This window comes from Eulemur rufifrons, chromosome 3, assembly GCF_041146395.1.
Source record: "Eulemur rufifrons isolate Redbay chromosome 3, OSU_ERuf_1, whole genome shotgun sequence".
NCBI classification, from domain to species: Eukaryota; Metazoa; Chordata; class Mammalia; order Primates; family Lemuridae; genus Eulemur; species Eulemur rufifrons.
In genome coordinates, this window is record NC_090985.1 from 95,937,674 (window position 1) to 95,999,802 (window position 62,129).

The following is a 62,129-nucleotide window of genomic DNA, read 5'->3' on the forward strand; positions in this document are numbered from 1 at the left end:
ACAGCCGCTGAAGTAGTTACAGTGCTTTCCCGACGCGTGGGTGCCAGAACTAACAAGGGCTTCCCCGTCCTGTAGACCCATAATGGACACAGAGAGAGGAGAGTCCTTTGTCTGTGCCGGGTGGGGAGAGCAGGGTAGGAGGAGCTCTCCCAGGCGCCTTTCCTTCCTCTGAGAGCAAGAGATTTGGAAAGTGATTCCACTAGCTCACTTTGGAAACGTTTCCTGACTCAGGTCCAGCGGGAAGCTAAATTAGAACATAGTCATCCCTGGTTTGGGCTTATTAAAGGAGCCACGGGCTGATATAATCAAAAATACACACTAAAATGTAAGTTCAGTATCACTTATTGAAGCTCTTTTTTTTTTTAATAATAATTACGAATATTTGGAAACAATATAAATGGCCAAAATAAAAAAATAATTCATTTTGACTATGACATTATGTATCATATGGCTGTTAGAAATCATGTGTTTGAAGGATATCAAATCCCATGAGGAAAATATCACAATGTTAGATGAACAAAAGCAAAATACAAACTTTATTATTCCAAATTTTAAAAATACTTTTTGTGTTTCTGCATATATATGTGAACATATACATTATGTATAAATAACTAGTGATATTTTCTGTATATTCTTCTCAACATTAAACATATAACATATTTAATATAAACATTATATAGTATATTTGTATATATTATATATAAAGGCATAATAGATATTTGTAAATACATATGTAATACATATATTTTATATTGAAAGACTATACATAAAATGCTGCTACAGTTATTTTTGAGTAACTGGTTTACAGGGGAGTTTTATATTATCCTTTACCTTTTGTAATGTTTCCTAATTCTCTATAATAAGCATGTTATAATTTCATAGTAGGAAAACATTTAAGAAGCCTCAGATTAATTTGCTCACCAAAACCACACTGTTCCTAGACGTGAGTATGTCGTGACTCTCCAGCATGGCTTCCCAGCTTCCTACCGCCGGGCCTGCTCCGCTTTACTGGCCGCGGAGGCCTGGCGGCTCTTGCCCTGGCGGCTCCCAGTGCAGGCGCGTCATCGGACTCCCCACATCCCCGCACGCTCGCCTGCGTCCCCAGTAGCGGGCAGGGCAGAGACAGAGTCGTATGACAAGAATGAGGCTGAACTGTTCTGGACGTCAGGGAAAACTGTGCTTCCGCTTGCGTAAGGAACCGAAGCCCTTTTTGGCTCCAGGACATAAGGCATAGGTGGAAAGGGCCTATGGAGGAAGACCAGTGACAGAGCCAGGAGTTCCCTTCAACAATTAAAATAGGTAAGATGCTGGAGCCTTCCACATGACTCTTTCTTCATCTAAAGAGGAAAATGATGTTCCAGAAGTTTTTATTAATAAGCAACTTAGATAGTCAAAATATCTTTAAATCGTGCACCCGGCCTGCCATGTTTAAATTTTGTTGCATGGACATTTCACCCATCAGAGGAGGGCAGGCGTCTACACAAGACCTATTCTGCCCAGTCTTCACCCTGGAGTTCCCTTCACCACGCTTAGCTCATTCCTGAGGCTGACTCAAAGGAAAAACGCTTAGGCTGTGGGAACTGCTGCTTCTAGAAGAGTTTAAAGCTTTGCCCATGAGCATCTGTATGAGAATCACCTGTGGCTTTTTTACAAAGTTAGGTTTCTGGGCTCTGTGTTGGGGCTACCGAATCAGCAGTCCTGGGTCTCAGCCCTGCAGTCTGCACTGCACCGCTTCCTAGGTGATCTGCACGCACGCACGCTGGGTGTTCCGAAACTGCTTTCCACCTTAGGTATTGTCAAACTTTGCATTTGGAGGAATTCTTCCTCAATTCTTTCCTTTTCTTTCACCTGTTCTCTCTTATAGACAGCAAGTTGTTTTTTCACTTTAGGACCCTTGTTTCTTAGTGTAGTTTAAGCCTCCGAGGATATATATTTCACTGGATCCGGACAGTTTTTCTCTCACTGTCAATAAAAGTAGAGTTTTCAAAAGAATCTACGTGAACTGGAAACATGAAAATGAAACCCGGCATCACGTCACCGAGTCACCCTGGGGACTTGAAAGGCAGCTGCTCTGGGAGCAGAGGCCCTGATGAGGGAGAGAGACTAAACACCACAGCCCAGAGGAGATGGGCACAGGGACATCCACAGGCCAGACTCGGCAAGCGCAGTGGTGCTCACACTCGCCAGGGCCTCACATGGCTTTGAGGGCGAACCACAGCCCCAGCCTGGAAGAGTGGAAGGAGAGAGGCCAACAGGCCCAAGACTGAGTGAAGATGACGGGGCGTCGCAGGCACCTGCAACCCAAGGGCTGGCAGCCCAGCTCTCCGTGTGGCCCTAACTTACAGCGTCAGTCTGGCAGGGAATTTGGGCAGCTTCGAACCAAGGAAAGTCATGGAGAAGCCTTGGTCATCACCACTCCCACTGGCTTCTTCTGGAATTCTGATTCTCTTGCTTTAATGGCTCATAATTTCACATCCTTGAAAGAATTCCAGAACACCTCTGTCCACTTAATTTACTAAATCCCTAGAACTGGATTCCTAGAAATTAGATATCTAGAAATAATGGGACTTTACTAGGGCATCTCATAAAAGAATCATGACGAACAGTCCTGCACGGGTGGGTAACAAAGCATAGAATTGCAGTATGTGGAATGTTTAAAGTTCCCTTCTAGTTCGTGCTTATTTTGTTCATTTTGTATTCACTCACGAAGTGTTTATTTGGCACCTCCAGCATACATGAGGATATGTAGTAGATGAAGACAAACATGCTTTCTGTTCTCAAGGAGCGAGGTTCAGAGCTGGAGACAGGAAGGAGTCAAGCCATCCTATGAGCTGACATAACATCACAGGGCTGACATGAGCTGGGAGGACAGGTTCAAATCTGGGGGAGTCCAGAATAGGGACCTGCTCAGACCAGGAAGGCCAGGGGAGGCTTCATGAGGAGGTCACCCTGGAACTGGAGGCAGGAGGGCAAGTAGGGGGTGACCAGACAAAGCGGCAGAAAGAAGTTCGTGTGGCTGGGGGGGGCCTGGCGAGGTGAGGTGGGAGGAAGGTCTGGAGAGGCGGGGAGGCCAGACTGGCACAGGCATGGAGGCCTAAGGACGGGGAAGGGGCTTGTCATCATTCCAAAGGCCCCAAGAAGACACTGAAGACGGCCATTGGAAAAGACAGACCTGTAGTGTGAGAATAGACATGAAGAAAGGGGTTGGCGAGGCAGTAAAATCAGACAGCTCAGTTAGGACTTGGAACACGCAGAGCTTCAGCAAGAGAGAGTGACTGCTGTGACCAGGGTGGGCGTGGGTGGTAGGTGGTAAGTGGATGGCTTTGAAAGATCCGCTCTCAACTCCACACTGCAGAAAGGAGGACAGATGTCTAGAGAGGTCAGCTGGCCTCCCCAAAGTCCCACATCTAGATGGGGTGTGTGGGGGCTGGAGCCCAGTCCCCCAACCCTAGCACAGGAGGCGATGAGCAGTAAAGCAAGCGTGTGTCTCTCACACGGTGCATTTACATTAATACACTGGACTTTCACAATGATATGACCCAGCTCATAATCAAAATTAGACGCAGGCCGGGCGCGGTGGCTCACGCCTGTAATCCTAGCACTCTGGGAGGCCGAGGTGGGCGGATCGTTTGAGGTCAGGAGTTCGAGACCAGCCTGAGCAAGAGCGAGACCCCATCTCTACTAAAAATAGAAAGAAATTATATGGACAGCTAAAATATATATAGAAAAAATTAGCCGGGCATGGTGGTGCATGCCTGTAGTCCCAACTACTCGGGAGGCTGAGACAGGAGGATCCCTTGAGCTCAGGAGTCTGAGGTTGCTGTGAGCTAGGCTGACGCCACGGCACTCACTCTAGCCTGGGCAACAGAGTGAGACTCTGTCTCAAAAAAAAAAAAAAAAAAAAAAAAAAATTAGACGCAAATGGAACACAAGGAAATGTGAGCAACGGTGTTCAAGTAGCCTCTGCCAATAGCGCCCCAACAGACAGACACCCTCTCCAAAGCTCCTCTGGTCTTTTGTCTTCATAACAACACATTTGTCACATTTATATATAATACTTTGTGCTTTTAAAAACGATTTAATATGTGTGATTTCATATGATTCACATGACCTCCCTGTGAGGGCGTCGGTGCGTTCCTACAGGTGTCCCTACAGGTGCTCCTACAGGTGTCCCTACAGGTGTCCCTACAGGTGTCCCTACAGGTGCTCCTACAGGTGTCCTTACAGGTGTCCCTACAGGTGTCCCTACAGGTGCTCCTACAATGTCCCTACAGGTGTCCCTACAGATGTCCCTACAGGTGCCCCTACAGGTGTCCCTACAGGTGCTCCTACAGGTGTCCCTACAGGTGCTCCTACAGGTGTCCCTACAGGTGTCCCTACAGGTGCTCCTACAGGTGTCCCTACAGGTGCTCCTACAGGTGCCCCTACAGGTGCCCCTACAGGTGTCCCTACAGGTGCCCCTACAGGTGCTCCTACAGGTGTCCCTACACCCCTGGTAATGAGAAAGGTAAAACTCAGAAGACTGAGCTGTCCATGGTCGCAAAGACAATCAGTAAGAGAACCCAGATTTCTGCTTCTGGTTTCCATATTTTTCTACTAACATCTGCCATTTCTGAAGTTTACCCTTGGTGCTTCCCCATAACCATAATTCCACTCTTCCAAAATGATACCAAAAGTGTCAACAGCGTACCAGAGAGTTCCACAGATGATGAGGGGGAGGACGGCAGCTACGCCTCAGCAAGACGCTTAGTGCTCACAAATAATGTCTGGTTTGATTTTTCAGTAACCCTGTGAAAGAGGTGGTACAATTATGCCAGTTTTACAGTCAAAGAAATCAAGGCTCAGAGAAGTCAACTAACTCAAGACCAGCCAGTTTAGAAGTGGCCGAGATTCTAACCCACATCTGACTCCAAAGCCTGACTCCAACCACCAACCCATATTTCCCCACGTCTCAGGAGCCTGAGGCTCTCAGCCACCTCTTATTTGGTCTAAACCACGGTCACACGTGACACAGCCTGGTGGGTCTCAGCAGTTTTCGATAAATCCTTTGTGATCTCTTTACTGTTTACCTGGTCACACACTAACAGTTTAGCCTGAGTCCATATTTACACAAACTCTTTGTAAGGTATACGTCATATAAATAGACCGTGAACATTCACCTCCAAAAGAAACAAGTCATTAAGATTTTTCTTTCCAAACTGCATCTTCCATCACAGTAAGAGGAAGTGTCTGGCCTGGACAAGTCTATGTGATGTTGCATAGGATGGGATACGAGGAAGACCAGTTTGGGGGTTCAGGGGAGTGTTTGGTATACTGAGGCGGGATGCCTGTGATGTCATGCGGGTTTAAGTTTTGCACTGATGGCTTCACAGATGAGGCTGGGTACTTCATCAGGGCTGCTGCCAGGGCCCACTGATAACAAAGCACCCAACCCCAGGTTCCCGACTGGCTCCAGCTCAGACACGAACTGCATTTGGGAAGGACGGCGGATGGCCAAAACTAGGTCAGGAGGAAAAATAAATACGGCCATAAATTAAGCAATCTCGTATCAGCAATGTCAGTGTAATAATAAAGTCACTAAAAGCAATAAGTAGGTGACAAACCTTATCACCTAACTAGGGCAGTTTTGATAGTGGAAAAGGGCCCTGTTAACAACCAAGTCAGGACAACACACACTGAGCTGTCCCAACAAATAATTTGTGAGGTACAACATGGAGAAAGACACATCGAAGTAAGCATGTCTAACTGAGAGAAAGTTATGAAAGAGTAAAGGATCACGTGACAGGAAAGTTAAGAGACGAGATGAGTTGCCGGAAGGACAGACACGTGGCCACAGATGTCCACAGGGAAAAGATGGACCGAGCTGCCTATAGGCAGAGGCTGATACCGTGCGTACGTTATGCCGAAGCTTTGGGACCCCTTCCGAGAGCTCAGCAATATGTTCACACGGTCGCATATTTCATAAAATAAGGAAAAGTAAGAGATTTTTGTCCTCTTTTACTTAAAGAAGTTCCACCAAGCTGTGTGAATACCAAGCCCTACCACCGTTGGACGCATTCTTACCTGCAAAGCTGGTTCATCCATGTGGCTGCCACTGGGCTCCCAGGCTTTAGTGCTGGGCTTAGGCCATGTGGAAACAAAAGGTTTTCTAAAATGCCAACACTAATTCTCTGAATTCTTACATCTTCCTCAGGCCACAGTCATCAGAAGCAGACCGGGCAGTCAGTATTCGAGAGCCCACCAACCGGGTTGCACGGAACTAGCCATTAAAATGCTACTGACTGAGTGGTCCAAGGAAACAGCTATACCCTGACCTTCACAGACAAGGCTGCAGGAGCTCGAGGTAAGTACGTGGAAGGGCCCACTGCCCAGCTGCGTTTGTGGATGAAGCTGGATGCTGTCTGTCAGTTTCGAAAGCTCTCGCCTAACTAATTGTGTTGGAACAGGTGTTCCCCAGTGCGTAAGTGTCAACTCATGGGCTTCCTCCTGTTGGTGCACAGCAAACGCACACTTTTGTCCCTGTCCCCTTTAGCCACAAAGAGGCTATGGGAAGGGAGGAGCAGGGGCAGAGGACCAAGAGTCAGAGCTTTCTAGAACAGGCCTCAGGATATCCCGGAATCAAACACCAGCCTGTGTTGAAGCGCATAAAAAAGATCCACGATCCACTTTCTTAAACTGAAGCAGTGGAGGGGAGAGGGGAGATGACAATTTCTTCCTCAGAACAATGAACCTCTGAGAGCTGAGTGGGAGGAATCAGTGACAATAACATGATGCCTGTCAACTTTTGAAAATTGGAATCAGGAAATCCAAAAGTCAAGTTGAAAGAAGACAAATTAGGTACATCAAGATTTGACACATCACTGAATACCTGCTAATGAAAAAAACGATTTCCTCTTAACTTTCTTATTGTCTTTATGCATAATACTTAAAAAATCACAAAACATTTTCATAACAGCATGAAGAGTTTTTTTAAAAGCCTTGCTTCTAATATCGAAGAGGGTGTAACAGGCACATGAAGCTCATCCTCGGAAAGAGGCAGCAGCTCATTCTCGAGTCTAACGTATTTGTTTTAACTTCCTAAAGCTTCACTCTCAATAATCCAGGTGCAAGCAGAGAGGGAAGCCTCAAAACATGAGGACTGCGAGAGCCGAGAGCCGTGGCCGTTTTGCAAGTTGGAAGAGACGATCGCAGTGAGGCCAGAGACACGGCAGGGAAGCAAAGTGCAGATGATTTTCCGATCTGAGTATCTTCCTCAAGGGACTGAAATGCAGTTTGTCCCGGTAATAGACTGAGTCCTTTTCCGTGGTCTGTAGACGTGACAAAGCCACACAGCCACATGGCTTCTTAGACGTGACTGAACATTTAGTAATACTAATGCCAAGCATCACTTACAGATCACCAGAGATTATTCAGGAGCAGCCACCCCAGAAGGTCTCGCTCCAAGATATGCACCGCTTAGTGCATGTTCACAGCCGCACCTGGGCCACACAGAGGCAGCCCAGAGTCCAGCAGGCCTGGTCTCAATCCCCTGTGCCCCTTACGAGCTGTATAACTTTGAGCAAGTTACATAACACCTCCAGACCTCAGTTCAGTGCGTTGTGTGGAACCAATGAGGTAAAACACTTAGCACACAACCTAGCACCTTATAAGCCTAAATAATGTTCAGAAAACCAGGAAAATGGCTTTCTGGCTGAGGTGGAAAGTGTAAGAAGAAGGCCATCTATCCAAGTTACTATGCTGGGAAAGGAAGTAACTCAGGTCAAACATCCCTGTAAACATACAGATTCTTGATAATTTAAGGGAGCAATGATTTCAGAAGCTTCTAAATAAATGAAGCATTCCAGTGTTGGCAACTGAATGACACGTTTCACACGAACCCTGGGTATCCCAGGCCTGCATTTCTCCATGTCTGATTCCCTTTGTGTCTCTCATGCCCAACACTGAGAACTCTGTCTACTCTTTCTCTCATTCTCATTGTCTTTCTCTCTAGGAAAGAAGAGAAACAGTGAGAGAAAAAGGAAAGGGTCACCCAACAATCAACTTTATTCTTTGTGAATAGCTTTTTAAAATGCAGTGGAGCTGCTATGGAACGTGGTGTTGATGATTTGGGCCAACATAATAAGACAAGAGAAAGCGATTAGTGGCCTAAGAATTAAAAAGCAGTATTTGTGTGTGATAGAATTAGGTATCTGTAATATCCCACTTAAAAATAAGTCAGTGAAGAACCAGTACTAACCATGAGATAATTCAGTATAGTAGTTTAAATTGATATTTAAAAAGCTCTCACATATAAAACAAAAACCAATTTAAAATATAATGGAAAAGAAGGTTCTATTTACATTTAGAAAAGAAAACATTGGGCATAACCTTAACATGATTAAGAAATATATAAAACCTATATAAGGAAAATCATAAAACACTCCTAAAAACTACAGAGCTTACCAAAAAAATGGAAAGACTTGCAGTATATCTTGGCAGAAAAACTCAATGCTGTAAAGATGTCAATCCTCCCTCAGTTGCTTTATACGTTTAATGCTTTCTCAGTAGAACATCAACAGCCTTTTTTTCTGGAGCTAGATAAGGTGGTAATAAAGTTCATTTGAAAGAACAAATATGCAAGAATAATTACAAAACCCTGGGAAAGATCACCGTGTGTTGAGTGGGTGGGAAGCTTTTTCTATCATATGTGAAATGGCATCATAAATGACTGTAATTGTATAAATGATAAAGTCTATATAATTAAAAATAGAATGATATTGGTTCATGAATACGCAGGCAGACTGATGAGCTGAAATAGAAACTCCAGAAACAGGCATAGCTGTATGTGAAAATTTCGTGCATGAGAAAAACATAATCTCAAATCAGTGGGAAAAGGATGGATCCCTTAAGTGGTGCTGGAATAACTGAATAGTGATATATGACAAAATAGCATCTATTTCTTACAATAGACACCCAGAAAATTCAAAATGGTTTAGAGATTTAAATGTAAAAAATAAAACCACACAAGTATGAGAAGAAAACAGAGATGAATTTCTTTATTAACAGAAAATGCACGCACATTCTTAAGCATGATTCAAAATACAGAAGCAACGTGGGGAAGTAGTGATAAACTTAGCCCCATGAAATTAAAGCATTTTTACAGTGGCAAAATACAAGACAAATGACTAGAGAAGTATATTTGCCACTCATATCACAAATACAAGGAGCTGTACATGAAGAGCTTCTAAAAGTACAGAAGAAAAAGACCAATAACCTGGTAGAAAAATGAGCAAGAAGTAACAATAAAAAATTATTTTAAAAAGAATGCAAATGATCTTTAAACATAAAACAATATGCTCAACCTTGCTCATTAAAAAACGTAAATTAAAATTCACTCTTCCAGCAGATTGGCAAAACATCAAAATATTTGACAGTTATACCCACCACCACCTTTCCCTTCCAATATTCTACCAGCAGCTGTAACATGTACAAGGAGAAATAAACAGATACAAAAATCTATGGAAATCTTTTCCAGTTCTGTACATGCCAGATGGAGCTGTCTGCTCTCACCTGGCCAGAATGACAGGAAGAATGTAAAACCCAAGGTAATCCAAAATTTTGACTTAGTAGATAGAATGTCGTACTATGTCCAAGACTAAGTCTTTTTTAAAAAATTTCAGTTTAAGAAGTAATAAAGTCAACCAAGATGAATTTTGCCTTTCACTTAGCAAACCAATATTGATCGCCTAGCATGCACCAGACATCACCTCCTTTCCCCGTCCAAACCTACACCTTTGCAGAAGCATTAATATTTAATACTATCGGCATGCCCTGGATACGCAAAGAGGAGAGGCAGATGGAGAGAGCTGTGCACAGAAGGGAGAGGAGGACAGGTGCAGGATGCACAAAAGGAAACTGGCCTGTCATAGGGCTGAATACATGTCTTTGTCTTACTCAGTGGCGGCTCAGTATATATTCTGTATATATATGGTTTGAAGGCTACAAAAATCCCTTATCAAAATGCTTTAGTGGTTGTTCCTTTCCTTTTCCTCACAACTGAGATTACTACTGTAACTTTCTGGTTTGTTCTGTTCCTACACCTGGGATTTCCAGTCTCCTTATGATGATGTTTAGCTCTGCTGAGAATCACTGTGCTCAGAACCCTAGCAAGGCAACCCTGCTCCCCCCAAAATGACCCTCTGTTTGGAGTGAAAGCAATTTTGACATTAGACCTCACCTACATTCCAGTGGCACATAAAATCCCACATCAAGCAACACATGTCATTTTGCCGTTATATCTTTCATCATTAAAGTTGCTAAGGACATTGGGGAGGTTTTGTTGCTACCGTCTTTTAGGAGGTTGAATGCCAGCATAGGAACCCCTCCCCTCTGTTACCCAGGGTGAGACTTTGTGAAGTAAGTACTCTGAAATGGGACAAAGATTAAAAAAAAAAAAAAAAAAGGAAATGTTTTGTACATAAGCACCCTACCTCAACTGGACAAATCTGGAATGTGGGGGAAGTTTTCTGAGATACGCACTTCTATAATTCAATCTGGTACACTTTAATCGGAAATTGCCAGGGTAATTGGCTCTTTTGGACATTTAAAAGCAAAACAGCCAGGTCTGTTAATGGAAGATCAGGTGTTGGGCCTTTCAAAATATTATTCACAGTCATTAAAACGGTTCCAGGAAAAGCACTCCAGAACAATGTGGTGCCCATTAGGCAGCGCCGCGAGATGAAGCTGACAGGCGTGGCGTCACAGACGCCTGGCACCGGGATGGGAAGCGCCCAGGGCCTCCACAGGCTGTGCCAGAACGCCTGTCCCGGGCCCAGTCCTGTGGCCAACAAAAAGAAAGAAGTAGGGCTTTTATGTGACCTGAAGGAGAACTTGAAAATAAAATGCCCTAAAATATGGAATCCCCTGATGGGTCTCAGCTAGATGTGTTTATAACTTTCTAATTTCTCCTTCCAAGTGTGGAGTCTTTGACCGCGTTATCCCCTCGGGGTGTGAGGTGTACTTGAACTCGCCCTAACAACAAAATGAAAGCGCCGGCCGAGCTGGATGGCACCACTCTCAGCAGCCAAGAAGGAGGGCTTGCTTTTCCCCCTGGTCATTATCCAAGTTTGCTTTTGAAAGATCCCTCTCGCCAGGGTTCGCCATCTTGGCCTGTGGGAAGGAATGTTTATTTTCTTCCAAACACCGTCATGTGCCTGAAGCTCACACGGCAGCCAGAAGGAAGTGCGTGCCTGGGAGCTGCAGGCGTGTTGCAGACTTGGACGCAGGATGGCTGTAGCAGAGGAGCAGGGAGAGGGGGCGCCCTCACTTTCCACTGGGGTAGAAACCCAGACAGTCCTGTGGCGAGGTAAGCCCAAACAAACCTTTCTATCAAAACACATTTTATTTTTTTTTAGATGCGTTGTAAGAACTATTCATATTGCATTTTTAAAAATTTTCCTGACTTCCTCACGGGGCTCATTCTCAACCATCAGAAATTCATTTTCAGGGCTTTTGTGCTGCAAGAGGCAAAACTCAGTTACAAGAAAAATACTGTCACACTCAGAGGGAAATGCAGCAAAATAGTTCACAAAGCTATGCAGCACCATCCGCCATATAATTTGTCAATTCCCGGTTGCTGCCACTGATGAAGCACACTTCCTTCCTCCCTAACCACCCAGAACAGGATTCTGTGAGGAACACGCCTCCTTCGTGACCCATAATCAGACTCTTTTTGGAATTCTTTGCAATCACCTTGCCTGTAAGGAGCTAGGTCAGTTTTCATAAAAGTTAAATAAACCTTTTCTTTCAGTTGATTTAACATTTGCTCAAAAATATCTATAATTTTTATTTCCGATTCTTATGTACTGATTCCTCTAGGTTTAATTGTAGAGTACTAAAGTAAAGGGTGCTGTTATGCAAAAGTTGATATAGTACTATTTGGGCTTGAATAGGGAGAGACTGCAAATGTATGCAGTTTACAATTCTATAAAGATGTGCTTGGATGTGGACTTTGCCATTGAAACAGGGATGAGGAAGGCACCAGCCCAGGTGGAAATCCCACCACACCCAGGAATAAAAGAAACAGCCTAAGGTTCCAAATGGCGTTGGGTATATTTCTAGCGTTTTTATCTCCAATCTGATTTTTAAAAGCTGATATGAATGTAGCTTTTATTCATAGTTATAACATTAATTCCTCTGTATAGATGTTTTAGTAAATTTCCTTGTAGAGGTGTTTTGTGATTTAAAAAAAATTAGTTCTTTATCTTTTTATTAAAAGATACACAGGACATTACAAAGGAAAATTGGCACTAACTGCAGACATGTTCATTGGAAGCACAGTCAGACTATTATTTCAAAGGCGAAGATGAAATCCAAGTAAATGTTTTCTAGACTGCTACTTGCCAGGATATGCTACGGCTCCTTAGAAAAACACATGAAACTGAAATCTTACCATCTGTGCTTCTCCAAAAGAGAGAGGGTATATCAAAGTGAATTTTTGTCAGATTTTTTCCTAAACACAGGAAGTAAAATGCTTCTAGTGGCACATAAAATATACTCCTCAACATGTTTATTGATATGCAGCTTAAAATTCTTACTAACAGCTTATAACAGCACTCTTATTCCATTGTGAGGGTTCTTCAAAAACTTCATGAAAAATGTGTATTATGAAAAAACTATGTAGGATTTCAAAACCTTTTGCACCAAAATACACTGATACTAACTTGTTTAACATGTCTGAACAGGATTTAATTTGAGGTACTGAGAAGGATAAGACATCAGTTGGAAAAGATCGACTATCAGAGCAACATGAATTCTGCTAAAATTGAAACAAGAACAAACATCAAATTTATGGTGAAGCTTGGGTGGAAGAATGGTGAAATCATTGATGCTTCCTGAAAACTTTATGGGGACAATGCCCAAAAGAAATCAACAGTTTACAAATGGATAACTCATTGTAAGAGGGAACAGGATGATGTTGAAGATGAAGCTCACAGCAGCAGAGCATCCACATCAATTTATAAGGAAAAAATTGTTCTTGTTCATGCCATAATTGAAGAGGACAGATGATTAACAACAGAAACAAAAGCCAGCATCACAGACATCTCAATTGGTTCAGCTTACACAATTTTGAGTGGAAAATTAAAGTTGACCAAACTTTCCTCTTGATGGGTGCCAAAACTATTGCACCCAGATATGCTGCAGACAAGAGGAGAGCTTTCAGTGGAAATTTTAAACAAGGGGAATGGAGACCCTGAAGCATTTCTTTGAAGAATTGTAACAAGAGGTGAAACATGTCTTTACCAGTACTATCCTGAAGACAAAGCACAATGAAAGCAGTGGCTACCAAGAGGTGGACGTGGACCAGTCAAAACAAAAGCAGACCAGTCAAGAGCAAAGTCATGGCAGCAGTTTTGGGGGGGTGCTCAAGGCATTTTTCTTGTTGACTCTCTAGAGGACCAAAGAACAATAACATGTTTATTGTGAGAGTGTTAGCAGAAAAAGTCTTGAGAATTTTGGTGAAGACCAGAGAGTTCTTTTCCACCACAACGGTGCTCCTGCTCATTTCTCTCATCAAATGAGGGCAATTTTGTGACAGTGTCCATGGAAAATCGTTAGGCATCCATCTTACAACTCTGATTTGGCTCCTTCTGAATTGTTTTTGTTTCCTAATCTTAAAAAATCTCTAAAGGGCACATATTATTCTTCAGTTAATAATATGAAAAAGATTCCATTTTTCCATGAACTTTTTGAAGTCACTCATATATTACAGATATATATTCAACAGACATTTGTTATTGCTAAAGTATTAATTTATTATTTAAAAAATTGGAAATAAAAGCATTTATCTACCTTTCTTATATGCACTGTATTTTACAGTAGACAAATAGTTGAGGAGGTAAAGCTCTTTACATAAGAGTTCCAATTAACAAATGCAGAAAAAAATGATAGAATTAAAAATCATAACTTTACAATTTTTAATGAAATGATTGATCTGCATAGTGATAATTAAAACCCTTCAGCAAAAAGCTCATGGGTGGTTTTACAATGCATGGATCAAACTCAAAATACATAAAACTGGTCAATTTTAACATCACTAGAAGTGGAATAAACAGGATTTAGTGCCATCTGGTGTAACACAAATTAGAAATACACACATCACCTATGACATATTCTTGCCAAAAATTGAACTTGTATCAAATAGAGCCTCTAGATACATTTGCCAGTTAATAGGAAATATGTTGAATATAGAAATATGTTAAACAGCATCTCAAGGGTGCAATCAGCCAAGCCTGCAACATAGGGAGGTCTACAGAAAAATTACTTGATTTCTTTAACCCATAAATAGCAGGAAAAGAGAAAAATAAAGAACTGTTAAATGTTTGAGAAAAAAAAAAATCTTTCCAAGACATGATGCACCCAATGCAAAGCAGGGTCCTTGTCCTTATTCTGATTCTAATTTGAAAAAACCTATTGTCAAAAGTTACTTTCTTGAGAAAATTAAGAAAAACTAAATATAGACTGGGTATTGGGTGATGCTATCAAGAAATTATTGTTGATTTTATTAAGCATGATAGTGGTATTTCAGAATTATTAGAAATACAAATGGAAGTATTTGTAAGAGAAATAATATGGTCTGGGATTAGTTTTAAAATACTTAGCAATTAAAAAAAGAGTATAGATAAAATCAAAAGAAAGGCAAAATATTGGTAATGGTTAGAGCTGGATTTTCTGCATATGAGGGTTCATTTTTATATTCTTTCTACTTTTTCGCAATGATCATGTGGCACCTGTGTAAGAGGGATGTATGATACAATCATTTCAGTTGATAGCACCACACTACTCCAAAATGATTCCAAATCAGAGGCAAGATGCACAGAGGAAAGCATATTGGGCTGGAAGCCTAGACGCTGGGTTCAGTCCCCGCTGTCCCACTAAACATCTGTATGACCTCGAGCAAGTCGTTTTTCTTCTCTACATCTCAATATCCTCATCTGTACAATAGAGGAGTTGAACTAAATATTTTCTTCCAGCAATGCTGGCTTCAGCATGTCCTAAGATGATAGTAGACAATATTGGCATGGCTCTCTGGGGTAGTCTGCCCTGAATCCATGCTCTCATTCTGTTGCAGATGTTCCAGATGTTTAGGAGAGGAGACCCTTCATGAAGCTGCCCCAGATGGTATCTGGCATACTGTACATGCTTATTAACCATTAAACGACAGCAAAACCATTTTAAAATGTTAATTCCAGAAATAGAAAGGTCCATGGTAATGTGATTTGCCTAATGTTTCCCAGATAGTAACAGAACTAGGACTACAAGTTAGCTTGCTTCATTATTTCTTTCAAATGCTCCAGGCTGCATAAAGGAGGGTCTAAGACATTTAATTTCCCAGTACAGGCAGAAACGAGACAGGACTCAATCATAGAGCCAAGAGGGTCCTGAAGGACACCTAAGACAGGAAACAAGGAGTCCTGCCCAAGAAAGTCACTCAAGAAAAAGAAGAGCCGGCAAGCAGCAGGGCTGGGCGTTGTCAGGGTTAGCCTAGGAGGGCCCAGGATCTGAGTGCATCCCAGCTGCTCCTCACTCTTCTGAGCTGACCCTCTGAGCCCCGCTCCTGGAAAGTTGTGGTAGTCTGAGCCCTGAGCTTTGTCCACGTAGTTGCAAAGGTGCTGTAAGCAGCAGGAGTGCTATGGCAACTAAAATGCTAAGAACCTCAGTGGTTTCAGTGACACAAAATATGTAGTGAGCACCAATTACCTATGAGTCTATTCTAAGAATATGGAAAGCATCCTTTCAGCAAACTTGCCACCCAGACATACTTATGACTGAATGCTTGAATACGGGCTGAGTTTTACAGAGAGCACACAGTACTCTACACACAATATATGATCAACATATGGTGAGTGAATAAATGAACAAATGAATGAATGAATGAAAACATAAAATTGAAAATCAACATCTTATTTCTTTTCTCAACCCATGGAGGGCAGGGACAGAATGGTGGGGGTGGAGGAAGAACACCTTACATTTTTCTTTGCCTTGGAGTTGAGAATTGGGTTGTCAAGATGGAGAAAGAGAATTTTGGCTTTTTTCTGATTAATGGTTCAGTGTTCTTCCACACTGCTTTCCAAATGAACACGTAGAGAATGACTCACCTTGTAGGTCATCTTCCTAATACTACACTATGGACCAAAGAATGGACTACTAAGAAATAAATTTGTTTTATTATAAATCTTAGTTAAGAAATTAAAATAGATTTATTTAGCTTCTAACACAGAGTATAGAGAACAATAGCTACAAACAGTTTGGACAAAATATAATTAAAGAAAAGACTCTGGGTGAGCAGCAGGAAGGTTCCTAGCTTTGGGACAAAGTGCAATCAATCCGTCCACCTGCTCACGATGAGAGTCGAAATTGCTTCCTATTCTTTATTTATGACAACGGCATCAATTTCAGTGTCCCGGTTATTTCTGACCTCATTAAAACCCAAATGACTTCAGGGAGACTCTCCTGGAGACTTCCTATCCTGACTGAGGTCTAACGCAACTATTCCACGTGAGGCATTCATTTTCTCAGTCTCTGCAACTTTCAGGAATTAGCTCATTCGTTCCATTGTCCCTCTCTCCCTCCTTTCTGGGTGGTACAGGCCCAGAGGGCAGTGCTGGAGAAACTAAGCTGTCTTCTTACTAAAGAATTTGCTGGGGATGAGCAGAGATCCAAAGGCCCAATAAAGTAATTCCTGTGTTAATCTCCCCATTCTTTATGGGGGGCGGTAAAGGGTAATCCACTAGACAAGCCACTGGAATAGGATTAGAAGGAGAATAAAGCCAAGTGGAAGAACAAAACTAGAAAGCGAAGTCCAAGATATGCTGATGGGTGGATGTCCCAGCTTACAATAAGGAAGGAGATCATGAGAGGCTCTTGTGCATAGAGCCAAGGTGGCCCTGGCTAGCAAGATGGCAGCTGTGGGAGGAGCGGTGGCAGGTGTGTGATCCAGATGGGAAAACATGGAAGGAGGGATATGTAGGAGGAAGGTGGGAGAAGAAGCTGGCTAAGAGCTGGAGACATGAATGAAAGAGTTAATATTAACAAAATGGAGAGGTACTTGTGAACAAGAAGCATGCACCAAAAAAGAGATGGGAGACCTGGGCCTACCTGTGGAAGTTTGCTCAAAACTGACCATCCTCGGTGGGAAGGGCCTCTAGGCTTGCCGTGCAACAGCTACATGACTGCCATGGGTCCCACTAGCTCCTCATGTCTGAGGTGTATTGTACTTCAATTCTCACCCAAAAGTACATTCTGTGAGCTAATTAGGTCTCTGCCTGCAGGCAGGCAGAGAAAAACACAGTTGCAGCATCTTACTGAGTTTTCTTAAATCCAGCAGGTGGCTTGTTCTTGGATCTCTGAATGGTGGTGATATCAGCCTCCAGGGATAGCCAAGCAGAGAACACAGTCTAAAGGACGGGCCGCTTTTGCTTGGTGTCAGCTCAGCTTCCTACAAACAAAATTAAAGCAGCCTTGGGTTAGCAATTGGAAACAAATATCAAAGGGAGGAAGCTTAACTGGAAACACATTTTCCTAACCATCTTCCATGTACATGTGCAGGAAGAAGGCAGCTTTTACTTGTAGCAATGCAAATGTTGGTGATTACAAACATGTGTGTGACAGTTTGCCAGCAATTTGTTGTTGCCCTTGAATGATGAGACTCACACAGAGTCCAGGGCAGAATGTGGAACTCCCATTGGCGTCGGCATGAAATATAGAGACATGCACAGTGGTGACAAGAGGGGACACTGGAGAGTCTGTGAGAATAGCCCTTTGTAGGAAGGCGCACTGGTTTCTGGTTCTGCAGGGCGTGCTTGAACTGGTACACGCGTGTCCTCTCCCACCAAGACTAGGACTGCTTAAAGAATGCAAACATAACTGGCTTTATTTGGGAGAAAAAGTAATTTCTAAGGGCTGGTAAAAGAGAAATCTTTCTGAGGCGAGACACTCCGAGGAAGGGACGAGCCAGGAGAGCCCTCTGATGAGGACTGGCAGGAAGTTTCCTCTTCCCTTTCAGCATCCTGGATGTGTCTCCCAGACAAGCATTAGATCTGATCCCAGAAGGGAAAGGTTTTATTAGTAGATGTTCTGAGTTCCTTTGTAAAGGGAAAAGCCACTTCATCCTGTCTAAGAGTATGTAGGGAAAAATGAAAGCATCGTGCTTGGAGATGTCCCGAAGTTAATATCAGTTAACAGAATGTTTGCCTGTTGGTTTCTGTTTTACCAAACAAATGTAGCTGCCAATTCATCCATCTGTAAAAGTACTCCCTGTGGCTCCCCTCAAGAGAATTACTGAGTGATTTTGTTTGTGGAGTTGTTTCCTTGGGTATTGTTTACTTTCTGTGGCTAAAGTGGGGAACACGTAGGTCCCTTTACTGAACTCTCAGATGCCGTGTGTACTCTGTACTTTGAGGAGGCTGTTTCTTGGTCAGAACCTTTTTTTTTTTTTTTTTTTTTCATTCCAAATTCTTCCGTGTCTTCAGGGTCTATCTCAGGCTCCTAGAGAAACTTGCCCAACCCCTCATCCCTGCATGGCTGTCCCCTTCTCTGGGCACCGACTGGCCAGTGCTGCAGTGCTCGCTACATGCTACTGCACAGTACAGTGTTATCTTCCATCAGGTCGTAAGGCCTTTGCGGACGGAGGCATTTTTCATCCCTCCCACACATCGCTCCAGACTTAAAATGGAACCAGAAATACATGAGGTGCGCAAATAAGAATTATGTTTCTGTTCTCCACAAATCTCCAAATGCATAATGGAGCAAATATGCAGGTTATTTGGATATTTCATGCTATTATTTGATGAGAGAGGAAGAGAAAAAATATGCAATAATGGGGAAAATCCTATTTAGTGATTCTGATAATTCAAGCAAAAAAAAAAAAAAAGATACAACTGGTGAGTAAATCCAAAGTGCACAAACCAATGGGGAGATTTGGAAATTGAAAACTGAAGAACAGAGACTCAGATGGTGAGGGTGTGACTGTCTGGAAGGGGGATTTTTAAGAGAACTTCTTTAGATTTCACAAAAGTTGTAAGCTTCAAGTAGAAAGATCCAGTTCTCACTCTTTTGGAAAACAATTTAGCATTTGATTTAAAACATTTGAAGCTTAAATAAATAAATCCAGAGGCTGAATTCTAAAGGTGCTTTTAGTCAGAAGGCAGACTCTTCAAGAAGACTGGATTACTGTCAATGCGATAGATCACCTGTTGTAAAGAGGCTCTATACTATAAACATAAAATGCTAGATTAAATAAGTATAAAAATATTTCAAGGCTGGGCGCAGTGGCTCATGTCTGTAATCCTAGCACTCTGGGAAGCCGAGGCGGGTGGATCGCTCGAGGTTAGGAGTTCGAGACCAGCCTGAGCAAGAGCGAGACCCCGTCTCTACTAAAAATAGAAAGAAATTAGCTGGCCAACTAAAAATATATATAGAAAAAATTAGCCGGGCATGGTGGTGCATTTCTGTAGTCCCAGCTACTTGGGAGGCTGAGGCAGGAGGATCGCTTGAGCCCAGGAGTTTGAGGTTGCTGTGAGCTAGGCTGATGCTAGCCCAGGCAACAAAGCAAGACTCTGTCTCAAAAAAAAAAAAAAAAAAATTTCAAAATATATAACCAGGCTTAAATCACAGGGAAATCCCCAGTTGTCAGATATCAAGAATGAAAGCAAAATTTGAACAATAAGGGAAACCTAACGCTTCCGGGGCGGTGGGTGTGGCGGTGGGTGTGGCGATGGGTAAGGTCACATGTGGCGATGCTGGCACCCTCACAGGGAGAGGGGATGTTGCTACAAGCCTGCACTAGCAGAAGAAGGAGTTCCAGGCCTTCACAGGCACAGACACATGGACACACAGACACGCACACAAAGTCTGCACACCAGCCTTGGGAAGCAGCGAGCAATGTTAACGTATCAAGGCCTTGAAGCTGAGACAAAGGTGTCTGTACACCTGCACCAAGTACACTTCTGAAATTACATTAAACCCCCAGCCAATAAATGAATATAAACACTGTTCCAGAAACACTAACACTCCCTTATTTAAAAATAAGTTTTTGTTAGGCAAAGATTTCTTAGTAATCAAAAGGCACAAAACGTAACAGAAAAAATTGCTAAATTAGACTTCTTTAAAATAAAAAGCTTATGCTCTTCAAACATACTGCAAAGAAATGAAAAGAGAAGTCACAGACTAGGAGAAAATATTTACAAAACATATGTCTAGTGAAGGACATGTATATAAATTATAAAGAGCTCTTTCAATTCAACATAAGGTGGCACAAAACTCATTTTAAAAAATAGACAAAAGATTTGAGCAGACACTTTAACAACAAACTTTTAAAAATTTAAAACTGACAATACAAAGTGCTAGCAAGGATACATAGCAACTAGAATTCTTGTGCATGATTGGGAAGCATACAGATGGTACAACCACTTTGGAAAACAGTTTCAGTTTCTTACAACATCCATAAGCAGCCCGACACCTAAGATGTTACCGTAACAGCCCAGCAACCCCACTCCCAGGTATTTACCCAAGAGATATAAGAATACCTATAGGTAAATGTTTGTAGCAGCTTTATTCAAAATTGCCAGAAAACCAGAAACAACTAAAATGCCCATTACTAGTGAATGGACAGACTACAATACACCCACATGTGAAACACTACTCAACAACAAAAAGAATGGACTAAGGATACATGCCACAGTCTGGGTGAACCTCAAAAGCTTTATACTAAGTGAAAGAAGCGAAATACAAACAGCTACATTCTCTACGATTTCATTTATATGACATTCTGGAAAAGGTAAAACTATCGGAACAGAAATCAGATAAGTAATTTCCAGGGGCTGGAGTCGGGGAAGAGGATTAAGTACAGAGGCGTGAGGGAACTTATTGGAGTGATAGGAATATTCTACATCTTAAAGCACTTACATGAGTGCATGCAGTTGCCAAAACTCATCAGACAGAGTACCTAAAGAGGACATTTTACTGTATATAGATTATTCCTCTGTGAACTTAAAATTTTTAAAAAGGAATGCATATTGTGTTTTCTGACTTTGTAAACACTCTGTGGAATTAAAAACTTCAACACACATTAAATGAAGGTTCAGAAGTAAAGAACAGAGAGAGTGGCAAAGGGGCAGTATTTAAAGGTTTAATAGCTGAAATTTTTACAAAATTAAAGAAATATATTTCTTCAGATCAAGAAGCACACTAAGTCTTGAGCCGGATAAATAAAACAAACTCAAGAATATCAAGTTAAAGAAAAGTCAAACAGCTTCTAAAGAAAAAAGATTAAAAGTAACAACAATTTTCTCAATGGATACAGGCTCTTCAGGTTTCCTATTTTACTGTCTACTTCCTGTATACCTCTATACTGTGCTAACACAAATCCAACCCCCTTTTCCTCCCTTCCTAATAAAAGAAAATCTCTTTGCTTCAACCTAGGAATTGTTCAAACTTGAAGCATTTCTTTCTGTTTTGATTGATGTTCAACTCTGATGAAAATTCTAATATAATATCTAGAAATATCTCATATCTTATGATTGCCTAAGATATTCTTTGTACTTATAAGTTGTAATTTATAAATATTTTCATATAAAATATTCTTCTATAATTCTACTCAGATAGCTCTGACATGAACATATCACCTTCCTAGATGTTTAAGAATAAATATTCTCTTAATATATATTGCCTTTGGAGTTATCCATGATTTTAGCATGCTATGGGGACAAAGGAGTTTTTTAACTTATTCATGTGCCTCTCCACTGAAAATTTTAAGAGAAATTAATAACCACTTACTGGAGACGACCCAACATTCAAAGAAAACCAAACTCAGTAATTTAGATTAAAGCCTATTCTAAAGATATAATTTTTAAATTATTTTTATTTTCAGATAGTTATAGATTCACATATATTTATAAGAAATAACAAGAGAGATCTCCTATACCCTTTATCCAGTTTCTCCCATTGGTAACATCTGGCAAAACCACAGTACAATATCATAACCAGGATATTGGCGTCGATACAGTCAAGACATAGAACATTTCCATAACCACAGGGAGTTTGTTGTATATTACTTGGGATTTTCTACGTAGATAAGCATGTCACCTGCAAATAGGGATAGTTTCATTTTCATGTTATTGTTTTCTGTTGCCTTACTGCACTTGCTAGAACTTCCAACATGATGCTGAATGAGAGAGGTAAGAGTGCACGCCTTGGCCTTTGCCCCATCCTGGGAAGAAAGCACATGGTCGTTCAAGACTGAGTACAAGGTTCAGCATAGGTTTGCTGCAGATGCTCTTTATCAAGCTGAGGAAGTCGTTCTCTGCTCCCAGTTTTTACCATTAATGGATGTTGTATACTGTCAAATGCTTTTCTGAATCAATTCATATATGACAATGTGATTTTTCTTCTTTAGTCTGTCAATATGATGAATTACATTGATTGATTTTTAAAATTATTTTTTAGAGACAAGGTCTTGCTACTACGTTGCCTAGGCTGGCCTCAAACTCATGGGCTCAAGTATCCTCCTGCCTCAGCCTCCTGAGAAACTGGGACTACTGGCGCTCACCACCACACCCAGTGAGATTGACTGTTCTTTGGATAATTAACCAGCTTTGTCTCTGGAATAAACCCCACTTGGTCATCGTGTATAATGCTTTTTATATATTGTTGACTTCTATCTCCTAATTTTTTTTTTTTTTTTTTTTTTGAGACAGGGTCCTGCTCTGTCACTTGGACTAGAGTGCAGTGGTATTGTCTAAGTTCACTGTAGCCTCAAACTCCTGGGCTCAAATGATCCTCCTGCCTCAGCCTCCCGAGTAGCTGGGACTACAGGCACACACCACCATACTTGGCTAATATATCTTTCTTTTTTTTTTTTTTTTGTAGAGATGGGGTCTTGCTCTTGCTCAGGCTGGTCTTGAACTCTTGGCCTCAAGCAATCCTCCTGCCTTGGCCTCCCAGAGTGCTATTAGCAAATAGTAACATATTTGCTAATATTGAGGATTTTTGCTTTATGTTCATGAATCTGTATGGTCCATAATTTTCTTTTTTGTGTACTATGTCTGGTTTTGGTGTCAAGGTAACACCAGCTTCATAAAGTAAGTTAAAAAATATTCCCTCTTCTTCTATTTCCTGGAAGAGATTGTATAGAGGGGCATTGATTCTTCTTTAAATATTTGGGAGAATTTTCCAGTGAACCCACTGGGACTGGAGCTTTCTTTTGGGGGGGAGTTTTTAAATTATTAATGTAATTTCCTTAATAGTTATAGGGCTATTCAAATTATCTGTTTCATGTTGAATGAGTTCTACTAATTTATATTTTTCAAGGGTCCATTTCATCTAAATTGTCACGTGTGCAGAATTTTTTATAATATTCTCTTATTATTCTTTTGATATTTTAATATCTGTAGCAATATTTCCAACTGTAGGATAGTCTCCAACTGCAGTTGTGGATTTGTCTGATTCTCCATTCAGATCCTTCAGTTTTTGCTTCACAAATTTTGCAACTCTGTTGTTCGGTGTACACACATTCAGTATTGCTATGTCTACTTAGTGTGTTGAAACTTTTTCATTATATAATGTCCCTTTATGTCTCTGATAATTTTCTTTGCTCTAAAGTCTACTTCATTTGATAGTAATAGAGCTGATTTCCTTTAAAAATTTTTGCATGATAGAACCATTTCCTTCCTTTTATTTTCAACCTGATTATATCATTATATTTTAATTGAGTTTCTTATAGACAGCATAGAGATTTGTGATTTTTAATTCATGATTTTTAATTCATTTTGTCAATCTCTGCTCTTTAGTTGGTATATTGAGATTATTTATATTAATATAGTTATTGATACTTTAGGGCTTACATCTGCCATTTTACTTTTGTTTTCTGCTTTTCTCTCTGTTTTTTACTTCTCATTTTTTTCTTTTTTATGCCTTCCTGTGGGCTACTTGAACATATTTTAGAATTATCTATAGTGTTTTGCAGTCTATCTCTTTGTATAACTTTTTTTAGTAGTTGTTTTTGATATTTTATATATGCATATGTGTGTATGTATACATATTTGTGTGCATAAAAAATGTGGTAAAAATTGGTGTTATTAAATGAAGCATAGAAATTTTATCTCCCTTTATGCTCTTTTCTCACCCTCCATTTATATTTCTTAAATATTTTCTCTACATTCACCTAGAACCACATCAGGCAGTGTTATAATTTTTGCTTCAACTGTCAAACATAATTTAGATGATTAGTGGAGAAGGAAAGCCTATTGTATTCATTCATATTTTTGTTTGTATTATTCTTTCTTCCTTCCTGGTGTTCCAAAGTTCCTTCATTTATCATTTCCTTTCTGTTTAAATAATTTCCTTCAGCAATTCTTCAGGGTAGATCTGCTGGCAACAAATTGCCTTTGCTTTCCTTTATCTGAGAATGCCCTAATTGACTTCGTCTCAGAAGGATATATTCACTGGCTATAAAACTCACTGGCTTCACAACTCTATAGAACTCTAGGTTGACCAGTATTTTCTTCAGCCCTTGAAAAATATTGGGCCCTTTCCTTCTGACCTTCATGATTTCTGATGGGAAACCCTCTGTAATTTGTATTGTTTTTTTCTCGTGTAGGTAGGTGTCATTTCTCTCTTGCTACTTTTAAGACTTTTTCTTTGTCTTGCTTGGTTGTTGTTTTTAAGTTTTTTTGATTTCTTTTTTTTTTTATTTCAGGAAATTATGGGGATACAAACATTTTGGTTACATGTTATGACTTTGCCACATCCCAACCATGATTTGAGTCGTGCCCTTCCCCCCATACAATGCTCACTGTGTCCATTAGTTGTGAGTTTACTCATCCCCAATTCCCCTACCCCAAAAGAATATTACTACTGTGTGAGCACCTTAGTGTTGATCAGTCAGTGCCAGTTTGATGGCAAGTACATGTGGAGCCTATTCTTCCATTCTTGTGATACCTCACTTCAGAGGATGGGCTCAAGTTCTATCCAGGAAAATATAAGAGGTGCTAGATCACTGTCGTTTTTTATAATTGAGTAGTATTCCATTGTATACATATACCATATTTTATTAATCAGTTCATGGATTGACGGGCACTTGGGTTGTTTCCACATCCTTGCTGTAGTGAATTGTGCTGCCATAAACATTAGAGTGCAGATGTCTTTTTAATAGAATGTCTTTTGTTCCTTTGGGTAGATGCCTAATAGTGCTATTGCTGGATCAAATGGTAGTTCTACTTGTAGCTCTTTGAGGTATCTCCAAATTCCTTTCCACAGAGGTTGCACTAATTTGCAGTCCAACCAGCAGTATGAGAGTGTTCTTATCTCTCCACATCTTTGCCAGCATTTGTTGCTTTGGGATTTTTTGATAAAGGCCAATCTTACTGGAGTTAGGTGATATCTCATTGTGGTTTTGATTTGCATTTCCCTAATGATTAGAGATGTTGAACATTTTTTATATGTTTGCTGACCATTCTGTCTTCTTTTGAAAAGTTTCTGTTCATGTTCTTTGCCCATTTATTGATAGGGTTGTTTGATTTTTTCTTGTTGATTTTTTGAGTTCTAGATAGATTCTTGTTATCAACCCATTATCAGATGTATAGAGAGCAAATATTTTCTCCCATTCCATAGGTTGCCTATTCACTCTAATGATAGTTTCCTTGGCTGTACAAAAGCTTTTTAATTTGATCAGGCCCCATTTATTTATTTTTGTAGCTGCTGTGATTGCTTTGGGGGTCTTCTTCATAAATTATTTGCCTAGGCCAATGTCTGAAAGAGTCTTTCCAACATTTTCTTCTAGAATTAAGTTTAAGTCTTTTATCCATTGTAAGTTAATTTTTGTGAGAGGTAAGAGGTGGGGATCCAGTTTCAATTTTCTGCATGTGGTTATCCAGTTTTCCCAGCACCATTTATTGAATAGGGATTTCTTTTCCCAGGTGTATATTTTTGTCTGCTTTGTCAAAGATTAGATGACAATATGCAGATTATTTCATATCTGGGTTCTCAGTTCTGTTCCAAAGGTCTATATCTCTGTTCTTATGCCAGTACCATGATGTTTTGGTTACTATAGCCTTGTAGTACAGCTTGAAGTCTGGTAGACTGATACCTCCCAGTTTGTTCTTTTTGCTTAAGATTGCTTTGGCTATTCGAGGTCTTCTCTGGTTCCATACAAAGCATAGAATTATTTTTTTCCAGATCTGTAAAGAATGATGATGGTACTTTCTTTAGGGTTATCTTATTTGGGTTCACTCAGCTTCTTGAATCTAGATTTATGTCTCATGCCAAACATAGGAAATATTCAGCCCCCACCCTCTTTTACCTCTCCTTCTGGGACTCCATTGACATGACTGTTAGATATTTTGTTGTAGTCCCAAAAGGCTCTAAGGTTCTTGTTCATTTCTTTTTAATCTATTTTTTCTCTTTTGTTTAGATTGGGTAATTTCTAGATAGATGGTTCTATCTTCCGGTTCATTGATTCTTTTCTCTGTCTCTCCATTCTGCCATTGAGTTCATCCTTAGCTTTTTATTTTGATTATTGTATTTTTCAGTTTTAACATTTATATTTGGTTCTTCTTTATATCTTCTGTTTCTTTGCTGAAACTTTCTATTTCCTTGCTATTGTGGCTCAAAACTGTGTCTCCAAAAACTTCATATGTTAAAGTCCTAACTCCCAGTATATCAGAATATGACTTATTTGGAAATACGGCTATTGCAGATATCATTAGTTAAGATGAGGTCATACTAGAGTAGAGTGGACCCCTAAGTCAATATAACTAGTGTTATTATAAAAAGAGGGAAAATTTGGACACAGGCACACTGGGAAAATGCCATGTGAACATGAAGGCAGAGATCAGGGTGATTTGTCTACAAACCAAGAAACATCAAAGATTGCCAGCAAACCACCCAAAGCTAGGAGAGAGAGAGTCCTGGAACAGACACTCCCTCAAAGCCCTCTGAAGGAATCAACCATAATGACACCTTGATCTTGAACTTCTAGCCTCTAGAACTCTATAGACTGTTTAAACTGCTGTGTGTGGTACTTGGTTACAGTATCTCTGGAAAATTTACATACTTGCTGAGGCTTTCTATTTTTTTTCATTTGTTTCAACTGTTTTCATAATTTTTCATTGAGTTATTTTTATCATTGTTGTTTTAAAATCTTTTTCAGATTTTTCCAAAATTTCTGTCATCTTGATATTGGCATCTGTTGATTTTCTTTTTTCATTCAGTTTCAGATGTTTCTGGTTCTTGGTAGAACAAGTGACTTTTTATTGAAACCTAACATTTTTACATTATGTTTTGAGATGATAGATCTTCTTTATACCTTCTGCTTTAACTAACTGTCTCTGACACCACTCCAACAGCTATTAAACCTATATGGTTTAAAAAGAGGAGGAACCCTCAGTTTTGGAAATTCCTCAGCTCTTTCCCAGAAATATTATGAATAATTCTTGATCTGCTTAACATAAAATTAAACAGAAGATATAAAATAAGACCCTGGAAACTCACAAAGTGCTACTCTCTGTTGCTCTGAGAGATAGCTGCTGCTCTGCCTAGGGGGCAAGCCTTCCTTCTGTTTCTTTGTTCCATCAATAAACTTGCTTTTTGTTTACTCTGTGGGCTTGCTCTTGAATTTTTTCTTGCGTGAAACCAAGAACCCACTTGGTCTTTCAGCTGGACCCCAGTTTTTGGGTCCACTTTCCTGTATCAATTCTATGGATCAAGTAGGTGCCTTTATGAGTAGATAGCTTCCTCCCAAAACCTTCATACTGAGACCCTTGATGGGCCATCAGACCTACAGTTGCATTTTTATTTTATTATACATCTCCTCATTCTCTTCTTATTTTCTTTCATAATAGTCCTCTTTAACACTTTTCTCCACTGCCAAAGCTTCCAGTGCTTAAATTTGATAACTGGCCTCAAAACACTCTATCAGGTATTAATCCTCATACACTTATATATATTAACTATGTTCCAAGCCTCCAATTATTACATGCTGTCATAGTACTTTCAAAGTTTTACAGGAATCCAAGGGATACCACCAAAAATAAAAGGGGGGCACATGGAAATGCTGATACAAACTATAGTCTAATGATTTTCTTAGAAAGCTACATAATAATCACTATAGAATGTTTTAATTCCCTCTTTGATTCTTTTCCTTCAAAATTAGACAAACTAAATTTAGATATGTATTTTGGATACATTCATTTGGCCTTTTCAAATATTCTAAAGAAACACCTTAATTATATTTTATTAGGAAGCAGACATGATAAATTTAGGGAAGGTTCTAAGACACTGGATTTTAATGGTTTTTAAAAGAGTTTCTGCTCTAGTTACTAGAGTGCATAATTTCTAATTTGCTTATGGCTTAAATAACAAATAAAACAACCAAAACTTTAAAAGCCAGAGAGACTATTATAAAATTGTTAACTAAAATAGCCCTGAATAATAAAATTATCCTTGACTATATCCAGCCACTATAGAATCTATATAATAATTAAGTGATTTGTTTGTCATAGATGGATTAAAAAAACCAATCAATTAGAGTGGAAAAGGCCACTTTGTTAACTCAAGTCGATCAGACTAATCCTTGAGACTTACTCTTGTGGTTAGGCCTAAACTGACTTTTAAAAATGAATGCACAAAAACTTTAAAAATATGTTTTATAATGTTTGTGATGTTCTTACATGTTTTTTTCCTCCTCTGATGTCTAATATCCCATTTACTTCTACCTGATGATTCTGCATCAGAGAGACTAAAAACTCTTAAAGTCAAATTTGTTCCTTTGGTAGATTCTTTTCTAAAAAGAGAGAAAATGAGAAAATTCTGATGAGTAAAATGGTACAGGTCTTGCCTAACTAAGCTGAACATGCCAACAGAAGGATATTATGCAGATGCTACTCAGAGATGCCTGTCAAGTATATTCAACAACTAAACACCCAAGGTTTTGGTACTGTTTTGTTTTGTTAGCTGCAAATTATTCAGTGTGTTTATCCCAAAAATGTAAAAACAAGACTCACTGTTGCCAAACTACCTGCAGGTTTTTCTCTCCTTCCTTCCTTCTTTTTTCTTTCTTTATCTTATACATCCTGTTTTTTTCTTTGTCATTGATAAAATACTTATATTGATATGTAAATTCTCTCCCCTTCATTTATACAAGTAAATTGCATTTACATATCATCTCCATGTTATTCTTTAAATTATTAAAGAAAATGAAACAGTAGCCAAATTTACCACCCAAAATTCCAAGCCCAGTAGGTTTTACATGCGAACCTTACCAAATGTACAAAGAACAAATAATCACTACCTAATGGAAATTGTTTCAAAGAAAGCCACCAATTTATTTATTAAAAATAGAAAAGAAAAATGGACTAATATTACTTATATACACAGAATGAAAATCACAAAAAATATTAATAGGCCAAACCTAGCAGTGTATATGACATATATAAAATATATGTGTATGTATGTATACATGTATGTGAAATGGAAAAATCTTTTATATTTACAAAAACCTTTTAATGTTATTCACCTCATTAATAGATTAAAGAATAAAAACAATACAATCAAACTAGAAATTCAGAAAAAGCATTTGAATACACTTAATCCCATCATGACTAGAAAAATAATATTAATGAAGAATTAAAAGGGAACTCCTTTAACCTGAAAAAGAGTATCTATCAAAACCTATAGCAAATATGATATTAAAACATGAAATGTTAAAAACCTCCCTTGAAAGTCAAGAACAAAACTAAGAAGGTTATTGTCACCACTGCTCTGCAGCACTTCTGTATACTGGATATACTAACAAGTGCACAAAAGAAGAAAATAAAATTATAAGAATTGAAAAGGAAAAACAAATTCTCATTTTTCTTATACAATGTATAAAAGTTTTAATAAAATTTATAAACAAAATATGACTACTAATGAAAGAGTCCCAACAACATTGTTCTATACAAAGTAAATATACCAAAATCAATAGCTTTCTTATAAGCTTGAATAAACCTGTAAAAATATTATAATAAAGAAGGTTCTTATTCACAATAACAAGAAGACATTTAAAGGTGGAAATAAATATCCAAAAAGAGGTCCAACATCTATATTTTAAAATTTATAAAACTTTGTGAAAAGACATTAAAGAAATCTTAAATAGATTTATCATGCCCATGGATAAGAAACTCAATACCATAAACTTTGCAATACACCCTAGTTGAATGGAATACCACCCAAAATCCAAATAAGATTTTTTAATGTTAAACTTGGTAAATTCTTCCTAAAATTCCAATAGAAGATTAGTCAAGATTTTTTTTTTTGAAAGAGAAAAACAATGAAGAAGAATTTACTTTATCAAAAACCAGGACTTTGACATAAGGCCATAGTAACTAATACAGTGTGATCCTGGTTCAGAGCCACAGGATAGACTAATGGAGAAACCAAGAAACCAGAAACTGACCCACAAATAACAGAAGAAGGATGGACTATGCAATAAATGAGATTGTAACACACACACTATATTCAAAAGTAAACTCTAGCTAGATTAAAGCCCCAAGTACAAAAATCAAAAACTAAAACTATTATAAGAAAATATAGAAAACCAACCTCATGATCTCCAATTTGGTCAGGATTTCTTTTTTTTAATTTCAAAAAGTTTCAATTGTGGCAAAACAAAAACACATATTGTAAAATTTACCATCTTAACCATTTTTAAGTGTACAGTTCACTAGTGTTAAGTATATTCACATTATTGTGAAAGAGATCTCCAGAATTTTTGTCTTACGAAACTGAAACTCCATACCCATTAAAATACAACTCTCCTTCTCTGCCCCTCCAGCCATTGACAACCACTGTTCTATTTCTATAACAACAAATGTAACTACTTTAGATACCTCATATAAATGGAATCATATGGAATTTGTCTTTTCAAGTCTGGCTTATTTCACTTCGCATAATGTCCTCAAGGTTCATCCCTGTTGTAGCAAGTGACAGGATTTCCTTCCTTTTTAAGGCTGAATACTATTCCATTGGATGTATATGCCACATTTGGTTTATGCATTCATCCATCAGTGGACACTTGGGTTGCTTCCTCCTAAGTATTGTGTCATGTGTGCTATGAGCATGAGTGTGCAAATATCTCTTTGAGAGCCTGCTTTCAATTCTTTTAGATATGTACCCAGAAGTGGGATTACTAGATCCTAAGGTAATTCTATTTTTATTATAATTTTTGAGGAACCTCCATACTGTTTTCCACAGAAGTTGCAGCATTGTACATTCCCCTCAAGCATGCACCAGGGTTCCAATTTTTTCACATCCTTGCCAACACTCATTATTTTAAGGGTTTTCTTGATGTAGCCATCCTAATGAGTTTGAGGTGTGGCAGAATTTCTTAAGACACAAAAGGCAAGAGCTATAAGGAGAAGATTAAAAAAATTGACTAATAAATTATCTCATGATTCAAAATTAATTTAATAAAAATCTTAGACTGAGAGAAGTCATTTGCAACATATGTAACTGACAAAATTAGGATCCAGAAGACATAAGGAACTCCTACAAACAAAAAGAAAGAATTAAACCACTTAGTAGAAAATGGCCAGAGAATATGCATGGACAGTTTAGAGAAACAGAAGCCCAAATGATCAATAAATACACACAAAAAAAAATGTTCATCTCACTTGCTATCAGGTTAGTGCCAAACTAAACAACAGTGAGGTGTCATTCCACATTTATCATATTGGAAACAATTTAATATCTGACAAGTTTTGGAGAAGATGTGAAGAAAATGGAACTTTCAATACTGCTGTTGGGAGCATAAATTGAAACAACTGCTTCACAGACCAATTTGCCAAAAGTGTACATAACCCAACACCCTGGTAATCCAAGGAAGGTATATTTCTTGAGTGACTCTGGAACATGTGAACAATGAGATACATTCAGGTATATGTAGCAGCATTGTTTGTAATGGAAATAACCTAAATGCTCATAATAAGGTAATGAATCATAATTTGTGGCTTAATCATTCCAGAAAGCAATTTAAGTGATTAATCTAGAAATAGCTGTATTAACATGGATAAATCTTGAAAACATAATGATTAATGTCAGAAAGATACATATAGTCTGATACCATTAAAGTGATTTTTAAAACACATAACAAAAAAAGAAAAAGAAATCAACAACAAGAAAAACCACAATCCTGTGTATTTTATGAATGCAAAAAGATGAAGTAAAAGTACAAAAAATATGGATAAGAATTCCCACAGAGTTCAAAAAGGTGGCTCACTCTGAAGGCAGAGATATCGAAATCATATGTAGGAGAAGCAAGAAAAAATATGCTTTACCTCTTAACAATCTGTTCCCTTAAAGTGAGAAATATGGCAGTATTTATCATGGACATTGCATCGAGGTCATGGGTATGTGGGTGTTTGCTTTATTACTCTGTATTTTTCCATAAGTATTATTTGCAGTAGGCGGTGGGTATGAGTGGATAAAAGAGGCATTTAAATCTGCCACTATTCCACGGGCTGTTGTCTGAGGGCCAGGTTTCTGTCTCATTTCCGTACCCTCAGAATCCCCTATTCATTTCACAAAGAAACAAGCTATAATATTTAAAAATTCAAATCACTCTTCTACCATAGTTGTCTTTCCATTGCTTCTTACATATTTTAAATTTTTCATCTGCACCAAACACAAACTACCAGAAATTTAGTTTAATCGTGTAAGAGAGAGACTTACAGGCTTTCTTGTTTATTTTTTTCCAGAGAATCCCGATCATAAACTACATTTTTTCACTTTTTTGGCAATTCAGCTGACTGGGAAGTGATCTCACCTGCGCTTGTTTATTATACTTCACTAGGTATCTGCCACAAGATAACTTTGTGTGTGTGTGTGTTCATGGAAGAGGATCTAACCTTGAGGACACCAGCCCTTCACTCCCGATTTGCCACAGGAGCCTGAATGCCAGCCTGGCTACCGATTCATCTACTGACTGAGCAAGTGTTCACCGAGAGCAAAAATGGAATTTAGTACCAAATACTACTGTGAAGTGAGCTGGAGGTGGAGGCTCCTGTTGGGGTCCAAAGGGGGGCTTCTCCTATCCCTGCTGGCTCTGAAGCCCTCCGGGGTACCAGTAGTCTGGTGGGCGCAGAGGGAGGCAGGGAAACGGAAGGGAAAGGAGGGTGCACAGTGAAGCATGGCATCGATGTGACAGTCCCATGCTAATTGCAGCGCTCATAGCTAGATGGAGGATTGCTAGAAATGGAAGTGTCCTAGCTCGCCTTTACAGAGTAGTAAACTGAGGCCAAAGAGATTAAGTCTTTTCTAGACTCTGAGATCAGGCCCTTAATAAAGCGTTCTCAGCCAGCCGTACCATTCCAGGCTCCCAGACTAGAACACGCCCAGCAGGCCGGGCCAGCCGGTGTCGGGGTCGGGAGCGGGGAGGGCGCACCCCCAACAGGACAGCCCGTCGGCCCCACCTGCGCGACCAATACGAATGGGAGCCCAGGCGGGAGCCAGGTCTGATTTCCAAAATAAGTTGGAAATCTGGGTTTTTATGTAAGATCTCTTATTCTTAAATACTGGAAATTGACTCGAAACTTTAAAACATACCCCATGAGCCAAACAAAACACATCTGTGGGCCGAGTTCCAAGAGCTGGTCACTATTTCACAACGTCTACTATAAAGAACTGGGTCTGAGACCTCCTCCTGGCCAGCTTTTATGGCTCCTGAACGCATGAAAAGAAAACAAGTTACTTTCAGAGCTGCTCGTAATATTTGAGACATGTGAAATTAAATGTTCACTGCCGAGATTTATTTTGATGAAAAGCAGAAGTTGTAAAACTGATTCATTTGTACCTTTGAAGATTACAAAGAATAAGACTGGATGCCTGGTCCATCCAGAGAGAACATGACTGTCAGGGATGTAGTATCAGGTGCTGCGGTGGAAGGAGGGCGAGGACGAGGCCACACCCAAGGATCCCAAGGCCCCCACACCGCTGTCCTTCTTCCTCCCTGTGTCTGCCTCATCCGCCTACAGCCCTACCCTCCAGGCTCCTCCTCCTCTTTCCTCGCCCCGGGGAGTAGCTGGACTAGAGACTGACAGCTGAGGGCGGTGGCGAGCCCGTCTGGGAGCCTAAGCCGGTCCAGGCATAGTTCTGCTTATTAACAGCAACTAACATTCACTGGGTCTTTGTTATGTTTCTCAGCCTTTCCATTTTAATCCTTACAACAACTCTATGCATGAGGCACTACAATTCCGCCCGCCTTGTAGATGAGGCTTGGAGAGATTAGTAGCTTAATCAAGGCCACAAGTAGCAGAGCTGGGACCAACATCCAGATGGTTCCAACCCAAAGCCCAGAGCCCAGAAGCGGAGTTCTCCACCACCTCCCTCCCCTCCCCGTCCACGTGACCCCATCCGTTTGCTTTCATTCCCCACTACATAGTATCACTCAGCTTCCTCAGCCCACAGAGAGAGTAAACACGGAATAAGTAGAAGATTGCATAGATGTGGGCCTTGAAAAAATATTTTAGAATCTGCCTTGTCTCTTCATTATAGCATCAACAGAGCTCGTCTGCAGCAAGGAGTAGGCTTTGTGAAGGACACACGGATGAGCTCATTCCTGCAACTTGAACTTTCTTTTTAAGGACTTCAAGAGACTTGAGGGGAAAAGATCTTTATACTCTAAAATATTGCTGTTGGATACAAAGTAGTGTTTTCCCTGAATTTTAAATGAAAGAGCAAAACGCTCATGCACATGTGTGTATGTGTGAGGTGTGTGTGTGTGTCTTGTGTATGTGTGGGGGGGTGTATTTAGGGGAATGTACATGTGTGATGTGTGTGTATGTGTGATGCGGTATGGTGTGTGTATGTGTAATATGTGTGTGATAAGTTTGTGTGGTGTATGCATGTATGTGATGTGTGTCTATACGTATGTGAAGGTAAGTGTGTGGTGTGTATTTAGAATGTGATATGTAGGGTGCAGGAGGGGCGTGGGGGGTGTGTGTGTGTGTGAAGTGTATATGTGGGGTGGTATGTATATTTAAGAAGATGTACATGTGTGGTGTGGTGTTGTATGTGTGGTGTGGCATGTGTATGTGTGATGTGTGTGATAAGTCTGTATGGTATTTGAGTGTGCATGGTGTGTGTCTATATGTATGGGGGCATATGTGTGTGGTGTGTGTTTGGAATATGGTATGTGGAGTGTGGGGGGGTGTAGTGGGGTATGTGTATGAAGTGTGTGTGTGGTGTGTGTATGTTGGGGGTGGACATATGTGGCATGTGTTTACCTGTATGTGTGACTTTCAAGGGGACACTGACGGCAATCAAGGCAACCACATGATCTAAAGTCCGGAGGTTGGCCGGTCAGCCTGGTCCACATCCATTTGTATATTGTTTTCCTATAGACAGCGCTTCTCTAAGTATGATCTGACGGTCCAACTGCGTGACAATCACGAGGAGCTTGTCTCCTGGGCCCCCCTCCCGGTGTCCAGCATCAGAGCCCTGGGCATGGGCTGAGGAATCTGCACATACACGCAGCAGGCGTCCGTCCCAGTGAAGCTCAGGCACTCCTGTCGCTGAGCCGCTGCTGCAGGCTGTGGTTGTACATGTGCATGCCCAGGTCAAGCATTTCAGCTGTAGATACTCCAGATAAAAGCTGGGAAGGGATCTGGGCACAGCCAAATTTTCTCTTTCTCTTCTTGTACCGTGCAGGTAAAATATATTAGTAAGAGGGCCAGGGCTAAGGCCGGTGGAGACTGTAAGAAACTGGAGAGGGCACTCAGAGACAGCCGCTGCTCCTCAGTCCCGGCCAGTTGCTGCCATTTCAGAACCAAGGCCAAGAGCTTCCACAGGTTCCTGTTTTCAAGACAACCCAGAAATCCTTGTATTCTCACAAAAAGTCTCATGTTAAAATCAGGATAATTAACTTTAAATTATTATTAATTTTCATTTTAAAGTGTGGATTAAAAAAATAGAAATACTGTATAGATCAAATAGAACATACTGAGTGGGGGAGAAGGGTGGGGTTGGATGTAGCCTGGAGCGTCCAGCTTCCAGCCTCAAAGATAGATGGCGGTGCTGCTCACCAGGTGCCATGACGTCTGTGTCCCCTCCAAAATTCATGTTGAAATTTAATCTCCAATGCAATAGTATTAAGAGGTGGGGCCTTTAAGAGGGAATTAGGCCATGAGGGCTTCCCCCCTACCCCCAGGAATGAGATTAAGGCCCTTATGAAAGAGGATTCACACAGGGTTTGGCCCCTTTTGCCCTTTCTGTCCCTTCTGCCATGTGAGGACACAGTGTTGATACCTTCTGGAGGATGCAGCACCTTGGAAGCAGAAGACCAGGCCCTCACCACACACCAAACGTGCTGGTGCCTTGATCTTGGACTTCCAGCCTCCAGAACTGTGAGAAATAAGTTTCTGTTCTTTATAAATTACCCAGTCTCAGGTATTTTGTTAAAGCAGCACAAGTGGACTAAGACAAAGATAAGAAATTCCTTCTCTCTCTAAATGATGTGTTTTTAAAAAAGTTAGGATAAATCTATAATCTGGTCCAGCTCCCATGGAAACTCAAGATTACTGAAGAACTTACCTTCATCTGACTCAACTATCCTTCTAATTCTTGGAGCCTCTTTTTCTATGGTTCCTTTTGACCCTAAGAGACTCTACTACTCTGTGATGCTAGAATGGCCCTGAGCTGCATCAGCTCCCTACCTCGTATATCCGAGTGCAATATTGTTGCTTCAGGAGTCCTAGTTAGCTCTCCCTTGTCTCTTTTCTTAGGCTTCCTTCCTGAGATAACACAAGTGAGAGTGTGATTTCATACTTACCTTGTTAAGATGAACAATGGATAATTTGAATGTCAATCAAGTGTAGAAAAATGTCTGTATTTCTCAAGTCAGTCAAATAATTGTCAAATCACTTCACTCTGCTTTTTAGATATAGCTCAAGCTGTGAGAATCCCCAGAGCTTTAAATTCTGAGTGCTTTTTAATGGTCTTTTGAAACCTAAATCAAAATCAGCTTGATTTTGAAAATGATACCTTCATTCAAAAAAAAATTTTATTGAGTGCCTATTATATACCAGTACCTGTGCATGGGGAACAAAAAGGAGAAGTCATTATGAGAAGTCACTTACAGGCTAGGAGAGGAGAATTGCACTATCAATTTTAATCTAAGATATAGTAACATTACTGCTTATAAGAGTTTGTTCCTTTTTATTAACATTAAGACAGAACTTGTAACAAACTTTGGAAAATAACTCTTAAGTAATACTACTTGAAAAAGAACAAAATGTATGAAACAGGGACAAATTTTACAAAATATGTATAATACCTGTATGCTTAAAACTATAAAACATTGCTGAGAGAAATTAAAGAAGAACTGAATAAATGAGGAGATATGCTATGCTCATGGATTGGAAGACATAGTTATGAAGATATCTCCTGGAGTTAATTTACATATTTAATGTAGTCCAGTAAAAATTCCAGCAGGATTTTTTAATAGAAATTGATGGACTGATTCTAGCATCTATATAAAAATGTAAAGAATCTAAAAGAGAAAAAAAATTACAAAATCAAACACAAATTTGGAAGACTTACACTGTTTGATTTCAAGATTTAATAGAATGCTACAGCAATCAAGACAGTGTGGAATGTTGGCATAAAGATAGACTCAATCCATACAGCAAAGAATCACACAGAATTTTAAAATAGATTCACACATATGTGGTCAATTGATTTTTTTAGGAAGTTGCCAGGATAATTAAATGGGAAAAGAATAGTCTTTTCTTTTTTTTTTTTTTATTTCAGCTTATTATGGGGGGTACAAAAGTTCAGGTTACATATGTTGCCCATGTACCCCCTATCCCCCCAAGTCAGAGCTCCAGGCGTGTCCATTTCCCAAACGGTGCGCATTGCACTTATCATGTAGGCATACACCCATCCCCTCCCCCCTCCCCCCTCCCCCCACCTCAGTCTGATATCCGATTCCTATCATTCCCAGATGTGAATTTAGGTGATGATCAGGGAAACCAATTTTCTGGCGAGTACATGTGATGCTTGTTTTTCCATTCTTGGGATGCTTTCAATAAATGGTGCTGCGAAGAAGCCAGGATTTGAGGGCCTCATGGGGACTAAGCAGAAATTTTGGATCTCCAGGGACTGCAATCAGGGGCACATCTGTGGCCAAGGCCAGGCGTGCCCTACCTGAGCCCAGCCACACCCACATGCTGTGCAGAGCAGAGCTCAGCTAGGTCACTGTGTGCAACAAGAAGAGCAGAACTCTGTGTCAGCCTCCAGGAGCCCACAGGCTGGGGGTCAGGCATGCTGCCTATCCTAGGCATCCTGAGCTTCTCCCTCGGACAGTCCCCAAGCTGGGGGAGGGGAGCAGCAGATGGCTATGAGAAGGCCCTTGGCTGCATTTACCCGTTTAACAATTTGCATTGTGTCCTCCAATGTGGGGATGGAGCTAGTGTGACCTGAGTGAGCAGCTCTCTGCCTCACTCAGCTTTCCCTCTGAGACCAAAGATGAATACAATGGTCAGCAAACCAGACAGATGAAGAGTGGAGGTGGGCAGATGGGCAGGCCCAGGGGACTGTAATTTTTAAAGGGCCTCACAGAGAAGGCAACTTCTGAGCAAAGGCAAAGGAGGTGAGGGCAAGCAGTGCAGGTATCTTCAAGGAGAGCATTTGCATTCTCCAAGGAAGGCAGACAAATGGTCAGCAAGCACGTGAAAAAGACACTGGACATCACTAGTCATCAGAGAAATGTGAATCAAAACCACAATGAGACACCACATCATACACAATAGGGTGGCTATAATCTAAAAGTCAGACAATAACAAGTGCTGACAAAGAAGTGGAGGAATTGGAGCCCTCCTATGCTGCTGGTGGGAATGTACAATTGTTCAGCTGCTATAGAAAACAGTCTAGTGGCTCCTCAAAAATTTAAAACTATGCAGTGAATTATGATTGGGCCATTGTACTCCAGCCTGGGCAACAGAGCACGACCTGGTCTCTTAAAAAAGAAATTAACCTAGAGTTACCACTCAACCCAGCAATTCTACTCCTAGGTATCTGGCTAAAATAAATAAAAACCTACGTTCACACAGAAACTTGCACATGAATGTTCATAACAGCATTATTCACTATAGCCAAAAAGTGAAAAACAACCAAATGTCTACCAACTGATGAAAGGATAAACAAAATGTGATCTATCCATGCAATGGAATATTATTCAGTCTCAAAAAGGAAGGAAATTCTAACACATGCTACAACATGGATGGTCCTTGAGGACATTATGTTAAGGAAATATATCAGTCACAGGAAGACAAATACTGAGTGATTCCTTTTATATGAGGTCCCTAGAATAGTCAAATCCATAAAGACAGAAAGTAGAATGGTGGTTGCCAGGGGCTAGGGGAGGAGAGGTGGAAACTTAATGTTTAATGAGGACAGAGTTTCAGTTTAGAAAATGAAAAATTCTGGAAATGGATGGTAACAATGGTTGCACAACAATGTGAATGTACTTGATGCCACTGAACTATAAGCTTAAAAATAGTTAAAATGCAAATGTTATGTCATATATATCTTGCCACAATAAAAAAAGATTAAATCCAAAAAATAAATGGTGCTGGAACACTAAACATTCATTTTCAGAATAATGAATGTTTACCCTTATCTCATACCAGCCACAAATATTAACTATACACATATTAAAGACCTAAATATGCAACTAAAACTATAAAACTTACAGAAGAAAACAAGACAATGTCTTTAAAATCCTGGGGTAGGCAAAGATTTCTTAGATAGGACAGAAAAGAAACATGAGCTGTAAAAGAAAAATTAATAAATTGTGGACTTTGTCAAAATAAAAACATTCTGCCCTTCAAAAGAAATGGTTAAGAAAAAAGGCAAGCCTAACACTGGGAGAAAATATTCACAATAGAGATATATATATATATGAAAGGACTTGCAGCCAGAATATATAAAGAACTCATACAACTCATTTATAAAGAGATAAACAATTCAACAAAAATGGGTAAAATATTTGAATAGACACAACACAACTGTATGAATAACCAAAAGGCACATGAAGAAAAGCTCGGCACCCTCAGTCATCATGGAAATGCAAATTTAAATTATGTTTATGTCAATACACACCACTAGAATGGCTAAAATTAAAAATTAAAATTAAAAAAGATAATAACTTCCAGGTGAGAATTCACTGAGACTGACATGCAGGAGCAAAGGCAGAATAGAAGAAGAGAGTATTTAAAGTGGTTTAACACATGATGAGCTTGAGCTGCCTGCAGCACATGTGCATTAGGATACGTTTCTATGGATAAGGAAGGAGCCTGAGCAGGAGACACTGATTCAGGAATAAGTGATACAGCGATGAGAAGTAAAGTCCAGGAGTGGATATATTTTCCCAGGCAGAATGCATAATTTGAGACAGAACTATATGGAACATCACCATTTAAGGGACAGATGGAGGAAGAAAAATCCAGGACAGAATAAGAGCAACAACCAAAAAGGTACCAGAAAACAGCATCGGGGAGAATACCCAGAAGGAGGGAGGGGACGGTGGGGTCCAATATTGAAGATACAGCAAGTGGTATAATGGCTGAAAAGGGGTTGCTAGATTTTCATCTAAAATGGTTTTTTTTCTGATTTTAACAAATATAATTTTACTGGAATGATAAGAACAAAAGCAAATTGTCAGCGGATAAGGGATTCATAGGAGATGAAGGTGGGCTAACAAAAGACCATTCTTCAGTGGTCTTGCCTGGGATGATAGAGCTATGACAAAGTTGGGCAAGAAGGAGAACCATTATAGATTTGGAAAGTGCTTTTGTAAAAACAGAAGAAAAGTAAGCAAGTTCATATGCTTATACAGATATATAAGGACTAAGAAGCAATAGAGAGGCAAAAACTGACAATTTGAGAGAGAAAAAAGTAAGTAACCAGTTGTTCTCCCCCAGCACTGATCCCACAGAGGCTTCATCCTCACAGTCCTTGTCCCTCTGGCACATTGCCCAGGTAGCTACATACCTGCAGGCCTGAGCAACGGTCCCTCCTGACTGCAGCTTCTCACTCAGAGTGGCTGAGTGATCAGTCTCCTCTCTTCCTGTTTTACTCCCACTGCCCTCCACCTGATCCCACCAGAGGCTGCTTCTATCAGGCCAAGCCTTATTCGTACTCCGTGGCCCCTCAACAGCTCCGTTCACTGGCAGGCTCCGTCCTGTCACTCTGCCTCGTCCTGGGCACCCTCCCCTGTCTTCTCCACTTGTGTGAATCCTGCCCTCCTCAGCACCCTGGTCTAAACACTTCTCCTACATATTTTTCCCCTAATTGGCTCTGCTGCCTACAGAAGCACTGGAGATTAATGCTACACAATATATCCCAAATAAAATAACAATAATATTTGTGTGTTCTATTTACAGGTTCTGTTCTTTAGGAATATCTTATAACAGTTTTATGAAGCAGTTTTCTACCTGCAGTTATTATAAATTGTTCTATCATTGTGATTTTTTTATATGGAGCACTGGATCCATGTAGATATATAGCCTGTTTCCTTCAACCATTGTCAAAATACTCCCTTTCTTTCATTATTTGAACACTCTCCTAAGGCAACCAAATCATAGCTCCAAAAATAAGAGGCCAAGAACATGGCAATCCAAGAACTGAGAAAAGGCCATTTTGGTCAGAAATTCAAGCTTAATTAAGAGTCAACAAAAAAGAAAAACAAAGAAATTCAAGCTAATATGGCACAATAAAAAGGGTCATTAATAAAGAAGTCCATTCCAAGCACATAATACTCAAATTGTCAAAGACGAAAAGAATTTTGAAAGCAGCAAGAGAAAAGCAAGTCATCACATGCAAGGAAACCCCTATAGACTATCAGTGGCTTACTCAGCAGAAACCGTGAAAATCACAAGGAAGTGAGATGTTATATTCAAAGTGATAAAAGATTTTTTATTTGCCAACCAAGAATACTGTATCTGACAGAACTGTCCCTCAAAAATGGAGAGATAAAGAGTTTCCTAGATAAACAAAGGCGGAGAGATTCATTATGACAAGACCTGCCTTACAAGGAACACTAAGGAGAGTACTTCAGGTTAAAACAAACAAACAAACAAAATGCTACACACAAAAGCACAAGAAAATATAAAGTTTGCTGGTATATATATAGACAAATACAAAATATTGTAATATTGTAACAGTGGAACATAAATAATCTTTTAATTTTGATATAGAAGTTAAAAGACAAAGATAAAAAACAAACTATAAAATGTTAATGCATCACATGTACTCACCAGAAAATTGGTTTCCCTGATCATCACCTAAATACAAATCTGGGAATGACACCAATTGGACATCAGACTGAGGTGGGGGGTGGGGGAGGGGATGGGGGGTATGCCTACACAATGAGTGCATTGCGCACCGTTTGGGGAGTGGTTACACTTGAAGGTGCTGACTCGGGAAAGGGGGGGTGGGGAAAAAAATATGAAACTATTGTTTTTAACTTGCACTGTTCACTTAATAATTTATCATGAATATTTCCCATATTATTTCATATCATTGTACAAGAAATAATGTATACATTATGAGGACATACTGTATCTAACAAGATATACTGTTAGACTCTTTGATTCTGTAAAATTAAATTGAAAAAAAAAATAAAAAAAAACAAACAAACAAAAAAAATAAATAAAAAATAAAAAAATAAAAACATCAAAGTTGTAAAAAAAATGTTAATGGATACACAATGTAAAAATATATAATTTGTGATATCAATAACATAAAGGTGGTGAAGTAAAAGTATATAGTTTTTGTATATGATTGAATTTAAGTTATTATCAGCTTAAAATAGATTGGGATAACTAAAGGATGTTTTGTATAGAAACTATGGTAATCACAAAAAAATATACCTTTGGAAGACACATAAGAGAAAATAAAAAAAGAATCAATGCATGTCACTACAAATAGCCAACAAAAGACAAAGAAAGACAGCAAGAGAGGAAAAGGACACAAAAGAGCTAAAGACAGACAGAAAACAATTAACAAAATGGCAATAGTAAATTCATCCTTAACGATAATTACTTTATCACAAGCTAAAAAGCTTCTGCTCAGCAAAGAAAACAATCAACAAAGTGAAGAGAGAACCCAAAGAATGGGAAAAAATATTTGCAAACTACCCATCTGACAAGGGATTAAAAACTAAAATATATAAGGAGCTCAATAGAAAAATATCAAATAATCTGATGTAGAAATGAGCAAAAGATCTGATTAGACATTTCTCAAAAAAAGACATATAAATAACCAACAGGTATATGAAAAAATGCTCAATATCATTAGTCCTCAGAGAAATGCACATCAAAATTACAATGAGATGCCATCTAACCCCAGTTAAAATGGCTTTTATCAAAAAGACAGGCAATAACAAATACTGGTGAGGATGTGGAAAAAGGGGAACTGTCATACACTGTTGATGGGAATGTAAATTAGTGCAACCACTATGAAGAACAGTATGAAGGTTACTCAAAAAACTAAAAATAGAACTACCATATGACCCAGCAATCCCATTGCTGAGTATATATCCAAAGGATGGGAATTCAGTATATCAAAAAGATATATGCACTCTCATGTTTATTGCAGCACTATTCACAATAGCCAGGATATGTAATCAACCTAAATGTCCACCCACAGATGATAAATGGATAAAGAAATTGTGGTACACATACACAATGGAATATTATATAGCCACAAAAAAAGAATGAAATCCTGTCATTTAAAACAACATGGATGGAACTGGAGAACATTATGTTAGGTGAAATAAACCAAGCACATAAAGACAAATGTCACATATTCTCACTTATATATGGGAGCTAGATATTAAAAACAATTGATCTTATGGAGACAGAGAGTAGAATGACAGCAGAGGCTGGGAAGGTAGTGGGGATGGCTAACAGGTACAAAAATATAGTTAGATAGATAGAATGAACAATATTTGATAGCACAACAAAATGACTATAATGAACAAGTTATGATATACTTTAAAATAACTAAAAAAGTAGAATTGGAATGTTCCTAACACAAAGAAACGTTAAATGCCAGAGGTGATAGATACCCCAATTACCCTGATTTGATTAATTCTCATTGTGTGCCTGTATCAAAATATTACATGCACCCTATAAAGATATACAACTATAATATACCCATAATAAAAATTTTAAAAAATTAAATTTTAAAGAAAGAAAAATTAATGCAAATCTTTCTCAAACTTTTGTTAGCAATTGAAAATCAAAGACTAATTACAAACTCATTTTATGAGGCCAACATTACCCTGATACTAATGGCAGAAAAAGACATTGTGAGAATAGGAAACTACAGTCCAATATCCCTGATGAATGCAGATGCAAAAATCTTCAACAACATTATGAGCAAACAGTACGTTAAAAGGATCATAACCATGACCAAGTGGGAATTATCCCTGAAATACAAAGATGTTTCAACATATGAAAATCATTCATTGTGATACCCTACGTTGACAGAACAGAGAATAAAAATCACATAATCATCTCAATATATGCAGAAAAACCATTTGACAAAATTCACCACTTTTATTTTTTTAAAAATTCAACAAACTAGGAAGAGAAGACAATTACCTCAACAGAATAAAGCTATATATGAAAATTCCACAGCAAATATCATACTCAGTGGTGAAAAATTAAAAGTTTTTTCTCTTAAGATCAGGAACAAAGAAAGGACTTGTCTCACTCCTATTCAACATAGTAACTAAAGTCCTAGCCACAGCAATTCAGCAAGAAAATGATATAAAAGGCATTCAAATCTCAAACGAAGAAGTAAAATTATCTCTGTTTGCAGATGGCATGGTCTAATATATAGAAACCATGAAAAATACACCTGAATACTATTAAAACAAATAAACAAATTCAGTAAAGTTGCAAGACACAAAATCAACATATAAAAATCAGTTTTGTTTCTATACAGTAATAAATAATCTGAAAAGGAAATTAACAAAACAATTTGCTGTAGCATCAATAAAGAATAAGCTTAGGAATAAGCTTAACCAAAGAAATGAAAGACTTGTACACTGAAAACTATAAAACATTGCTGAAAGGAATTAAAGAAGACACAATAAATATACATTCCATGTTCATGGATTGGAAAGCAATATTGTTACAATGTCTGTACTACCCAAAGGAATCTGCAGATTTGACACAATCTCTATCAAAATCCCAATGGCATTTTTCACAAAAAAATAGAAAAAAAATTTTAATTCATAAGGAACCACAAAGGATTCTGAATAGCCAAAACAATCTTGAGGGGGAAAAAAATGACCAAAGCTTGAGGCCTCACTGTTCCTTATTTTGAAACCTATTAGAAATATGCATTGATCAAAATAGTATAGTATTGGCATAAATACAGATACATTGACCAATGGAACAGGATAGAGAGCAAAGGAATAGACCTATGCCTATCTGGTCAATTGATTTTTGACAAAGGGGCAGATAGCACACGATGGGGAAAGGATAGTCTCTTCACTAGATGATGTTGGATAAACTGGATATACATATTTAGAAGAGTAAAATTGGACCCTTATACCATAAACAAAAATCAACACAAAATGGCTTAAAGACTTACACATAAGACCTGAAACTACAAAACTGCCAGAAGAAAAATGTCAGGGAAAAATCTTCATTACATTGGTCTTAACAACAATTCCTTAGATATAACACCAAAAGCACAGGCAACTAAAACAAAAATAAACAAATAGAAATATATCAATCTAAAAATCTTCTGCACAGGCAAGAAGACAATCAACAGTGTGAGAAGGCACCCTATAGAGTGGGCGAAAATATTTGCCAACCATATATCTGATAAGGTGTTAATATCCAAAATATATAAGGCATACAACTCAATAGGAAAAAAAAAAACCAACAACAAGCAATCTGATTTAAAATGGACAAAGGACTTGAATAGACATTTCTCCAGATAATACATATAAGTAGCCAATAGGTATATCAAAAGGTGCCCAACATTGATAATCATCAGGGAAATGCCAGTCAAAACTACAATAAAATACTACCTCACACCTCTTATCCAAAAAAAAAAACCCAGAAAATAACAGTTTTAGCAAGGTTGTGGAAAAATTAGAATCCTTGTGACTGTTGATGGAAATATAAAATGATGCAGTAACTATGGAAAATCCTCAGAAAATCAAAAACAGAACTACCATGTGATTCAGCAATCCCACTTCTGTATATTTACCCAAAATAATTGAAATCAGAATTTTGAAGAGATATTAGAACTCCAATGTTCATTACAGCATTCGGTATGTCGTAAGATAGGATCCAGTTTCATTCTTCTGCTTGTGGATATCCAGTTTTCCCAACACCATTTATTGAAGAGACTATCCTTTCCCACTGTGTGTTCTTGGCACCTTTGTCAAAGATCAATTAACCATAAATGCATGGATTTATTTCTGGGCTTTCCATGCTGTTCTGCTTTGCCATAAGTTTATATGTCTATTTTTATGACAACATCATGCTGTTTTGATTATTATAGCTTTGTAGTATATTTTGAATCATGTAGCGTGACACCTTCAGTTTCATTCTTTTTGCTCAAAATTACTTTGGCTATTTGGGTGTTTTCTGGTTTCATACAAATTTAAGGATTCTTTTTCTATGTCTGTGGAAAAAAGTCATTGGAATTTTGATAGGCGTTACATTGAATCTTTAGATCCCTTTGGGGAGTATGGACATTTTAACAATATTAATTTTTCTAATGCATAAACATAGGATATCTTTCCATTTGTTTGTATCTTCTTGAATTTATTTCATCAATGTTTTATTAGTTTTCAGTGTGAAGATCTCTCACCTCCTTGGTTAATTTTATGCCTAAGTAATTTTTATGCCATTATAAATGGAATTATTTGCTTGATTTCTTTTGCAGATAGTTCATTGTTAGTGTGTGGAAACACAATTAATTTTTATATGTTGATTTTGTATCCTGCAATTTTACTGAATTCATTGACTAGTTCTCATAGGGATTTTGGTGTGTCATAGTTTTGTATTTTACATTTAGACCTGCCTGTGAGTCATTTTGAGTTAATTTTTGTGAAGAGTATAAGATCTGTGTCTAGATTCATTTTTTTGCATATAAATATCCATTTATTTCAGCACCATTTGTTGAAAAGACCATCTTTTCTCTATTGTAGTGCCTTTGTTCCTTTGTCAAAGATCAATGGACTATATTAACGTGGGTCTATTTCTGGGCTCTCTATTCTGTTCCATTGATCTATTTGTCTATTCTTTCATCAATACCACACTGTCTTGATTATTATAGCTTTATATAATAGTAAGTCTTGAAGTAGTATGAGTCCTCCAACTTTGTTCTTCTTCTTTAATATTTGTTGACTATTCTGGGTGATTCACCTCCCCATATAAACTTTAGAATCATTTTGTCAATAATCACAAAATAACTTGCTGGGATTTTAATTAGATGGCATTGAATCTATAAATCAAGTTGGGAAAAACTGACATCTTGACAATATTGAGTCTTCCTATCTATGAACATGGAATATCTCTCCATTTATTTAATTTTTCTTTGATTTCTTTTACCATAGTTTTATGGTTTTCCTACAGATCTTGCATATATTTTGTTATATTTATACCTATTTCATTTCTATGGATGTTACTATAAATGATGTGTTTTTAATTTCAAATTTCACTTGTTCATTGGTATATAGAAAAGTGATTGACTTTTGAGTAGTAACCTAATACCCTCCAACCCTGCTATAATTGCTTATTAGTTCCAGGAGTTTTCTGGTTGGTTATTTCAGATTTTCTACATAGATTATCATGTCATCTGTGAACAAAGATAGTTTTATTTATCCCTTCCCAATCTGTATATCTTTTATGTTCTTTTCTTATTATATTAGCTAGGATTTCCAGTACAATGTTGAAAGGAAGTGGTGAGAGGGGACATCTTTGCCTTGTTCCTGTTCTTAATGGAAAAGCTTTGAGTTTGTCATTATCAATCATGATATTGGCTGTAGGTATTTTGTAGATAGTCTTTATTAATTTGAAGAAGTTCTCTTCTATTCCTAGTTTACTGAGAGTTTTTATCATGAGTAGATGTTGGATTTTGTCAAATGCTTTTTTGTATCTATTGATATGATCATGTAATGTTTATTCTTTAGTCTATTGTTGCGATTAATTACATTAATTGATTTTTAAATGTTGAACAAAATTTGCATACCTGGGATAAATTCCACTTAGTCATGGTGTATAATTTTTTTAAATACATTCTTCAACTTGATTTGCTAGTATTTTGTTGAGGATTTTTGTGTCTATGTTCATGGGAGATAATTCTTTAATTTTCTTTTTTTATAATGTCTTTGTGTGTTTTTGGTATCAGGGTGATACTGACCTCACAGAATGAGTTAGAAAGTATTCCCTCTGCTTCTACCTTTTAAAAGATATTACAGAGAATTGGTATACTTTCTTTCTAAAATGATTAGTAGAATTCACCCAGTGAACTCATCTGTATGGGCCTGATGATTTCTGCATTGGAAGATTATTAACTATTGTTTCAATTTCTTTAATAGGTCTATTAAGATTGTCTGTTTCTTCTTGTGTCAGTTTTTGATTGTGTCTTTCAAGGAATTTTTTAATTTCACCTTGGTTATTGAATTTGTGGGTCGTTCATAGTATTCATAAAGTTATTCATAGTATTCCTTTATTAGCCTTTTAATATCCCTGGGATCTGTAATGATGTCCCCTTTTTAATTTTTGATATGAGTAATGTGTGTCCTCTCTTTTTTTTTTTCCTTAGTTAGCTAGCTTATTGGCTTTATTAGTCCTTTCAGAAAATTAGCTTTTGGTTTTATGGTTTTTCTCTATTGATTTCCTGTTTTCAATTTCATTGATTTCTGCTCTTTTTTTGTTGTTGTTGTTGTTGTTCTTGCTGTTATTTTACTAAGTAACTGTCAGTCTTTACTCAATACAAAAGCCAGTTACATGTCAAAAGAAGTTGTAAGAACTGAGGTTTCCAGCTGTCAAGACAGACAAGGACTAGTTGGAGTTTATCACCTACTTGGTTCACAAGTAGACATTACACAAATCACCTCAAATAGAAATATAATAGCTCCCCTTATCTGTGTGGGATATGTTCCAAAAGGCAGGACATCTCAAAACAGGTACTTACAGGTTATAGGTAGGTTCAATGATTCTTTGATTTGTAATTGGTTAAAGAAATAAAGCTTTGTCTAAAGCCTTGGAATGTTTAAAGTTGAAACAAGGAAGTCAGTTTATCAGAGGGTAAGCCATGATGTACTGACTCCGGTGAACTATTAATATTAAGCAAATTGATGACCTACAGGTGTGACTGAACTTTTGCCTTGCATGGTCTTAGGTCCTGTTAATAATTTAGTGTCTTACTGTCACAGAGTCTGTTTTGTCAGTCTTACAATCTCTGTTTTAACATTGCTAGTCAATTTTATCTAAACTCCAAAGGGGGGGGGTTTACAATGAGGTGTGTCCAAACTCCCTTCCCTTCATGGCCAGAAACTCAGTTTTTAAGGTTCTTCTAGGATCCCTTTAGCCAAGACGGGGTCTGTTCAGTCAGCAAGGGGCTTAGGATTTTATTTTTAAATAAAGTTTCTCCTCCCCTTCTTCAGTGGGACATAATGGCTGCAATGGGCTGAAGTTGGGTATTTCTCTTCCCCCTGGTCAGCTAGTTTCTGATAAAATTCCAGCAGTTAACTAGAGTAGGTTAGGCTCTAGTTAACTAGTTTCTCTTGAGGGAAGACCTTGTTAAGAAGAACAGGCTGTGGCATATTTCAAAATTGCTCCTTTTCCCCTTTCCCTCCTGGAAGCACAAGGGAATTTTTCTCCAATATTCACTGTGAGGACCAGGCTGAGCTCCTAGAGGTAAAACTCACTAAAGTGTGATGGTCTCCATATGACTGGGTTATAGGATAAAAATCCCGCTGGAATTTTTATCTCAGATTGCTTCACATTGAGCCTCCAGGAATTTGTCAGCCATAATTCAGATTGCCCTACCTCTGCACTGGTTCTCTTGAAGGTTTGTGCTCATGGGCTTCTGCACCAGCAAGCTGAGATTCTTTGTGTTCACTTGTTGGGCTCTGCAATTTGGGATGGGGGAGTGGTTTGCCCTGTGACCCCACCTCTTTGATGGATCTAAGAAGAGTTGATAGTTTTTCAATTTGTTCAACTTTTTATTTATCAGCTTTGCAGGGATTCAAAGTCTTTCCCTGTATAGTTTTATGAAAACATGTTGACTTCTTGAGTCCATCCAGAAGCTATGTAAGATGTGGGAGCTATGTAAGATGTAACTATAAGCAAGAACACATTTTTTAACAGCAACTTTACTGAGTACCTACTATGTGAAAATACCTGTGCTATAGGCCACATGCAAAGGAATTCCCTTAAGAACCTGGTAACCTGGAGCCATTGCATTTACTCCAATTATTTATTATTGCTCAAAACCTCTTTAGAACTTCTCTTCTAGCATTCTGTCAACTGTAGACATCATTTCCTTGGTGGATGTTTCATTCATTCTTTCAATTAATATTTTTGAGTGTCCTCTATGTCCCATAGGTGGGATCTGGAATTTGATTTTAGAAACAACCAAAAACAAATCAAAGTCAAGTCATTAAATAAGGTTTGTGTCCAAAGAGGCAATACAATTTTTAAACATGACTGGTTCTCTGCAGTGGCTATTAAATTCCTCAAGGCAATTCCAAAAGTTGTTATTAAAAGTCAAGCTGCTCAAGAAAGTGTGTATTGGTTGGATTCACTGCTACATATTTTTTTAATCTAATGAGTCATTATATGACTTGCTTTATTCATTGTCTATTTAGTTATGCTTAATACTAAAATTTATCTTTTCCCTTTCTGAGAACTGAAGGCCAAATTTAGGAAGTTCATTTCAATTCTTAGTTTACAGTGCATAAACAGTATGTTTGATATCCTTAGTTTACCTTTCCTTTCTACCTCCCTGTACACACGTTGACATATCTTCTATTTTTTAAACTCAATTATAGGCAACTTTGTATCAGGTTACTTTTTCTTCCAAGAGTTTTTATTCTGTTTCCTGGATTTTTGGAAATGGGAACATACCAGCATTCACTTTCCTTAAAATGGGGACTTATGACACCATGAAAACATCTTGCTCTAACTGATTCCACTTACAGCTGCTCTGTTCCCGTGTTTTGAGTCAGTCTGAAAAAGAAACCCTTAACAGTGATACTTCATGGTAACATGCCCAGCTCACAGAATCACATTTTGCAAAGTGTATACTTTAGATTATAACTGAAAACAGGCAAGATTCTCTGCCTCTGGCTTGACTCCAAACATCTGAAATGTCAGAACACGGTGCTTTTACTCTGAAACATTTTGCAATCTCCAGAGTGCAGAACTTCCTTGTCGCCACTACTGCTACTTTGGAGAGAGAAGGGCAGAAAACAAAACAGCTTTCTGTAATGAAATATACGTACTTTGGAGGAGAGGAACAGGTATATGAAAGATTGAAAGACATAAATTAATTTCGGCATATTACATTCTAAAAATGATGGAAGAGGACTTTTTAAAATCCCACCTTTTAAGCTCACAGAACATCTAAGAACTGAGTAAAACAACATTCATCCTTAGGGCTTTAAAATTCACATTTCTTGGTCTCTGAGCTGAATCTCTTTGGGCTAATGCTTGGGATCCTACTATCAGAAAAAGATAAGATCCTAATTCTGATCTGAGATTAAACTCTCTGGATTAAATCCTCTAAGACAGATCCCTTTCCCTTTCTTCAGTCTGACTTCTGGAGTAGTTTGGTTTTTTTTCCCCAGAACATAACTGCAAAATCTATTAGTTCCTGATAAATATTTAAAAGATCATTTAAAAATGAATTTCTTACAACACTTTGCAACCATTCAAATATAAAGAAATGAGTACAGAAATGTATGACATTTATCTTCCCGGATAGATGGGGGAGGGTGATGGGAAGAGACTGTCACTGATTTGAGGTATGCAAACAAGGTGTCGACCTCCCCTTTCTTCATTCATTCGATCACCCAGTGAACAAATATTGAGTACTGACTTCATCCCAAGCATCTGGGCGGCTCGGCTAGTTGGGGACTAAGTTCCCTTGCGCTACGCCTGGGGGCGCCCTCTCTTTCCCTTTCTTTTCCCCTCCCCTTGACATTTAAGGAGCCACAGAGAAAAATGCAGAGGAACCAAGAGACACCAACTCAGAGCAAACATACAATAGTTCCAACAGAAACAATCTAGGCCTGAGGTAGGTGCCAGGGAACAAGCCTCCCTAAAGAGGCTAGGAAACCTGGTTCTGCCACTGCCTGCGCAGGTCACCTAGATGTTCTGAGCCTCGGTTTTTGCCATCTGTAGAATGGTTGATTGGGATGAATTATCCTTAAGGCCCCTTCCAAACTTAAGCGTCTACTTTTCCAAGATCCTAAGAAGACCTTCCGTGTCCAGCACCGTGTACCCTAAGGAAGCATCACGTGGTATGGTGATTCCACACACATACACACGCACACACACACACACACACCCTCAGCCTCCTGGTTTAAAGTTCTCAGTGGTTCCAGGTATGCAAGCGCTCGGATATAGCAAGTTTCCTTCACTACTTTCGCACTGAGTTCTGCAGGGTAGGTGGCTTCCTTTACAAAGCCTGCGCAACGACAGGGGACTAGCTTCTTTAAGTAAAGACGGACGAAATCTCTCATTTGCGTTGGGGAGAGGGTAAGGAGCTGAAGAGGACACCGTCAGCCCCCTGATGGGAAGAGCCTAAAAGGTCAAAGCGGAAAACTCCTGCTTTCCTGGTTTGAGGGCAGTGCTGTCTCCTTACGGCTATGTCCGGCGTTCTCCCGCCCCGCGCCAGCGTTCTGCTTTCCCGCCGCGGCTACGGGGCTGCCCCGGCCGGGAAGACAGGGGTGTGCGGATGCAGCTCCGGGGCTACTCCCGTGCGGTGTCCGAAGCCCGCCTGTTAAGAGCTGCGGAGAATCTAGAAGACCCCAGTGCCCAGAACGCCCAACCTACGCAGGAGAGTGCTGCCCTCTAGCGACTAAAATAGGAGAAGTTGAGCGGCTGGATCTTTGCGGGAACAGTGCGGCTGCTTGTCCCCACGACGGTTGATGGCTTGTCCTTTGAGAAGGGTGCAAATGGCTGTGAAAGCCCCGGGACTCTTTATGTATGGGCTCTGGAACTGTATGTGGTTTCTCCCTAGCTCCAGGAAAGATAGAAATACAGGTGGGGATAAATAGACAATAGACGTAAGGTAGATGATGGACAGACAGACAGAAAGGTAGATGGATGACAAATGGTTAAAAACACGCTTGGAGGGCTTGCTATATGCCAGGCACAAGGCTAAGTGATTTCATCCAGTATTTCATTTGAGTCTCTCCGGAGCCCTATGAATGACGTATTACCTTTGTCCCTATTTTCCAAATGGGAAAACTGAGGCCTCAAACAATGTTAAATAGCTTGCCACTTAGCAATCTTTTGCAGAGCCAGGAAGTGAGAAAGCGGGTCTCAATCGACAGCCCCAGCTTCTCAGTCCCCTCTCTGTGGACAGAATGTTCCAATCCCTGGCGCCCTGGGGACCGCGTCCCTCACTGCTTTCTCATCACCACACTCCTGGAACGCTGACATCACACCCGCCCCAGCACCTGCTCTCACTCATCAAACACCCCCAGGACACCCTGGACAGCGAGCTCTAGGCTGCGGGTCCCGGGCTTGGGAGCCCCCCTAGGGAGCTGTATAAATATGGGTCCCCTCCCACAGCGTCCGAACGGCGGCGCGCAGTCCCAGGTGGAAAGCTTTTCAAAACCTGAGGTTTTGCCTGCTTCTACGCTTGGCCAGGGTATCCCTAACTGGAAAAGGAAAAACTCCGTCCCCAGATTTTCAGATTCTCAGAAAGTTCCAATCATTCATTCCTGTAACCATTAATTGAGCGCCTACTGCGCGCCTGAAGTTGTTAGACGCTGCAGCAAGGAACTTGAAGTCAAGTGCAGGGGGCGGGGGAGGGAGGGAAGACTGGTGGATAAATGACGACCATGCGGGATAGCTGTGCTCGGTGCCCACGATGACCCACCAAGGGGCCCCGGTAGGAGGAGGGAAAAGGTCTGATTCATCCGCTCGGAGGGTCTCCAACACATCCCAGAAATCTAAGCCAGTCCATTTGCCCTTCCGAACGCCCCCACCTCGGTTCGCTCCCTGGAGTCAGTGCAATTTCGGTGACTTTATGCGGGGAAACTTGATCCTATTCCACTGTCCCCAAACTTCCTAACTGCCTTAGGTTTGTCACCCAGCAGTGAGGTGAGCCACCAAGCGTCTCCATTCCCCCCCCCCCAACCCCCATCGTCGGCGGGGGAGCGGCGCGCGGATGCGCGGGACCCACCCCTCCCGCGAAGGCGTCCGCGCGGGGCTGGCGTAGGGCCTGCGTCAGCTGCAGCCCGCCGGCGATTGGGGCGCGCGCGCCTCCTTCGGTTTGGGGCTAATTATAAAGTGGCTCCAGCCGCCGTTAGCCCCGGACGGCGAGGCAGGCGCTCAGAGCCCCGCAGCCTGGCCCGCAGCCCCGCGGCGACGCTGAGGACCGCGACGGTGAGGCCCGCGCCTGCCAGCGCAACCCGCCCCGCTTCTCCCCGACGCCGGCCCGCCTCACACTTGCCTTCTCTTCCTTCTAGAGTCGTGTCTGGGACCCGGTTTTTCTAACCAGCCTGCTCCAGCCGAACAGCGTCAACGTGAGTGAATTTTCCCAAAACTCGCCTTTGCTGCGCGGGTTTGGGGACATCCATCTGCTCTCTTTTACTCCGCAATGTCATGGGTTCCCCAACTTTCTCCCGGTTCCTCTTTGTGACCCGGGTCAGTGTCGTGCCTCCCCAGGCGCCCACTCTCTAGCGCTTGGTCTCGGGTGTTCCCTCCAGAATGCTGCCCCGGGCAGTGGACACCGAGGAAGAGAGCCGAGTGCCCCAGGCAGCCAACTCCGTAGCTTCGAGGAGATCTGGGCCGTCCTCAGGTCTCCCTAAAAGGTGTTGGCTGGGCGGGTGGGGACCCAGAAAGGAACGTCCCTAAGGGCTCCTGCTCGACAATCCCCATCTGGGCTTGTCGCGGCAGAGTCCCTCCAAGGGACCCGTTCTGCGCCTGGGCAGGCTCGGAGCGCGCGTCCTTCTTTCTCTCCTCCAGTCCATGGCGCGGTTCTTGAGATTTTGCACTTGGCTGCTGGTGCTCGGACCCGGGCTCCTGGCGACCGTGCGGGCGGAATGCAGCCAGGACTGCGGGACGTGCAGCTACCGCCTGGTGCGCCCGGCAGACATCGACTTCCTGGTGAGTGTTGCGCGGTGAGCGAGCGAGCGAGTCGCTGCTCCAGTCTCCGGACAGCCCGCCGCCCGCCGTGAGGCGCATCTCGCGGTCACACACGGTGGGAGCCGCAGTGGCACAAATACTTGGTGACCCGGGTGTCCCGGCTGGTCTTGGAACGCTGACGGCGGTCCCGCCCTGGCTGTTAGCTTCGGGGACCCACGACTATCTAGGGACCGGTAAAGGCGGCGGTTTATCCTCGTAAATCACGTTTGTTTTAAACCTGGGGATTCAGGAACCCCGAAATGTGCTGTCTTCAGCACCTCGGATAGCACTGGGTTCTCTCCTAGGCTGTGGGAAGGAAGACGTTCAGTCACCCCAACTCCTATCATATCCCGACTAAGGCCCCCTCCACACGCAGCCGTCCTCACATCCTTCCTACAAATAGTGTCATTTTTGTTGTTGTTAGTGACTTGCGTCGCCTTTCTTTGAATTTCTTTTCCGTAGCTCTCTTAACCTGAGGTTCCTTATGCCCTTACCCTCACCTGTGGGTAGGAGAGAGCAAAGAGATGGGAAGGGGATAAAGGCAGAGGAAGGGGCAACCGCAGGAGACAGGAAAGAAAGAGCTCATAATTGTCTTACAAGCAAGTGACGCAGGAACTCAACTTGTCTTGTTTTTACTGCACTTTCGTAATATCAACTGAAAACATTTTAATTTGGCTATGAGACTGGCACAGGAGAGGTGACCAGTGTCCAAAGAGGTGGCAACAGTCCAAAGATAAACTATACTAGGAGGACCCTGGGGGCGGGGGTGGGGGGGGAAGCTGTGGACAAAAGAAGCCTCATTCTAATCATAGTCCATGGGCTCTTGAATCACCTCTGGTGCTCTAGGGAGGCAGAATCTCCCACCTTGAAACTCAGGGAGTTTCCTTTTAACTAGCTCCACTAACGATTTTTTGCACTGCCTTTGAAATTTGCTGAAATTCTGTGATGACTTAAAAAGCTCAGTGGAGAGTAATCTAAGCAGATTTAGGCTCACTTGAACAGTTGAAGAAATGCTATGTTATGTAGATGCTTGAAAAGGACAGAAAATTAGGGAAAGAATTCCAAAGTCTGTGGTATATATGGCAGGTTAGATGTTTGTTTGTTTCATTTGAGTATTTGAATTACCTGATCTATTTCATTTGAGACATGTTGACTTGGACTTACAGAGAAGACTCATAGTAGGGTTGCGTATTTAAACTATGAGAAAAATGTTCCATCGTCAATAGGGAACACAATCCCCTTCATCCACCTTTCTTCCTTCTCCTGTAGTCATGAGCTTTTAAGCCATGATTAAAAATTGAGCGAGTGCTGCAAACATAAAGATAGATCTTGTGAGTAAAGAATTTTACTCACAGATGGAGAGAGAGAAATCCAAACATGCCATTTGCAGGACCCCACTTTCTGGTCCCATAATTCCCCCTGCCCAGTCACATGGATTTTGAGGTTTCCCTGCTTGACGTGTCCGGCCCTCAGCCCCCTCCCCTATCATCTCTGTCATCTACATAAATGATATGTGGATTCTAGTAGAATTTTTCAAATCACACAGTCTGACCTCAAAGAACTATCAGATTTACCCAAATTATGTGAGTCAGTGAATTAATATAACTGACATTTAACAATGCCTGTTCAATTTTTTTCCATGTTTCATTTTCTTACTTCACCAAGCTCCCAAAATGCTACTCATCTTCCTTCGGCATTGTTGATGCACTTGAGCTCACCGGGTGGCAGCTAGTCTTTCCCTGGGTATCACCCAAAATCCCGACTTCTCTTCTTTCTCTCACCCTCCTCTCATCATTTAACAGGAGTAGGGGATGGGGGAGATGGAGACTAACTGCTCTTTCCAGAATTTTCCTCAGTGCTTTTTATGCTCTTGTTGTAGCTTTTTATTATTTTTTTAATCCCCATGAAGGTACTGCACATGTAGTATTAGCAACTTGAAAAATAAAATAAAAATATAGTTTTGCAGAAAGGCATTCTGAGTAATAACTAACTGATTTGTTTTGTGTTGGGGCTTATCTTTAGGGATGTTATTTTCTCAGTGACAAAAGGTTTAGTTAATGACTATGTTGCTAGAATGACATGTTGCTGGAAGTTGCTGGAAGTTTATCTCAGATGCAACAGACATATGAGAAATGAGGTTGCCTAGCCAAAACTATGTAGTAAAATCAATGTAACAAATATTTATTGTGCTTGTACCATGTGAAAGACACTTAGGCTTGGTACTGCGGTGCGTGCAAAGATGAGCAGGCGTGCCATAGCTCAAGTACAAATAGCACTTATCATCTAATAGGATCTTGCCCATAGCACACAGAGTGAGATAAATACCACAAAAGACGCATACATGGCTATGGGAGCCATAAACTAACATCATTGCTTTAGTATGAGTGTGTTTTTCTGATTATTTGTCACTACTGGTTTTTGAAGAAATCCCACATTGTATACATTTTAAAATCTTTTGGTATTAGTATACAAAATATTGAACATTAATTTTTAGCAACAAGATCATTTAAATACAATTTTAGAATGGAAATATTATTACCCCTGGAACATCTTAAGCTTTTAATGATGTTTGGTTTCTTCATCAGATATCAGGAATAAACTAAACCATTTTAATTGTATCATCTTTAGATTTTCATATACCCCTGTATTTAATTTACTCCGATACAATGCTTAAATAATCATTAAGAACTGGTTAAATATGTACCCCAAGGATTTGTTGCATTAATAAAATGCTTTCTTTCACTGAGAAAATAATGTGTGTTTTTAACATCAATTAATATACCAGTATATTTTTAAATACCAAGAAAGGGCCTGGCTTTTCTGCTTGTAACCCTGGGATCTATAACTAGATTTCAGACGACTATAAAAACCTCTGAAATGCTAAGAAATATCATATGTATTTTCTAAATGTTCATGTAATATTGGTGCTATTTTTATCATACCCAAGTGATCTGTTGAATAGAAAAAAAAATCTTAAGATCATTAGAATATATAGACTTACAATGATTTGAATTTAATTACCGTTTAATAAAAAGGAAAGAATTTTATGCTGAACATTTCTATTTTATCAAATAACATGATTTCCCATGGAAAAGACTTTTTCTGTACACTAGTGTCTAAATGTTAAGAAAATAAGCATGAATAATTTGTGCATTTGCATATTTATAATTTCATATCTGATCTCATCATTACAGACATTTGGTTCAGGTGATAAAATCTGTTTTAATCAACAAGGAAAAAGGAAAAAATAAAACATGTCTACTTTCAACGAATATATCAGAATTCAAATAATTCATAAGATTTAAATTGAGTTTTTAAACTTATTTTGAAATTTTTATTTGAAGATTGTGTTTGCAGGAATATTAGATACTATTTTAGGTAAAATATTAACACAAGAAAGCAAGCACATCTTATGTTATTAATATTGATTCTATCTGTAAGACAAGAAGATAAAAGGAATTTTGAGGAAATGTCCCTGATTAGGTAAACAAAAATTTCTCCCTTTTGGATAGAAAAAACTCAAACAAAATGACATCAGCAGTGGAAAATTATCCAGGCAAATTAGATTGTAAAGGCAGACAATCTAAGTTAAAATAGGGTTGAAAAAATCTTTTAAGATATTGATAATTCATGTAACCAAAACATTTGCACCCCCATAATATTCTGAAATTTAAAAAAATAATAAAATAGAATATTGAAATGGTGCAATAGTATCTACAGTGGGTTTAAAATCCAAATGTGGATTTCTAATTTGATTCAGTTAATTCCCCCCCTACTTTTCCCCTTCCAGTTTTCATTTGTTTCATTTGCCTGTTCAGTGTGATGAGAAGTTGTGATAAGAAAATAGAGATGACCTAATTATTAGACGGGAGTTTCTATATCAAAGCAAGCATATTTTGGTCCACAAAAGTTCATTCACTTAATCAGAGAAGCCTCTTTTTCTCATTACATCAAATTGTTTTCCCAGGCTTGCGTGATGGAGTGTGAAGGAAAACTTCCTTCTCTCAAAATTTGGGAAACCTGCAAGGAGCTCCTGCAGCTGTCCAAGCCCGAGTTTCCTCAGGATGGCACGAGCACCCTCCGCGAGAGCAGCAAACAGGAAGAGAGCCATTTGCTGGCCAAAAGGTACGGGGGCTTCATGAAGCGGTATGGAGGCTTCATGAAGAAGATGGACGAGCTTTATCCCATGGAGCCGGAGAAAGAGGCCAACGGAGGGGAAATCCTTGCCAAGCGGTACGGGGGCTTCATGAAGAAGGACGTGGAGGAGGACGACTCCCTGGCCAACTCCTCAGACCTGCTGAAGGAGCTTCTGGAAACGGGGGACAACCGGGAGAGGAGCCACCATCAGGACGGCGGTGATAATGATGAAGAGGTGAGCAAGAGATACGGGGGCTTCATGAGAGGCTTAAAGAGAAGCCCCCAACTGGAAGACGAAGCCAAAGAGCTGCAGAAGCGATATGGGGGCTTCATGAGAAGAGTGGGCCGCCCGGAGTGGTGGATGGACTACCAGAAAAGGTATGGAGGCTTCCTGAAGCGCTTTGCGGAGTCTCTGCCCTCCGACGAAGAAGGCGAAAGTTATTCCAAAGAAGTTCCTGAAATGGAAAAGAGATATGGAGGATTTATGAGATTTTAATACCCTTTCCCATCAGTGGCCCCAGGCCCAAGAAGCCTCCCTCTAACCTCCAGTGAGACCCCGCCTCCTTGATGGTGTTTTGCTGCCGTGTGTTGCTTGTATTGCACAGTTACTTCATTGTCTGAGTGACTAGACAACCCCAAAGCTGCCACTTCAGGTTCTGTGTTTCTTAGAGTCTTTAAGCTCAGTGTTGGTCTATTGCAGCTATCTTGTTTTGGGGCTAAAATAGTTTTTGTTATCCTGTCCCTTATTTTTGACAAAGCATCAGTAAATGCTTACTTGTATATAGACATAATAAACCTATTACCCCAACTGCATAATATCCTTGTCCATCTCTTTTTCTCCAAGGCCCTCATTCACCGTTAGATTTCCACCATCAATCCTAGGCTCAGGGATGGTAGAACCATCTGCTTTTGACAGAATAATCGATCGCTGGCCTCCTTCTCTTCCAGCTGTGGCTACAAAAACTTTTTCTTATTTAATTCCTCATATATGAAATCTTAGATGAGTAAACACATTGGAGTAAAAAGTAAAATGTATTTTTATTCTCATTTCTAGAAATCAGATACATGAAGAAAAACCAAAGCCTAATAAAGGAAATAGTTATTCCCTCATATAAAAAAAAAAAAAAAAAAAAAAACACCTTTGTTGACATCAGATGTGTATGTCGCTTTTCTTCAGTAAAGTATTTTAAAAGTTGGTAAGAAATTGAAGATAATTTAGCCCCATTTTACAAATGAAGAGAGTGAAGCCCAGAAAGATGAAGTACTTGGCCCAAGTTTGCCCAGCAGTTGGAAGATATAAATGGGGACTACATCTTGTTCCCCATTGTACATCCCTACACTATGACTATAGCAGATTCTCCAATACCTGATGAATATATTAATGAATGAATGAATTTGATAACCAGATAATCAGGAAAGGTATTGCAAGTGTTTTGTAAGGCAAACTCCCAACACACAAGGCACTTACGATGGGACAACATTCACATGTAAGAAATGTAACTTTTCTTCATTTTTCTAATTGAAATTACCTACAGCTCAAGCCCTATCCACTAAGTCATTTTTCCAGGACCCCCACCAATCCTTTCCCTTGTGTTCTTAAAAATTAGAATTTAGCAATTCAGGAAAGCGGGGTCTGTGTGCTCCCTTCTGATGATGCAGGTCCACCGTCTTCCACAGTCATGCCTCTACATCCAGCCCTGCCAGGGCTCCCCGGACAGCCACGTGGCCATGCTCTGGTAGAAGATCTTCCCCCTCCTGATCAGTGCCAGGGGTCACAGGTCCCCACCCTTGCAGGGCCCGACTGCCATCTACCTTCCTGACCCTTGGTAAACTAACTTTTGCTTCCAGGCAGAGCCCTGGGAGCCCTCCTCCTCCTGAACTAGAGATGGGAGTGATGGAAGCGAAGCAGCTTAGAAAGGAGAGGATAAACAGCGCTGGCCCTAGGAATCCCTGTCGGAAGCAACAGGAGTCGGGGCGCTGCAGCCCACGGACAGAGTAGGTCTCCATTCAGCCTCAGCCAATTGCTTCCCTTGGAAGTGCCAGCCCAGTATTTTCGGGCTTTTCCAAAGAAACCAGAAACCTAAATTCATAAGATAATATCCTACATTTTTAAATTCTGGCAATTGATTCCATTTAAAACTGTGGGTCAGACAAAACACATGTTAAGATTAGATTTGGGAGAGAGGTACGGGCTAGTGTTTTGAGGAAAAAAGTCACTTAATTCTCTCCTCTGGAGCAAAGGATTCCCAAACCTTGGAAACAGAAGTTCAGCCTAACCCTTGAGACAGGTAAAGGGAAAATGCCTTTGTTTCTGATAAGATAATAATACGATTATTAGCTTACAGTAATACAGTATGTAAACACACGTGTCTTATACCGTATGTTTGAGAAAATTACACTAGGTTACCATTAGATGAATACATGTTTCAAAGCAAGCACAATTCTTTACCTAGGAGCTCTTTCTTTTCTATTTTGGGGTAGCTGTGCAGAACAGGCTAAAACACTCCAGGCCCGAGGGTGGGGGGTTAACAGCCACTACCCTGCCGCCCCATTTCAGCCCCCGAGCAGAGGGAC

The 62,129-nt window shown here is 39.8% G+C and overlaps 1 protein-coding gene across 1 annotated transcript; it reads left to right on the plus strand.

The window, feature by feature from the left end:
* Nucleotides 1-54,605: 54,605 nt before the first annotated feature.
* PENK (proenkephalin) lies at nucleotides 54,606-60,368 on the plus strand. Its single transcript, XM_069466489.1, has 4 exons — nucleotides 54,606-54,677; nucleotides 54,761-54,817; nucleotides 55,260-55,400; nucleotides 59,386-60,368. The coding sequence occupies exons 3-4, from the start codon at nucleotides 55,263-55,265 to the stop codon at nucleotides 60,049-60,051; spliced, it is 804 nt and encodes a 267-aa protein (XP_069322590.1). The 5' UTR covers nucleotides 54,606-54,677; nucleotides 54,761-54,817; nucleotides 55,260-55,262; the 3' UTR covers nucleotides 60,052-60,368.
* Nucleotides 60,369-62,129: the final 1,761 nt, after the last annotated feature.

Bases quoted from the DNA above. Each gene is read 5' to 3' on its own strand.
- PENK (XM_069466489.1), top strand. From the start codon at position 55,263: ATGGCGCGGTTCTTGAGATTTTGCACTTGGCTGCTGGTGCTCGGACCC. The intron at 55,401-59,385 runs GTGAGTGTTGCG...TTGTTTTCCCAG, and splicing joins CGGCAGACATCGACTTCCTG to GCTTGCGTGATGGAGTGTGA.